We start from the raw sequence: 72,089 nt of genomic DNA, 5'->3' as shown, positions 1-72,089 counted from the left end.
ATTATTTAGAAAATTTAAAAGGGCAAATACTAGTTAAAAGAACAAAGTTCAACTATTAAAGTAGTTACATATGTTTGAATGAAAAGAAAATGGCCTTGAAGAAGAAAATGAAGAGAAAAAAAATGAAAGCTGCCGCCAATAAGTTTGGAAATAAATACTTTTCTCAAAATAAATGTACATTTTGTCAAAATTTATAAAACAAATTATGTAAAATAGAAGAAAAAGTGAAACAATAACACCTATACTTGAACATTTTACTTATCTCCCTCAGTTTCTGACAAGACACAAGAAAGCCATGATCTTTATGACCTTATTGCATAATGAATTAATATCTAATATCTACTTGTTTATATCTTTATATACATATGTTTAGAAGTTTATGTATTGAACTTTGTACTTAGAATACAAATAAATACATATCTGTCTCAAATCACAAAGCAACAATAAAAAAACCTATATATTGGCCAAAATATAAAATATAAAAATATTATACAATATTTTGTCTTTTTAGCAGTGTAAGAAACTTTAAGCATAAAATACCAAACTGAACTTTATTTTAAAATCTACACTGAATAAAAAACAAGTAAATTCAAAGGTCAAATTGCAAGCAGGGAAAGAAATATTGGCAACATACATAGTTATTAATAGTAATATATTATTAACTTATTTATCAAAATTATTTATTAACATTAATAAAAGTATTCAGACAATGAAAAAAAGGAAAGGTTCATAAATTGGTACAGAATTTCTACAACAGCATCATGGAAATTTCTGTACTCTATCTGAAGAATCTTTGAATATGATTTAACTAGCCCCTCTGTGCTCTTATATTGTTGATTGACATTGATGTATGGAAATTACCCTGGATTATTTGGTTGGACCCAATGGGATTACACCAGCCCTTAAAAACAGACCACGTCCTCTGGCTGATGACAGATCTGAAACTTGGGGAAGACTTTATATTCAATTACTGCTCTAGAAATATAACCATGTGAAGAGTAATGTTGGATCCTCTAGGAGCAGAGAGCAGCCTCCAGGTGTCAATCACCAGGGAAACTAGGACCTCAGAATATAACTGAAAGGACCTGGATTCTGTCAAAAATTTGAATGTTCTGGAAAGCAACATTTTCCCCAAAAATTCCCAGCTAAAAGTCCAAACTAACTGACCTGATTTTTGCCTCCTAAGACTATGAACTTAGTACAAATTTTAGCCTACCCAAACATATTTGAAATGACATATATGATAAAGTATTTTTAGCTAAAATGTCAAAAGTATTCTTATGGTACCCTAATGATTCAATCATAAGAGCACTAACAACTCAAATAAGAAAATGCAAAACAGTTCGATTGAAATTTTCCCAGTATAAATATAAAAATATTTATCTAGTACATCAAAAATAAGTTCTTTAAATCACTAGAGAAACAAGCTATCATGAATACAACTAATACCCAGTGAAATGACTATAATCCAAAATATTGAAATTAATGCCACCGATTTGAAAGAATTGAACTTATATATTGTTGGGGGTATAAAAATGGCAAAAACAAGTTGGAAAACAGTTTGATAATTTTTTTAAAAAGTTTAAACCATTTTTTTCAAAGGCTTCAACACTTCTGTCTCCATTTTTAGTTATCTAGCAAAGAAAAATAAAAACATAAGTCCATAAAAAGACTTGTATACACACTTTCATAGTAGCATTGTTCAAAATTATCCAAAACCTGGAAACAATCCAAACACCAATTGGCTAGTTAATGGACAGACAAAAAGTTGTATAACCATAAAATAGTATGTTATTTAGCAATAAAAAGAACAAACCCCCTAACTCAATCTGAAAAAAGTATAAACAACAAAAAATATGCTGGGTAAAAAAAATCCATTTTCAAAAGATGACATATTTTATAATCCCATTTACAATAATTGCTAAAGAAAATAAATCTATACAAATCAATGATTGCCCAGGTCAAGAGATGAAAAAATAGGGAAGGAAAGCAAGCCAAAGGGACATTTTAGGGCAGTGGTTGAAAAGTTCTAGAATTGAGAGTTTCAAGATGGCGGCCTAGAGGGTGGTTGCATTTCATGTTGCTCCAGGACTCAGGATTCAAAAGAGGAGATATTGAGACGCTTGCGACCAACTCAAAGCAGCCGGGTGACTCTCACCCCTTGGGAAGGCGTCCCGGATGGGACGGTGGTCCCGGAACGCAGGAAACATTGTGAAGTAGAGCTGCCGGCGAGACGCCCCTCCCCCCGCTGGAGCAGTGAACTCGGACAACTGGGAGCCCCGTAAAGGAGGCTGCTCAGCACAGCGCTGGGACTCGGAGCAACCACTGGGGCTCCGGCGGCTGCCCAGGGGAAGAGTGGCGAGGAGAGCTGTGTGGACTCAGGACACCGGGGCCTGCCCTGAGGAGGAGGAGAAGGAGGGTGGCCACTTGGATTTGGAGTGACTGCACCAGAGCTACAGGCGGTTGCCAGAGGAGAAGCTGCGCAGCGAGCTGTTTGGACTCAGAACTACTGCTTCTGAACACCGGGGCCTGCCCTGAGGAAGAGGGGGAGGAAGAGGAGTGCGGCCGCTTGGATTTGGGGTGACTACACCAGAGCTACAGGCGGTTGCCAGAGGAGGGGCTGCGTGGCGAGTTGTTTGGACTCAGACCACTTCTGAACCCCGGGGCCTGCCCGGAGGAGTAGGAGGAGGAGGAGGAGGAGCGCGGTGGGTCGTTTGGACTCACAGTGACTGCATTAGCGCTCCAGGCGGCTGCTCAGAGGAGAAGGCGAGTGGTGAGTTGTTTGGACTTAAATTGACAGCTCCTGAACACAGGGGGGCTGCCTGGAAGAGAAGCGTGGTGGGACGCTTGGTCTTGAGTGGCCGCACCAGAGCTCCGGGCGGTTGCCCAGAGGACACGTGCAGCGGGTCACGTGGATTCAGAGCCACTCAGAGCGACCGCTCCTGAACACCCGGGGGGTTATCTGGAGAAGGAGGAGGAACGGGAAGGGTCACTTCGACTCGGAGTGATTGATTGCCCAGGGCTACGGGTGGTTGGTGGAGGTGGAGGCACGCAGTGAGTTTCTTGGACTCCTAGTGACCGCACCGGAATACTGGGCGGCTGTCTGGAGGAAGAGGCCTGTGGCGGGTCTCTGGGATTCAGAGCGATTGTACAGGGCCCCAGGTGGCTGCTCAGAGGAGGGGCCGCATAGCCAGGCAATTAGGTGCCGAGCAGGGTCCCAGGATCTAGGAGGCTTCTTGGTGGAAGAGCCGCACAGAGACAGGCTTAGGGCGGAGCGAAGGTTCCAGGCCTGCGGGCAGATTCTCAAAGGAAGGGCAGCCTAAGGAGAGTCATCTGCAAAGGGTGAGGCTCCCAGGCCCAGGAGGTAGGGCCGGGCCCCTGGGAACTTTGCAGAGGAAGGCAGCCCAGCCCAGGCGGTAGCTGTAAATTGAGGGGAACCTCTAGGAGGGAACTGACCAGCGAGACCTCCCCACCGGGTGAGTCTTCCCTGCTGGGTGAGGTTTCCCCACAAGGACGGTAAAACCAGAGACTCAGGCCCAAACAGGCCTTGCCTCAGCCCGCAGCCTAGGTCCCCTTTGGATGACCATTGGTCAACAAGTGGAGGCACCTCTGCCCACTAGCAGGGATTATACCCCACCTGAAGGCCACCACTCCTAGAGAGGCAGCTTCCTTGTGGAGCACCGCATTATCAACTTCCTCCAAGACTTCAGCCTACTGAAGGCTAAGGAGGGATATATATACAAATCTTCAGGGACATTGTAAGTCAATAGAGGAAATCTGCAATATCTCAGCGGTCCTCTAATACCTGAACAATATGAGAAAACAAGGAAAGAAAATGCTGCAAACAAATCTAGATGTTACATCAATAAAACCCAATGACAGCATGGCAGAAGAAATGACAGAAAAGGAGTTCAGAATGTACATAATTAAAATGATCAGAGAAGCAAACGTTGAGATGAAAGAGCAAATGCACGCACTGAATGATGAGATGAAAGAGCAAATGCAAGCATTGATTGATCGCACCAATCGACAGTTAAAAGAGCAAATACAGGAAGCAAAAGATCATTTCAATAAAGAGTTGGAGATATTGAAAAAAAAACAAACAGAAATCCTTGACATGAAAGAAACAATAAACCAAATTAAGAACTCCATAGAAAGCATATCCAATAGGATAGAACACCTGGAAGACAGAACCTCAGACATTGAAGACAAAATATTTAACCTTGAAAACAAAGTTGAACAAACAGAGAAGATGGTAAGAAATCATGAACAGAATCTACAAGAACTATGGGATATCATGAAAAGGCCAAATTTAAGAATTATTGGGATTGAGGAAGGCCTAGAGAAACAAGCCAAAGAAATGAACAGCCTATTCAATGAAATAATATCAGAAAATTTCCCAAATCTGAAGAATGAAATGGAAAATCAAGTTCAAGAGGCTTATAGGACTCCAAATACACAAAATTACAACAGACCCACACCAAGGCACATTATAATGAAAATACCGAACATACAAAATAAAGACAGAATTTTAAAGGCTGTGAGAGAAAAGAACCAAATTACATTCAGGGGGAAACCAATACGGATATCAGCAGATTTTTCAATCCAGACCCTAAAAGCTAGAAGGGCCTGGAACAACATTTTTCAAGCCCTGAAAGAAAATGGATGCCAACCAAGAATCTTATACCCAGCAAAACTTACCTTCAAATTTGACGATGAAATAAAATCTTTCCATGATAAACAAAAGCTAAAAGAATTTACAAAACGAAAGCCAGCATTACAGAACATTCTCAGCAAAATATTCCATGAGGAAGAGATGAAAAACAAAGAAGCAAATCAGCAAAGGGAGGAATTATCCTAAAGGAATTGTCAAATAAAGGAGGAAACAAATTGTGTCAAACAAATAAATAAATAAATAAAATTTTAAAAATGAACCAAATGACTGGGAAACCAAATCATATCTCTATAATAACCCTGAATGTTAATGGCCTGAATTCATCAATCAAAAGATATAGACTGGCAGATTGGATTAAAAAGAAAGATCCAACAATATGTTGCCTGCAAGAGACTCACCTCATAGAAAAAGATACCCATAGACTAAAGGTGAAAGGATGAGGAAAAACATACCATGCACATGGACTCAGCAAAAAAGCTGGAGTATCCATCCTCATTTCCGATAATGTGGACTTCAAGCCAAAGTTAGTCAGAAGGGATAAAGAAGGTCATTTCATACTGCTTAAGGGAAGCATAAATCAGCAAGATATAACAATCATAAACATCTATGCCCCAAACAGTGGCTCATCCATGTATGTCAAACAAATCCTTCTCAATTTCAGAAACCAAATAGACCATAACACAATAATACTAGGTGATTTTAACACGCCTCTCTCACCACTGGACAGATCTTCCAGACAAAAATTGAACAAAGAAACCATAGATCTCAATAACACAATCAATAATTTAGACTTAACGGACATTTATAGAATATACCATCCAACCAAGAGCGAATACACTTTCTTCTCAGCAGCACATGGATCCTTCTCTAAAATAGACCACATATTAGGCCACAAAGCTAATGTTAGCAAATACAAGAAGATAGAAACACTACCATGTATTCTATCAGATCATAATGGATTGAAGTTAGAAATAAATGAAAGAGTAAAACACAGAGATTAAACAATATGCTATTATATGATGAATGGATAACAGAAGATATTAGGAAGGAAATTAAAAAATTCTTAGAGGTAAATGAGAACAAAGAAACATCATATCAAAATCTCTGGGACACTATGAAAGCAGTACTTAGAGGGAAATTTATTTCATGGAGCGCATTTAATAAAAGAAAAGTTCTAGAATTGAAATGTTGTCACAGCAGCAAAATCATATTGTTTTTTTCAATATTTTTTGTGAAAATTGTACTTTACAGAAACTATTAAAATTAAAATCAAGAGTGGATATGACTCTAGTTTAATTCACTGAGACTTCTGAAATCTTAAAACTGTTTTATATAAAGTAATAAATGAGGTGTGGATATTTTCTTCAACCCTATTATCCTGGTGCTAAGTTCAATATCTTCTGTTTGTAGACCACTGTGATTATTAAATAAACTTAAATATAAATTAGATTGATAATAGAAAAGAAAATTAGCTCTTACATGGGCAAATTTGGAGGTGATGCTTTCCCTCCTGTATTCAGTGAAATTATATAGACAGAAGTAACTTGAAATGCCACACAGAGTAGTGTCCTGCTTATGGAATGTTAATAGGCAATTGGGTGATTGGAAACTTACATCCTGTTTTGCATGTACTGTGAAGGATATCTATTAGCATAATGATATTTTTCTGGAAATTATTGTTTACTTAACAATAATTTAGATATTATTTAGATAAATATTTATATAAATTCTTGAATTGTTCTTGAAACTTATACAGAAGGGAGATGATTCTCATTACATAAATTAGATATAGTTATGGTCTGTGTCACTTCTAATTGTTAATATGCATAATTCTATATAAATTTGGGGAGATGACAAGTATTTAATAAAATAACATGGTGTACTCCATTTGGATAGTTATAAGTTTGACATGTGTTTATATTTTTCTATTCTTCACTTGACATGTACTTAGAAACAACTTTTTATAGTTAGCTGCATTCATTCAGCTTATTTTGTCACTGAGGTATTTCTGGATTTTCTATAAATTGTACTTTCATTGTTTAGTGCTAAAAGCCATTATTTATATGACTGGTACTGTTCAGAAATGCTCCCTTCTCCATGTGTTTCCTCACACTGTTTTCTGTTGTTGAAAATTTGTTTTGTTATCTTCTTTGATTATATCAACTGCCAAAAATAGAAAAGAGGAGACGCTTAAGAAGACTTAATTTTAGTTTTCCCTCTTTTTTAAAAAAATTTTAATTTGTTCTAATACATGACAGTAGAATGCATTTTGACACATTGTAAACAAATGGAGCACAACGTCTCCTTCCTCTGGCTGTACACAGTGTGGAGTCACACCAGTAATGTAATCATACATGTATATAGGGTAATAAGCCTGTCTCATTCTACCATTCTTCCCATTGCCCAACCATCACCTCACTCCTTTCTGTACAATCCAAAGTTTCTTCATTCTTCCCTATTCCCCTTCCACACTATGGATCAGTATTCACTTATCAGAGAAAACATTTGGTCTTTGGTTTTTTGGGATTAACTTATCTTACTTAGCATGATATTTTCTAGTTTCATCCATTTACCTGCAAATCTATAATTTCATTCTTCTTAAGACTGAGTAATATTCCATTGTGTATATATACCACCTTTTCTTTATCGATTCATCTGTTGAAGGGCATCTAAGTTGGTTCCATAATTAAGCTACTGTGAATTGAGCTGCTATAAGCATTGATGTGGCAGCATCTCTGTAGTATGCTAATTTTAAGTTCTTTGGGTATAAACCAAGGAGTGGGACAGCTAGGTCAGATGATGGTTCCATTCCAAGTGTTCTGAGGATTCTCCATACTGTTTTCCATAGTGGTTGCACCAAATGGCAGTCCCACCAGCAATGTGTGAGTGTACCTTTTTACCTACATTCTTACCAACACTTATTGTTGCTCGTATTCTTGATAATTGCCATTCTGACTGGAGTGAGATGAAATTTCAGAGTAGTTTTGATTTGCATTTCACTAATTGGTAGAGTCGTTGAACATTTTTTCATATGTTTTTGGATTGATTGTATTTCTTCTATGAAGTGTCTGTTCAGTTCCTTAACCCATTTATTGATTGGGTTATTATTATTAATTTTTTTTTTTTGGTGTTAAGTTTTCTGGGTTCTTTATATATCTTGGAGATTAGTGCTCTATCTGTGGTGCCTGTGGTAAGGATTTTCTCCCATGTTGTAGGCTTTCTTATCACATTATTGATTATTTCCTTTACTAAGAAGAAGTTTTTAGTTTGACTCCATCCTCTTTATTGATTCTTCATATTACTTCTTGAGCTTGAGTGTGGGGGTTTTTGCCACATCCCATGTGGATGAGAAAAGGGTAACTGCTGGAAGACGATGTTGGGTATAAATCAATCAATTATGCAACTTATCTAATCAATAACACAAACACACAAGAGCCTATTCTCTTTTTAAATGAGAGGGGTGTATGATGAATTGGGCCATACCAGTTCTGGCCTCTAACAACATAGAGTAGCCCAACTCTCTTTTATTTATAGTCCCACAGGTAAAGTGGCCCACAATGGGAGAGGCTTCTTCTGTGGTGAACAGGATAGGGGTGGAGTTATGGGAGCCAATTTGCTCAGGGAAACTATCATATAACCAGGCAGGGAACCACTCCCACAGTGCCACATACTCCCTGGTGATCTGGGACAGACCTCCGTGTCTGCCAGTTCCTAGGTGTCAGCCTCTATGTCCTGAGGCTAAACCTCATCTGATTCTGCTAGATAAGGATGGCTTCCCACACTTGAGGAGTTGTATTAAGGAAAGAAGACTAGATTTTTAAGAGATTCCATTAAGGAACAAAATTAGAAAATACCTTATTCCTTCTATTGATATTTATAATTTTTTTCTGACAACTTTTTACTAGATGTTTTTAGTAATGTGTCATAAATTAAATGATAGTTATTAATTCAAATCTTAATCAGTGTCAGTGATAGTTCTTTCACTGAAATATTGCTAGAGAAATTCATAGTAGGGAAATTTTTGTGAAATTTTTCCACATGTTTAGAAAATTGTTAATTCTCTTAGCTTCTGTGAATATGCTTGCGTGATACTTTTATGTCAAAAAATTTACATAGTAAATTATAATAAAATTGTAGAACTGACCAACAATGTGACCTGTTTATAGTAGAGGTTGATGAAGCAATATTTTTATAATCAAAATTAATTACATAAGAATTAGAAATTTTCGGGGCTGGGGAGATAGCTCAGTCGGTAGAGTGCCTGCCTTGCAAGCACAAGGCCCTGGGTTTGATCCTCAGCACCCCAAAAAAAAAATTAATTTTCTTGAGTATTAATTTTATATTTTAGTAATAAATGAGAAAATATTCATGCAACACCACTGTAGAGCCTAATAAGGTTATAAAACTCTTATAAATGCATTGCTTTACTTGGTATATAGTTTTTATTTTTAATATAATAATTGTTATTATATACAAAAATAAATTTAAAAAATTAGCCTTAAAGTATTACATTTCCAAACTAGGCACTTATTAATCCTTAATCATTTGAGGCTAAATACTGAGTCATTCTTTTTTTTTTCTATACTTTCAATACCAGGGTTTGAACCTAGGGACACTTTGCCACTGAGCCACATTCCCACACATTCCCAGCCTTTTTCATTTATTTTGTTTTAATTTTCATACATGATCTCAGTAAGTTGCTGAGACTTGCTTTGAACTTGCAAGCCTCTTGCATCAACTTTTCCAGCAGCTGTGATTACAGTGGTGTGCCACCACAACCAGCTCTAAATAGTTTTTGAAAAATCTTTTAGAGTTTTTACAAAGTATAAATCATTCCAAACTTCAAAATAGAATATATTTATGAGAAGACCCAATTTTTCTATCATTATTCAACTACTAAATCAGTTAATATATGCTAGACTCTTAGAATAAATCAAAAGTATAATAAAGTATATTTGTTGTAACTATTAATATTAATAATAATTACCATGAAAATTTTGATACCAAGCATCATGAAAACAATGCTGATGTACAGTCCTTCTTAGGAGGATTGGATTGACACTTTTTCAATACAGGGAATCTCTCTGGATGTCAACTCATACAATCTTCACACCAATCTTCTACAATAGGGTCCATGTCCCTCTTTTATGTTTGAACATCCTTGAGTCACAGATACCTGAACAGCTTTCTCATGGTTATACACAGAGTAAATACTTCAGAATTTGAGGTTTGAGTTTTACACAAAATTCTACAGCAAACTAGGTGACAAATTTTTTTATGCCTTCCTGTCCTCAGATTCTAAGTATTTTCTCAAAAAGAAAGAAAAAAAAAATAAATCAGCAAATACATATCAAGGAAAATTAATTAAGTAGTAACTATACTGAAACCAAATTGTGATTTTGTCAGACTTGCATTGTATTGGATCAAGAATACAAAAACAACAATATGTGATGGACTTTTAGCTTTTCTTTCACATTTTTAGACTCATCTATTTACGGATACGTATAAAGGATCAGTATTTTAGAAAGCCCTTATTATGCTGTTTGGATCAAATTAAGTACTTCTAAGAATGTACAATGTATACCATCCTCGTACGAAAACATATATTTTCATGACAGTAACTTATTTTCAGGATATTTTGGTCAAAGTAAAGTTTTTGCATTTTTTGTATCAGTAGAATGGTTTGAGTTTTGTATGAATTTTCTTCTTATTTTATATACGTCTGGGTTTTTGTTTAATAATTATATCTATAATAATGGACTCATTTGCTGATTTAATTATAACCAATATCAATGATGTTGTGAATAGATAGGAAACACAACAGACATTCTAGTAGGCCTGATTTGGGACCAGGATGATTCCAAAATACATAGAGTTTAGACCAATCATTCCAAAGTAGTGTCCCAAGACTGATTATCTTAAAGAAAAAACAAACGTGGTTGAACACAGGTGGCTTTTCTCATTTCTGGGTCACTTGCAACTATAAAAATCCACCATGATTGTAATTCAGTCTAACCTACAGTAGCATATCCAGGAGAAATAATTTAAAAGAATATTTTTACTCTTCTTTTAAAATCAAATTACTTTAACTGATACATAGAAATATAAACAGTACCATACAAATTGGGCACTCTGATGTGTCAACAAATGTATATGTTGTAGAATGCTTAAATCTTGTTAAATGTAACTATTTCTTCAAGCATTTATTTATTTATGGCCAAACATTAAAAAATTCTTCCTCCTAGAGGTTTTGTTTTTGTTTTTGTTTTTGTATTCTTTTTGCTTTGGTACCGGGGTTTGAACACGGGGCACTCAACCACAGAGCCACATCCCCAGCCCTATTTTGTACTTTATTTAGAGACAGGGTCTCACTGAGTTGCTTAGCACCTTGCCATTGCTGAGGCTGGCTTTGAAATTGCCATCCTCCTACCTCAGCCTCCTGAGCCACTGGGATTACAGGCATGTGCCACAGTGCCCTGCTCCTCTTAGAGTTTTGAAATATATGTATTATGATTTGGATGTAAGGTGTCCCCCAAAATCTCATGTGTAAGACAATTCAAGAAGATTTAGAGGAGAAATTATTGGTTCATGAGAGCCTTAAGCCAATCAGTAAATTAATCCCCATGATGGGATTGAGTGGTTACTATCAGCAGGAAGGGTTTTGCTGGAGGAGGTGGGGCATGGCTTTGGCATATATATTTTGTATCTGGAGAGTGGAATCTCTCTCTCTGCTCTCTGATCATCGTGTTAGCTGCTTACTTCTGTGACACTCTTATACCCTGATGTTCCACCTCACCTCCACCCTCAACAAATGGATCCAGCTTTCTATGGACTGAAACCTCTGAAAGCCTGACACCCAAATTAACTCAACCTCCCCTAAAATTGTTCTCATCAGGTCTTTTAGGCACAGCAATTAAAAAACTGACTAAAACAATGTGGAACATAAATTCACTGATTTATGACTGAATGCTTTTCACCTATTCATCCGTTAATGTGGCTAGAAGTCTTCTCCTTTTTTATTTTTATTTTTTTTTGTATTTATTGCCTTATTAGCTATTTTCAATAAAATCTTAAATTCTTTTCTTCAAAATGATTCTATTAACACATGATTTCCATGTATTAGTTAAATTCAGTGTGATATTTTTATACATCCATACTGTAAGGGATCCCATGAAAACCACGCTGGACACGGGAAATCACATAAAGGAGTTTATTAAGCAAACAAAGTGTCTCCCTGCAGAGTAAGAGAGAAAATGAGAGGAAAAGAAAGAGAATGAGAAAGGGCACACACTAGAGAAAGTGAAAAAGTGAGGAGGATATAGAAAGTGAGTAGGAGAGAGAAAAGCATGAGAAAAGATGGCGGGGTAGCTACCGTGAAGCAGTTGAATTCTGCCGGGCTAACAGGGGACCAATAATGGAGAAGGATACTTGCAAGCTGACTGATGAACCAATAGCTAGCCAGGATGTTCACAGACTGACAAGTGGTTGGGAGGCAGGAAAAATGGCTGCACCGGAAAGGGCGGGGAGAGCAGTTTTGTATTACATATACAGAATGCTTTGATCATATCCACAACCCTACTTCTACCCTCCTCCCTCCCTGGATGTTGCCCATCCCTGGAGTGGTGCCAGGCTAGCTCAGACACAGGGTAAGGGCCACAAAGTCAAGACCCCCAGACTCCTGGAGTTGGGTGAAGGCAGGCTTGTGGCAAGCAGCCTGCAAACTCATTTATTTCGGGATCAGCTATACATTTTTTAAGTTTCTTGCCCAATCACAATGTGCCACAGGGGATCAGACCACCAGGCTCCTAGACAGGTTCCCTTGGTAACACAAGGTCAACTTGGGGTAGTTGTTTACTTTCCTAGGTAGGAGAAGCAGAATGCTCCTCCCTACAAGTTTACCACTTGAGATATTAACTGCTGCAAGCCAAGGATTTCTCCCAACACATCCCCTGCCCCACACCTACTGACATCCTTCCCAGTCTCCAGTAATTACTATTCTACATTAGTAAAATGAATTTGATGAAAGTTATTTGTCATATTTTTAATATACTCTTAAATGGGTCATTCATTTCACATTTTAAGCTTGTGTTGTGATGAAGGTGATATTGAGTTACTGATGTCTTTTCACCTATTCATCCAACAGAATGTTGTGCAGCAATTAATCTTCAGAAGATATGGTGAAGCTCACAAACAAATTGAAATCATCACATCGAGTGTCATAATTATGCAGATGATAAATGCAACTAAAAATTTGCAGCTTAATTAGTAGTACTCAATGTTGGACTGATTTCTCTTGTCAACTGTTTTACCTTTTAACAATTCAATGTAGACTTTCATGTTGACAGGAAAATATCTCCCAATTGAGTCATAAGAAAACAGAGAAGATAGAAGGGGAAAAATTAGAGGTGTATGTGCAAGGGTGGGGTGGGGAGGTGAAATACCACCATAATAAGCTTCTGGGATAGCTTATACTTTGACAAAACTTAAAACTCTAAGGTCAGTGCAAATAAAACTATTAGAGGCATTTTCTAGTTTCATCCATTTAGCAACAAGAGACATAATCTTATTCTTCTGTATGGCTGAATAAAAATTCATTATGTGTGTGTATGTGTGTGTGTGTGGTGTGCATGTGTCTATGTACCACCTTTTATTTCTCCATTCATCCATTGATGGACAACTAGGTTGATTCAAAGAGTGACAGTATTTCTCTCATATGTGGAAGTTAGGGAAAAAAAGTAATTTAAAAAAGGATCTCATGTAAATGGAAAGGAGAGCAATAAAAGAAGGGTATTGAAAGGGTAGGAGAAGGGGAGGGTATGGGACAGTACTGGGCAACAAAATGTAATAAATTATGCTGTATTCATGTATGAATATACCACAACAAATCCTGTCTTTATACATAATCAATATTAAATAAAATAGTAGTAGTAGTAATAATAATAATAATAACAATAATAACAGAAGAGATATCAATTGAGAAGTATAAGCATATCAGATGGAGGAGGAGAGGGACAGGGAAAATAAAGAAGAATGAGATTTACAAAGTTTTGTCATGTGCATGAAAAAATATGGCATAATGTATCCCACTGTTATGTATCCTTTTAATGTACCAATTATATATACAATTTTAAAAAAGAAACAGTGAAAACTATTATAGAACTACTAACTAAGTTTACTTTTGGTTATTCATGTTTTCATTCTAGTACTATATAGATTTTGCTTGCTAAGTTTGGTAGTGGGGCCTGGTACTGCTATGTGTAAGAAAATATTTTATATCTGCATTCACTCTGCAATTCACTAATAGTTGCATTATATTTGTTTTTCAAGAATTTGCAAATATGCAATTTTCCATATCAAATTATTTCCAAAATGAAATATCTAAATTATTTTTCTTCCTACTCAAATCCTAGTCCAAAGACACCACAAATTCGGGATCAGTATTACTTGATAGTTATTTGAAGAAACAGGTTGTACTCGATTAACTTTTCCAGCATTTATAGACAAGTTATGTAAGTATTTTTCCAGGCTAAAGATGCTATCTTCAATATGCTGATAACTAGTAGAAAATAACTACAATACAACAAAATACATGAGCTACACCTTTTTAAAAAAAGAGAATTGCCAGAGGGAGAGTTAAGGGATATTATATATATATATATATATATGTAAATTCTAACTTGTTCAAATCAATTCTCCTTGTTGAAAACTAATTATGTCTAAATGGGGTTTTCCATTTAAGCAAATAAAATAAAACTATGATCCCATATTATACTAGTGATTAAATATGTACTTACATATGCACATAAACAGACATATATTTAAATGACTTTATAAAAAGTGACATCAAAAACTTCATTTCGCATATTTGGTTAGGTTTCATCCAAAAATTTGAACACTATCAATTTAGGATTCAATAGAAACTTAGAGATTTGCTTTTAAGAATGAGAGGAAAGCAAATGCAATTGCTCACAAAGTTTTATATGATGTCCAAATCGTGTGTGAATTGCTAGTACTTGTTCATAAAAATGAATATATATTCATATACATGTATATACACATCTTTAGTAACTGCAATGGAGACAAAATTTCATCTTAACCAGATCATCTTTTTTTCTCACTAAGCACAAATTAAGGCTCCATTTCTGAGTCTTAGTCATTTAGACATATCCAAATGACCAGTTACAGTAATGGAAAGTTTTAAGTCACGTAACATGATTTATTAACTGTTTCACAATTAAAAAAAAAAAAAAAAAACAAAAAACTCCCATGTACATTATTTTTCTCTATTTTATTTGTGGAAACCTATTGGCTCCCAGTAAGGATGTTAGAGTTATAATGGAGGAAACTAGCAGTACTTCTAAGTCACTTCTTATAGAAACCTGGCCATCAGGAAACATTTACATAGAATTTTACATGAACAAGAAGTAAATTGTGTTATTGTGTTTGTGTGTGTGTGTGTGTGTGTGTGTGTGTTCAACATAGAAATGTTGGATTGTTTCATTAGAACAGGAAACATTTTTATCCTGATTATTTCAGCATTTGTCCTAATAATTGTGTGGCTATCTTGAATAAAATAAATATTTTGTCTCTTACCAAGAGTCTGCAAAGAATTAGGTACTTGTGGAAATATTATGGCTTTACATTCATTTAACATAAACTTTTAAAATGGTTATAAAATAAGGAAAATAGAAAAACTAGTCTCTATGTCTTGTAAGTGTCTGACTTATTTTCTACTCTGCTTAGAGGAGGATAACTATAAGTTAAAAAACTATATAAGATTTTAGAATATTGAAATATAACTATTTCACCAAGAGAGATAAATAAAGCAAGAACAGTACCCACAAAGTGCATTAATGTTTAAACTAAGGGATTTTTATTTATGTATTGGTACTTAATTGGAATATTGACTATTTTGAGGAAAATTGTGGCAACAAATTATGAGTTATTATATCCACCTAATTGAAGAATTATAAAGAGAAATAAACCAATTTAAAAAAAAGAAAGAAAAGACTGCATTGATTTTTAATACTCTGTTTTTATGTTCTGGGTGATAATTGAAATGTTTAAAAAGTCCCAATCTATTTATTTTGACTAGGTCCCAAATAAGGGTCCAGATGATAAATAATGTGAAATTAAAGAGTTATTTCTGGTTCTTAAAACTCAACTATCTTTCAATTGTTGGTTTTTCTGTTTTTTTCACCCTCATCATGGATTTTAATGTTGATTTTAAATTGGTTCTCTCTATATTAAAGCATGTATTTTAAAAGGTAAGCAGAAGAAAGGGCCTAGTTCAATGTAACATGTTCTTGGTTTGAACTAATTTTTAGAGAATAATTAGGTTCTGTCAATCAGAGGGAAAGCAAAATAAAATTGCATATATATAATTAAATTTATTGTTTAAATGAGTTCTAATGTTGAACAATTTTAATATTAATAAAAATATTTTGGTGTGGACTAATTGCCTACTCTTAATTTACAGAATACAATTTAGATAACATTATTATGTACAATGCCAATGAACTGTTAACTAGGATATGCACATTCCAAATTAGAAAACATAAACCTGTGGTTTGAATGGTTACTTTTAAGTCTAAAATCAAATATTCATTATTTTTAGAGTGATGAACTCATTCATTTTTTTGAAAAATAAAAGTTCATCATCAAACACAAATTTTTGTCCTGTTCTTGATTTGTTTAATAATTAATGATAATAATAATGAAGTAAGAACAAAGGACAGACGGTATAGATAGATGATCTGGTCAGGTAGGTCAGATGGAAGCTGATTCAAAAAGAATGGAAGATTAATACCTTTAGAACACTTCTTCCTCCACCTCACCTATAGCCAAGGTCAACTGCCTCCAGGAAATTGTTCCTCTCAGCAGGGAATTGTTAATGAGTACTCCCTGGGTGTCTCCCTTCCTGCTTTTCTGACCAGACAATGGAAAATGGGGAGAGGTACCCCTGAACCAGCCCCTTTCTGCCTTTTGGTCACATGGGTGGGATAGGAGGAGGGGCATGACACCTAAGAAATCTGGGAACTAGAAGAGGACAAGATTCACCCCCTCTCATGGATACCAGCTCTGATTCCCTTCTCCCTTGGGAGAAGTCTGCCTCTGCTCTATTCTTTAAGTAAAACTTTTCTGTACTTGCCTAGGAACCCCAGGAATGAGACTCAGATTTTCAACAGGAGTATCAATAATAAATTATAAGAGAAAATGATTTGCTTTCTAGTATCTCCTTACATATAGTAAGCAACTAATATTTTAAATATTAAATATAAGATAGTAAACCTAGAAAAGGCCTATTACCCAAACTCCTCATTTATAATATAATGATACAACTTAAATTTTCAGAGTATAGGATCATAATGTGCTAGGATAGAACAGAATAGCCATCTCCAAAAGGGAAAGTCATGTATGTCAACACAAAACTTACTTTGTAAATAGTGTAAGTTTTGCATAATTCTGCATGTTCTGTCGAAAAGTTAATTTTACACATTTTTTCTTACAGATTCTGACTTCTATCTTGAGGAGCATTCTAAAGCTTTATATTGTGAGTTTTCTTAGGAGACAAGAGTTGGGAAAGTGTGCTTGTCAGTTTGAGAGACTCCACCATCTACCCCATTTGGGCTACTTAAGTGCAAGCTGCCCTCTCTGTGGCAGACACTTGTAGAAGAGGATTACCCTATTTAATACTACTTGAAAATAATATCTGTTGAGATTTGGTGGAAACTTTTGAGAAATTGTTCTGATTTTATCATTAAATTAGATATGTTCATAAATAGTACCCATATATTTTATATTATTTTCAAACATATGTCCACAAATAATTCTTTTTATAAGTTAAATATTTATAATATTCCCCTAAAATGACATTTTTTTCTAACTCCTGAAACCATGTCCAGTTTTAGGCTAAATATACATTGTTTTCTTAAAATCAGAGGATTATTCCCCTTTTGTTGTTCTGCATTTTGAGCGACAAACCTAAGGTCAATCTGATTTTCAGCCTATCATAATAAATAAATTTTTTCCTTGTCTTTTGTGAATTGTATAGGTTTTTTTTTCAATCTTTTGTTTTTATAAATTCATGGATATACGCCTACTTGTTGGTCACATTATTAATTTTGCTAACAAATCTCAAAAACTGTGTTTTTATTTTTAAGGTATAAGTCCTTTTTTCACTTCCTTCTAACAAATTGCTTCTGACCTTCTTTAAAATATTTCTTATTCTTCATTGTTTCTGATCTCTTTTGGAATTCCTTGCATGACATTCATGAGGTTGGTCCTTTTAGAGTTTGTCCTGTATCATTTAACCTTCTCATTTCCAGTTTAAAAACATCATTTTTGCTGCATTCTGGGAACATGATTCAATTCCTCTATCAAGTCAATTTTCAGTTATGTAGTTTCTGACATTCAGGCTGTATGTTGAGATGATTTTTATTTTAAGATCACACTCTTAATTCCTTGCTTTAGTTACTTTAATGTCAAGTGGTATTTTTGCATATATTTGTGAAATATTTAGACTTTTCAATTCTTTGCATTTTGCTTTTTTATAATGTTGGTACTGATTTTAGGTAGTTTTTTGTTGTTGTTGTTGTTGTTATGTGGATCTTGATATATTTGACATGTTATTTTTTAATTCAGAAATACCAGTCTTTATTCCTTGAAATGTGTACTTGAGACTATCATTTAGAGATGCTTTTTGTTAAATGACTGGGTTCCAAGGATCATGTTTTACCTTGAAGTATAACTTTTTGATCATTGAACTATTAATACTGATGAATTATTCATATCAAAGATAATTCTAAGAGTGGGTATAGGAGTCTTGAAATTGAGTTAGATGCAAAGATATACTGAGTTACTCACACTGATAAAATAGTATTTGCTAATGAATCATCTCAAAAAACAATAGAAAAGTATGTGAAAACGGAGAAAAACCAGGCTATAGCAAAGGGTGTCAGGATGGATAGCGATGATTATATCTGGGAGAATAAAACTATATTTGATATTGCTGGTTATTGGTGAGGAGTTCTGCTTTCTCAAATGTTGAAGTTTAAACATTAGGGAAGCACTAGGAGGTAAGCATATAATATACAGCAGGTTTTATTTAAAGGTAGTGACACAGACTTCTCCCCTGAGAAGGGAGCTATCGCTGGTGTTCTGGTATCCCAAGTGAGAGCCCTCTGCCCGTCTTTTAGACTAAAGTTTCCTTTCTTCTCCTGCTCTTTCCCCACTTCCCTCTCTTCTTCCTGTCTATGTGGCTAGGCCCAGGAAATGCACTGGGATGGCCAAAAACAGATGGGCAGGGGGAAGGGACAAATGAAGAGGTCGGGCAGGTAAGGGGGCAGGGTACTAATTAGCAATTCCCTGCCTGCAGCCTTGCAGCCTTTTGGGAGGGGTAGCATAGTAGGTAAACTTGGTAATCAAAGGGCTCTGGAGACATTGACATTCCATTTTTCCAGGGGCAGGCTCCAACTTCCCAGACTCTGATGGCCTCCATTTTCTGGATTCAACCTGATTCCCTATTCCTCAGTTCTAGGTTCATATTTAGGGGTGGTCAGTGTATGTGTAAAGAATAAAAGTGATAGTTAAGGAATCATGGAAATTAGGAAGAAACAGTGAGCAATAATGCAAAATTTATAGTAAAAAGAAGAAAAATAAAGAACCTGGAAAATAGAGAAGAAAAATAATATATTCATTTTCGGATAGGATATAGGAGTGTTGAACCTACATTTTCATCTAGCATAAAACCAGTTAATTTGAATGATAAATAAGAAGTAAGAGTTATCTCAAGTTCCTCTTTCTGGCAATAAAAATAAATTAGTGGGGACATTTCCCTCTTGAGAACATTTCTGTATCATGAAAGTAAAATGATACATCTGAGAATGCTTGAAGTTCAATTTCATATTTGAGGAGGACTAGACAAATATTATCTAGACTACATGAAATGCAGATATATAAATGTGTGTGACTGTATATAAATATGTACACACACAAATATATTTCTGAAATCTGGAGTAAAAAGAGATGAAAGTTTAAAATGTGATATTTTGATATATGTATACTGCATATTATAATGTATATTGTAAAATAATTAACCATAATCAAGCTAATTTACAATTCATCACCTCACATAGTAACGATTATTTTGTTTGTGGTGAGAGAATGTAAGGTTAGGGTCTAACAAATTTCAAGTATACAATAGAGTGTTATTAACTATATTCACCATAATGTACCTTAGATCTCTCTTCATATTTAAAACTAACGATGTCAGGAATTTCATATATTTTAGTACTTGCTGTAGGCAAAACTGGTTTTGATTGTTACTACCATCAAACTTGAGCAGGACCACATGGAGAAGAGAATATTTAGTATACATAATACATTTGTGTGTTACTGGTGTCTATCTATCTAATAAAGTTTAAAAAAGGATAAAAGCACCACTGAGGCTGATAAAATATAAAATTATGGGAAAAAATACATACTTTGATTCTGATTTTCTGATTGCTTGAATTTATATCTCATCTATTCTTTTTTTTTTTTGCTGAAGCAATTTCTTTTTATTTCACTTTCTAAATTTTTCAGTGTTTTTTTTCCTGTGTGAGTGTAAAATATCTTGTATTTTTGTTTTAGTATTCTGTTCTATAAAAAAAGCATAAGAGAGCGATTATAATGGATAATCAGTAAACACAATGAAACCGCTCACAATATGACATTTTCCACAGTAAAATTAAAATACTTCATAAATATCAGCAAGTTCTTACACACACACACACGTAACCCTCCTGCCTCAGCCTGCAGAGTCGCTGGCATCACAGGGATGCAGTTTATTTGAGGGCTCATGGTTTCAGAGATCATAGTCCACAGAAGGGTAGCTCCATTCCTAGCAGCTTGAGGTGCGGCAGAATACCATGGTGGAAGAATGTGGAGGAAGGAAGCAGTTCACCTCATGATCAGCTAGCAGAGGGAGAGAGATGGCCACTCACCAGATATAAATATATACCCCAAAGCCATGCCTCAGTTCCCACTTCCTGTAGCCACACCCTACCACTTCAGTTACCACCCAGTTAATCCCTATTAAGGGAATTTATTCACTAATTAGGTTAAGGTTATAACCCAATCATTTCTCTCCCAAACCTTCTTACATTGTCTCACACTTGAGCTTTTCGGGGGCCACATCTAAATCATATATACTTTTAATCAGATACCAGCTTTACAAATTACACAGAAATTTGGATTCATATTGCCACTTCTTTTTGGTTTTGTGCTGTGTTTTTAATTTTCTCATAATATTGACTACATATGTATAGTATTTTTTACTTTTTGAGATTAAAATACTATCCACAATTCTAATTGTTTGCATAGCCTGTAACAGATAGTGATCCTTTTTCTATTGAAGTAAACCAATTTTGCCACTCTGTTATTATCTAGACTCTTCAGGACAATGTTAAATGTCACTGTTTATGCTGAGACTTTTGTAATTTCCTTACATTTTTGTAAGAACAATATATTATATGTCACCACTGTGAATGATGAATGCATTTGTTTAAACAAATGAACTACACAAAAATGTTTTCATAATTGTAATACCTGTTTTCTTAAATAAGTAATATAAATTAGAGCTTAAGGGCTTAGCCTCCGAGTATGAGAAAGTATTTGTGTCAGCATGTTTCTGAGTATATACGTGTGTATAGAACAGCACATAGCATCCTTTTTACAAAAAGCAGTGGTATTAAGTCTCTATATGTTTTATCAATTCAAAAAGTAAGGGGCTGGAACTTTCAATTCAACAAAGACTCAAAAGAAATAAAGATAATCAGTAAGATAATATTTCTATTTGAAGGACCCACATTACTCATGCAGATTGTTAAAAGTTGCAAAATGTTACAGTTTAAAAGGAATCGACTGTCATCCAATCCATTTATTTATCTTGAAAATTTAGATCTATGTGTTTGATGTGATCTTTATCTTGATCTATATTGAATCCTCTCACAGAATCTGTGGGTGTATTGTGTCAGTACTCATGGAGAAACAGATCCACGGTGTTCAAGTTCTTTTTAAAACATAGCATGTCCATATAACCTTTGTGCTTCATGACACATAATTTATATCAAGATCAGATTACTTGTAATGCCTAACGCAAAGTAAATATTTTGTAAATAGTTTTTGCACTGTATGGTTTAGGGAGCAATGACAAGGGGAAACAAAAAGCTGATAATGTCCAATATAGATGAAATTCATTTTATGAATATTTCAATCTCTAGTTAGTTGAATCTGGGGATGTAAAAACCAAGGATATGGAGAATTGAATTTATCTATACACATGTACACTTATGAACACAAAATATGCTTTATATGTGAATTGTGTGTGTACAGGTTTTTCTAATGAAAATAATTTTGTACAAAGACATTGTTGAAGCATCTATTTCCCAGGACTACAAAAAATTTGACTATCTGTCAACCTTCCATCTGTTAAGGAATTAATCTTGCCTTTTGACAATTACTACCATGAATACAATCATTCTCCCTAAAAATGAAATGTAAAAAAATCCAGAAAGTGCCCATCAAAAATTTAATTTTTATATTTATAAAGTCAAATATTTTTGATATTATATAATTTAAGTGTCTTGTATGCTGAAGCGTCAGTGTTATTCTTTAGACAAACATGATCATAATAATGTAGTGTTTGATTTATATACTTAGAATAGTTTTTCAATGAAGGATAATAATGCCTGTCATTTCTTAAAAGGACAAATGAAATGATATAATTAATTAGAAACTTTATGTATAAAAGTGGTATAAAACAAGTCATTCATCTTTTCTGCTCTTTATCATACTAATTTGAGTTTTAGAGATCTTACATGTCTATAATTATCAAAGATATTTGTTTGAAAATTAAAAATAAAAAAAATCACCCCAGATTTTTAAGATTGAAGCTAGAATACTTTTTTCTCCTCATCACATTGCCACATGAATGCAAATGGTGTTTTGAATATCCAAGGCCTATCAAATTCAAATTGCTTGTTACCGAATTCCAACATTTTAACATGCAAATTGGGCAGTTATTACATATTAACTGACTTTTTCATGTCTCTCTTTGCTTTAAACACAACTAAAGCCCATAACAACTAAAGCCCATGTGATAATTTATTGAGCCAAAACTTTGTAAAGAGCACAAAAATAATGTGGTCCTTAAATGATTTGTTTCTATTATTTATGTCATATATCACATGGTATTCTATATTCAGTTTCATATTTTCTATGTTCTAAAATGTTTTGAGTTATGAGGATGCCGATTCTTTGTTGTACTTTCTTCTAATTTACCCTGTCCTATTCATTTTTTATACATATATTGCAAGAACAAATTCTATCCACCATAAGTAATATTGTTATTTTTCTTGTTTTATTCAGATATCCATTCACTGTGTTGTACTTAGAAACTCTGTACTGAGTTAAACGGGGGAAGTAGTAAAATCAGAAGAAATGCTAATAACCCTTCTTGGAGAAAACAAATAATGTTACCCTTTGTTCAGACAAAATGTAAAATAAATTTACACAAGGTTCTTAAAGCAAATCCCAATGGTAAGGTCAAGCTAAAATGTTTGCTTTCTATCTTATTGGTATATATTATTCATGAAAATCATATATTCTGCATATACATTGTCTAATTATATTTTCCTCATAAACTAATAATATTTGGAAGTCATTTTCCAGTTTGCAAAATGGTAACAGTAAAAAAATAAAATAAAAACTGAACCAAAAAGAAAATTGCTTTTAGGAAAGTATTTCAATAATATTTAATCTAGCAATATAACTATAATAAGGTGTTTAATCTACATGAAATATATAAAATCAGGGGGAAAAATTTTAGTTATACACTTATAAAAATTATATTAGGAAAGATTTAATTTATTTTATATGGTTGTTGCTTTTTAAATTTATCCAATATGAGTTTTTATTTACTTTTTGCTTATTGTTTATATATCCACTAAAGAGTGACATACTCCTCAGATTTTAATAGCTTAAAAATCATTAAAGAAATCTGGCATATAAGATAATTCACATAAATGAGCACTTACTCTTTAATTTTATCAGTTAAATAAAAATTATTTATTAGTTAAATTTTGCATGCTAGTTTCTAATGTCCAGTTAAGCACATCCCAATACCAACTTCCATCAGCATATATTGATGATTTCTGTGTAAAATTGTCCACATGACATCACCAAACATGGATTTTGGAAGATGTGTATGTAATAATCTCTCAAGAACCTGTTTGTAAGTTTGTATTTTAACTCATTTTAAAAAAGTATATTGTACTAATCAGTTTTTCATTACTATAACAAATACTTGGAATAAATCAACTGTTCAGGAGGAAAGGTTTATTTTGTCTCACAATTGCAGAGGTTTCAGTTCATGGTTGATTGGTCTTATCATTCTGGGTCTGTGGCAGTATGACGCTCTCATGGGGAAAGTATGTGACAGGATAGGCCTATTCACCTCACAGCATCCTAGAAGAAAAGAGACAGAGAAAAGGGGCCAGGAACCCGATATCTCATTCAAGCACACCACACCCCCACCCAAAGGCCTTTCTTCTATTAGGTACGCTTCCTAAGGGTTTCAACATTTCCCAATAGCACCACAGGCTACCACCCAGTCTTTAACCCATGGAACTTTGGGGAATACTTATTTAAACTATACCATGTAGTAACTGTTAATGGAGTCGTTTTGAAAGAATGGACATTTTTTTAAGCTGTCTGTTTTATCTCAAGTCCCTAAGGTCTCCCTCCCAGTGACGGGAACAAAGCCCTTAAAGCTGTTCCAGGAATCAGCCCCAAACAGGGAGTAAAAGGGTAAATTGAGCCAGATAGCCAGATAGTGCTCAAACAGTAGGATTACCAGAAACTATTGACCAGAATCTACGCCCTGTTGTAAAACATTGTGAAACATGTTGTATGTTATCAGCAAACCCAGACCCCCTTTGAAATTTCCTGGCAGCTTTGTTCCCCTTTTCCCTTTCATGTGCGACCCCTCCCGATGTGTGGTCTCTGCCTTTATAAACCTACGAGACTTTCTGCTAGGGACTGGACTCCTGGACTCCTGTGTGAGTCATGAGTCGGGTCCCAGCGCGCTGGAATAAACATCAAGTGATGCCTCCTGCGGTTGATTGGGGTTGCCGTCGATCCATGGGACAGAGTTGGGGTTTCCTTTTGGGGGGCCTTACAGTTTCATTTACATGTAATTTTATTTAGTTGAACTAAATGCATGCTATGAATCCAAAACTTACTGTCTGCCTAAATTAATATATTTTTTTTATAAATAAGAGAATTTCCAAGGCCCTACAATTGTATTTACATAGTTAATGAGATTTTTAATGAGTTTCATTGCCAATGATCTCTAGAGGAATAATATTTTAATGTGTCACTTTGTATAAAACTCTTCCAAATAGTTATACACTGCATTCTCCAGTAATTATGTCTTAAAATTAATATTAATAATTAATTATAGGTTTGTAAATTACATCAGCGGCAAACACATATCATAAGACATTAGAGATTAGTGATTAGATGATTGATTACATTGATTTCATTAGAGACCTGTGATTATGTGTTGTTTTTCACCTATTTTAATACTATCTCTATCTCCCTCTATTATGGGATTATATTATAGAATCATCATCTTATTTCCTGATTTGCTGTAACTTCAGTATTTAAATTAGAAGAGAGAAACAATTCTAGATTCCCACTTTCAATATAATTTTCTATTTTCTTAAAATACTCAAACTGTATCTATTTTCTACTATTGTTCAGTCAGGATTGTAGAAGCTATACTATTAAGGGTATTAAAGAGAACACATTTTAATATGCATAGTTAGTAATTTATAAGATTTATCAGTGCTGGAGAAAAGTCAGGGACTTCAACATTGACGCCTTCATTTTGAAAAAGAAAATTGTTTTGAGGTACTGGGAAATGAACCCTGGTACACTCTACCACTGAGTTACATCCCCAGCCTTTTTTATTTTGTCTTGATATAGGGTTCTCCAAATGGTTGAGACTCATCTCAAACTTCTGTTCTTCCTGTCTAAGTCTCCTGGGTTGTTGGGATTATAGACATACACAACTACACTTAGCTTCATTTGAAATATTGAATTAGATAATTCTCAAAGGGCAGTTATTTGCTGCAATTTTTTAAAACGTTTTATTTTGAAATAAGTTTATGCGTACAGAAATGTTTTAAAAATTGTACAAATAGTACAGAGTTCCTTTACACAACTTCCACTAAAGGTGACATTTTACATACCCATTCTACAATTGTTAAAACAATGAAGTTAACATTGGTACTATATCATTAACTTACAGATTTTAGTCAAATTTTTACCAGTTTTCTCACTAATGTACTTTTTCTCTTATGATGCAGAGTTCAATCCAGGATTCCACATCACACTAATATTCATGTTACTTCAGACTCTTTTACTCATGACCTTTCTCAGTTGCTTTTCCTTTGTCTTTGAGACTTTGCCAGATTAAAGAGGATGGGCTGAACAATCTTTAATTTATGCTTTCCTGATGTATACTCATAATTTTATTAAGATAATGCACTGCCAACAAGAATTCAAAAGAACCAGGATTGTGCTAGACTGAGTTCATCATACAAGGAAGGATATCACTTGTGTTATGACTGGTAACATTAACTATTTTCTATAATTCTACTTGGTGAATTGTAATTATACATGACAGGATTCACTGAGACATACTTGTACATGCACATATCAATTCTGTCTATGGAATTCTCCAGAAACCTTCCCTTTTCCTTCTGTCTTCCTCCACCTGCTCTTCTTCCTCAACTCTACTTGTATCCCTTTTATTTTTACAAGGTTATGCTTATAAACATATTTTTCTCTCTAGTTTCCACGTATAAACGAGAGCATATGAACCTTGCCTTCCTTGATCTGATTTATTTTACTCTGGCTTCTCCATTTCCAATTATTTTCCTGATGATATAATTTTGTTCTTTTTCATGGCTGAATAAAACTCCATTGTGTATGTCTACCACATTTTCTTTATCCCTTCATCTGTCTGTAGACACTTTGGCAAGTTCTATAACTTGGCTAGTACAAATTAGGCTGCTGTTTTGAAGATTCTGTGAGAAGTATCAATGAATGACTTTAGTTTTCACTAGTGGAGTGACTGATTCTTCGGAGATGAGGAAGCTGTTGCTAATTTCATGTTTGCCTACAACTAGGTTGCATATGTCTCTAAAACGTAGTAACATTTCTTTTTGCCCTCCAGAAATTTTATTTATTTGTCTTTGTGTATTTCCAACTGAAAATTGTGCAGGTAAGGCAATTTGGGGGAAATGGAGTTACTACATTTTCTCATAGGACATAAAGAGAAACTATATTAGGGAGTGGTAGGATCCATTTGACAACTTAAAAATCAATCCTACTTAGGTGATTACCCTGTCAATAAGAAAGTTTAAGTAGAATAATTTAGATTTACATGATTAAACAGAAAAGGTTTAACAATCAATGAACATTTTTACATATAATTACCCCTCATTTTGAGGCAGTTTGCTTCCTGAGCATGTTCTTTATTCAATCATCATCTCTGGAATTTAGATGATAGTGGAATAAGTTGGCCTGATTTTACCAAGGAAGAAAATTTTAGTTATTGTTAACATAATTTTATCCACCAAGTGGAAACACCTTAAATTCTAGACTTAATCTAGTACCAAATCCACTGCTGTTTCCACTTTTAACTCTTGTGAGACATTGGCAATTACTTCAGAAAGACTAAAGATACTATTGTAATAAGATTTTTTTTTCTATTTTTTATCAGAAAATAAGAGCTATAAATTTAATTCTCTATGTTAGCAATTGAGACAATTTTAGAGACGCTAGCGAAGCCAGAATTGGGAACAGGTAGTTAGTGTAGAAATAGGGGATGAGGTCAAATCGAGGAAATGGAGGCCATAAAGTCATCTGCCTCTGGAAGTTGGAGACTGCCCCTGGAAGAATGCAATGTCAAGGATCTCTGTAGCCCATTGATTCCCAAATTTACCTGCCTTTATCAAGGACTGCAAGCAAGGAGCTGCTAATTAATGTCCCCTGGGCCCTTATCTGCCTGAATCACCTTGGCCCTCCCCCTGCCCATGGCTTCTCATTTAATGCAAAACCAGGCCTAGTCACGTAGGCAGGAAGGAGAAATAAGGGGGGAGAGAACTGGAGAACAAAAGAGAATTTAACCTATAAAAGATGTAGGGTGCGCTCACTTCTTGGGACTTTAGAACATCAGCCATGGCCCCCTTCTTCCTACCGGGAGAAGTCTGTATTATTACCTTTAAATAAAACCTGCTTAACATGCTTGCCTTGGCGTGCTTCTCTAGTGTTCAATCTTCAACATTAGAAGGAGCAGAACTCGTCACCGGTAAACGGCGGTATCAGATTTGGAGGTCCCACCGAGATTTACACCGAGATAAGTAAGCTTCTCTCTCGACGCACCCCACATCCGTTTGAGGTACATCTTTCTATCTCTTTATTTTTGGAGGGCAAAATGGGCACCCGTCGGCTACTTAAATGCAGTTAGTGCAGCCGCCATTCTTAAGACTCGGGTGAAAGGTTTCCCGGCCCAGGCGAGTTTCCAATCACCTGCTCTGCAGGCATGTTGGACTGTGCTGAAGCCGTTTCCTACTTTTCTGTCCAGGCCCGGAGCGCAAGTGCTGCCAGTACACAGTGTCCCTAGTCCTGATCTTCCCAGGATGCGTGGAGGTGGAGGAAGGGTTGGAACAACTGCGGGGTTCTCCGCCCAGGCTACTCTTGGGTGGACCCCAAAGGTTCCTTCTCCGAACTCCCCCTCCCGACAGCCCTGAGGGGTATCCAGAGTGATCGGTAGATGAATGGCACTGAGGGAAAGCGCCAATTACCTTTGCCTCCGTATGGGCCACACAGTGCACAACACTCCCGCACATCCACTCCCTCCTGGATGCTCCCCTTCCCTTGCAGGTCAGACATTAGGAATTCAAACTGTAGGATTCAGGCCTGGGATGATTAGTATGAAAATGCCCAGGTTCCCTTTGTTCGCATAGTTAGCCTTCACTAGTGTAGACACTAGAGTCTCCCCATTACTGTTCCTGTGCTTAATGTGCTCACGGTGTTCTCTTTAAGCTGCAAGAGGGAGGCATTTAAAGACTCCTCCCGTAAGACCCTCCAAGCAAAGGGCGTTATACGCCTAACAACCAATAGATGTCCCCCCACCCTCCGGAGACTCCTTTAGTCTGCAGGGCAAAAAGATAGGCAAAAGGCACACTTTTTACTTTTGTCATCGTTTTCATAATTAGGAGTTTATAGTGGCAGGAGGAAAGCAGTAATGCCCTTAAGTCTGAATCCTCCCAGGGTCTCTAGCACAGGGCAAACTAGGACCCTAGCACTTTGCCAACAAAGGCCAGAAATAACTTTGGCAAAGCCAGGTAGTGAGAGATGGGTTTTTCTGGACCATAAGGAAGCTCAAAGTTAGGGAGACATCCCTAATACTTCTAAGGGAGCTTCTCTCTCAACAGTATTGCCAGGTTCACCACTAGCCTGCATACTGCTAAATTGCAAATGAAAAAGGTCTTTCATATGTTACCATGCTTGACATCAATAATCTCTACCATGAGAGGAGAAAGCCTTCAGGAATCGCCTACTAAGGGAGGAAAATCGAGGGGACCCTCCCAACTTAAGACAGACAAAAATAAATTTAAGGAGGCTTTTGGAGGATCCTAATAAATATTGAGATGTTTCAAAACTTACTCCAGGTATTTGACTTCACCTGGAAAATTATGCTATTAACCATCTAGAGAACAGGCAGTTCACAGAAACCATCCTAATTGGGATTCAAATAAAGAGTAGGATGCCTAAAAAAAAAAAACTATTATGCAGCCTTCAGGAAAGTCCTGCTATTTTCATTGAGAGACTTAGGAAAGCAATAAGAAAACACACCACTCTGAATCCTGAATCCATAAAGGGCCACCTACTTTTAAAGTATAAATTTATCATTTAGTCAGCCCCAAATATTTATATGAAATTACAAAAATTGGCACATGGCCCTGATCAATCCTCAGATGATCTTCTCCAGCTTGCATCTTCCATTTATAATAGACATCAAAAAGAAAGAAAAGGGAACATATAGGCAAGAAAAAGGACTTATTAAAGATCATTCAAACTGATAGAAACTTTTAATGCCTTGCAATAGTGCATACAATTTGCCCATTTTAGGATTTAAAAAGCAAACTGCCTAGTCCAAAACCTTAGAATAATGAAGCAGTAATTTCCCCAACCCTGTAGCTCTTAATCCACCCTGTAGCTCTTAATCCATGGATTCCAACTGCTACTTGGTTTACTAAGTTAGATTTAAAAGACGACTTTTCCTGTCTGTGCTAGACTCTGAATGGCAATTTCTGTTTGCTTTTGAGGAACCAGATACTGTATCTCAACTAACCTAGACAGTGTTGCCTCAGGATTTAGATGGCCCTCACCTGTTCCGGACAAACCTTAGCTAAGGACTTAACAAAATTCAGAGATAAAACATCTGTGATTGTTCTCCAGTAATTAAATGACATCCTTTATGTGCCTCCACCCAGGAGGAATATCAAAAGGCCATTACAGAACTCCTAAACTTCTTAACTAATAGGAATTAAAAGATCTCAAAAAATAAAGCTTAATTATGTCATCAACAGGTTCAATACTACAGGAAATAGCCACCATAGGACAATATTCAGCCCCAGGAATATCAAGAAGGGGCCTTACTTCAAGCTCTGTCCTCAGCTTACCTATGAAGCAAGATTTAACCTGTTTGTCACAAAGGGGAAAATAAATCCTGGATAAGCAGCCATAGGCAGCTCAATAACCAATGGCATATCTCAGTGAGGAACTTAGCAAAGTAACTTCATTCTCAAAAGTAATGGAAAATAAGGTCTCATAATTTTCTTTGACAGCCAACCTGTCCTGATGAGATGGCTAAAATGCCCTAGGCACAAGGTTTCTATTAAAACCTGTTAGATCCTTTCAGATCTCAGTCAAGACTTACATTGAAATGTAAATAAAGGAAGCCTAAAGGCTTAGTAGGAGACCAGTCTCAAACCCAAGGAAAAAAAAAGTAAAAAGAGTCTTACCTGAACTCCAGCAAAAGAAAATTTTATGGTGCTTTACTGAAGTAATTAACAGCCATATCATTTTTCCAGGACTCTAGTTTTTTTTTAATTCTATATTTTTTTGAGCTCATGATTTTTTTGATCAGTTCTATTTTTTATTCAACTAGAGTTTTTGAACATCTGTTACATTGCAATGGAGATTCACCTATAAAGTTACAAGGCCTTGATTTTGTGTTATTTGTATGTCGTGCTGTCTGATGTCATGTTTTGTCTGTATCAAAACTGAGCGATCCTAAAATTAAAATTTAAAAATGGATCCAGATACTTTTAATTCACATGATTTAAAGGTTCAATTCAAATTGGGTAAACTAATAAAAGTAAAATATCTTTGAAAATAACTCCCAAGTCTCTAGGTGGTCAAGCTAATAAAATATTGATGTTAATAAAATGTCTAATATCAATTGTTTTTAGAACTTTTCTTCAACAGGAAAGAGACAGCAAATACTGTTCAGGACACTTGTCTGATATCTTGGTTTTTGCAGAATAAGTGAATTAGAGTTAACATGTATGGGATTACTCAAATGTGTTTGTAGAGACATCTGATTAATTTACAAAGTTAAAATGCTAATTGTTAAATAATATCAAGTACTTTTAACTCCTTAAATTCCATGGGGTATCATACTTAAACATTATTGGTGTTTTCATAGGTTAGTAAATAAAAGGGTTTAAACTTGCTTTGTGTCATCACTAAACTAAAAACAAGGTTACTAAGAGTTATGTCCTCACAAGTGCAATTCTATATACAAAGGGTCCCAAAAGTTTCAACTGTGTTTCAATTAGAGTACTATAAACAACAAAATATTTAATCTTATTAAAATAGAGTAATTTATCTAAATTCAAAAATTTCATAAGAGTTGTTTCAGAATGTGAACAAAAAGGGGTCAACAAGTAGGAAAGAGAAAATAAAAGGTTCTGGGTATGGAAATATATTTAGTAAAAGGGAAAAGGAAATGTTTCTGGGTAAGAAAGTGCTTGTGTGATGACATGAGGGTCTAAGTAAGTGCTAAGAAAGTCTGTGTAAGTAAAGGGCAAGTTTCAACAAGTTTGTGTGTAACTAAGTTGGTTATATGTATGTGAGACAGCTAAAGCTATTTAAGGTTTTTCCTAAGGTGAAATACTAATGTTCTGATATAAACCAAAGTTTAATCTATATGGTAAAATGACAAGGATTTCTTAGAAACACTAATTTACTCTTAACTTTATGTCTATTAAGTTTTATTCTTTAGAACAATTAGTCTTAAAAATTAGGGGTTTATACAATTATGGTTAAACAACTGTTAAAAGCTCTCTCAGCCTCTCTTTGATTCATGTTTTAGATACAATGTTAAATTGTGTTAATTATAAAGTTTATATAGACTCAGGAAATAGTATATGTAAACTACTTAATGATATTTAAGGAAGAAGCAAAGATCAACATCGGAATTAGAACACTTAAGATCTGTAAAGAGCCACGCCTTACCTGAGATAAGGCTCTGCCTCCCACCTTACTGCATGTTAGTGACTCCAAAATAAGTCAGACTTCAGCTTATTTAAAGTTATAGTCAAAAAATTGGTTCTTGTTGTAAAAGTAGTGTGATCTTAAATAGGGGATATAATGTGGTTCTCAGTCAAAATTCAAGATAGCTATTATACAAACAAAATATATTTTTATTCTTGCTAATTTCATTTTGTAAAACTGTTACCTGTTAATGTTTTGCAGAAGTAGCTGCTTCAAGAACACAAACCTAGGTAACTTGTGATAATAAGCCATCACCTATGGAACAGATAGTGGTAACTTCCAATACTAATAAAGACTCCAGTTAGATAAAAGGGTAAATAACTGTAAAGTTATAGACACTGAAGTTAAAGCCCAGTACTCTTACTTTATGACTGGTGAGACTGGCTTGCTGGATGATTAAGATCAAACTTAGAGATTGGAGTTAAACACAGAGGTCAAGAAAATTCCATATTTGGGTCTTGCCCTCAAAGTCAGCCTGAACTCAGGGAATAAGAGAACTTCTCTAAGGAGCATTGCAACTCTGGGTCACACAACCTCCTGATCAAGGAGATTGTTGAGACTAAAGGATGAAAAATCACCCAGTACATCTGCTGCAGAGGAGGGTCATGGAAAAAGGGAGACATCTCTTCATGCTTCCAAAGGAAGTCACCTCATCAAGGAGACCCTGCCTAGCCAAAGTCACTGGTGGAACTAGGAAGCCGCTCTTAAAGTTCTCTATGAGTGACCCCTGTGGGAACTCAACTGACTCTTTAACAAGACAGGAACCAGGTCAATTTGACCAGCTTGATCTTAGATACCCAGTAAAACAGTTAAAACCAAAATATAGCCATTCTTGAGCATTTAAAGGAAATAATAGTTAAATGTAACTTAAGATGTACACTTGTATTAGCCCACAAGAATAAAGACTGGAAGCTACAAATGAAAGAAAGATTCTTCAGCAAATGTGCCTGATAACTATCAAGAGAAACTGCCAGAGTCAGAAGTTTTTAGTCAGTTTAAGACCTTCCTAAGCTACACAGGTAGACTTAATCTATGTTTGCTCATATGATTATCTAGCCCTAAGTAACAGAAGTATAGAGATCTCTACTAACCACAGGTTATACCAATAAAGGGATATTTTACAAAATCAGATGACATTAAGTAGCTTAACTATATTTTCTGGGGACATCAATGACATTAAGAGTTAAATGTTGTGTTTACATTCCTGATAACCTGGAAATGTTAAAGTCCCCAAATAAAGGCCTTGTCTCTCCAGCCTTTGCTAGGCCTAGATATAGGAACAATTTCTCAGTTCTTCCACCTCCTGGTGAGAGATTGACTTCTGTCATTTTCATGATACTCAGTGGCATGTTTCAGATGCTGCAACATTTACTTTGTACTAATCTCATTTCAGTACTCATGTCTTTTTGTTCTTCTATCATGGAAGCACCCACCCCCAGATGACTTTACAACCTGCTCTTCCCCAACCAGACCCCTCAATTGACCAAATTTTTAAAAAAGGAACTCCAAGCTGCTTGCCCCGCGCCACCCACTTCCAGCTCAAAGAAGCCAGATCGGTCATCGACCCCCTTCCCCAGCAGCATGGAGTTCCTAAGATTAGCGGGGGGAATGAAGCCAGAATTGGGAACAGGTAGTTAATGTAGAAATAGGGGATGAGGTCAAATCGAGGAAATGGAGGCCATAAAGTCATCTGCCTCTGGAAGTTGGAGACTGCCCCTGGAAGAATGCAATGTCAAGGATCTCTGTAGCCCATTGATTCCCAAATTTACCTGCCTTTATCAAGGACTGCAAGCAAGGAGCTGCTAATTAATGCCCCCTGGGCCCTTATCTGCCTGAATCACCTTGGCCCTCCCCCTGCCCATGGCTTCTCATTTAATGCAAAACCAGGCCTAGGCACGTAGGCAGGAAGGAGAGGTAAGGGGGGAGAGAACTGGAGAACAAAGGAGAATTTAACCTATAAAAGATGTAGGGTGCGCTCACTTCTTGGGACTTTAGAACATCAGCCATGGCCCCCTTCTTCCTGCCGGGAGAAGTCTGTATTATTAGTTTTAAATAAAACCTGCTTAATATGCTTGCCTTGGCGTGCTTCTCTAGTGTTCAATCTTCAACATTAGAAGGAGCAGAACTCATCACCGGTAAACGGTGGTATCACTAGCTTATTAAAAAGGATCCATATGGAAAATGAAAATCATAAGACTACAGGGTAAATGAATTTATTATTTAGTGTTTTCAATAAAAGACAACTGTATAGAACTATACTGTCATATTTCCATAAAATGAATTAGACATTTACTATAAATGAAAGATTATATTTAGGACACATTTATTAAAAACTAATCTCCATTTAAAAATGTAGAAAATAAAACAAATGTTCAAAATAAGAAAATTAAAAAGAAAAAGAATGGAATATTTTTAAATATAAAGAATGGAATATTTTAAATAAATATTAAATATTTAAGATGGAAAAACAAGAAAATGCAATTGATAAAATGAGGAAATACATAGAAATTGCTGAGGAAATCAAATTAGACTTTGAAAAATAATATAGTACTTGAAGACCTACTAATTATTATGTTAACAGTTCATAATTTATCTGCATTCTGAGGTGTCATCACTATTTTCTTCATTATTACTGTTATAGTTCAGCGACTTACTGCTATTTTCCTATTGATCATCTAACGAGGTTAACAGCAGACTTAAACCCAGAATTACAGGTGATCCAGTTGAATGGAGGGAATGGAGTCCATCAGAGACTGGGATATTGGAGACTGCCCCTGGGAGAATAGAATGTCAAGGTCTCCAGAGCCCTTTGATTACCAAATTTGCCTGCCTATTCTACTCCTCCCAAAGGGTTTTGTAGGACCCCCAAAAAGGAGACCCCCAACTCTGTCCCTCGGATCCACGGCAAACCCAATCAACCACAGGAGGCATCACTTGATGCAAACTTCAAGAGGTGTTTATTCCAGTGTGCTGGGACCCAACTCGTGACCCACGCAGGAGACGAGAAGTCGAGTCCCTAGCAGAAAATCTTACAAGTTTATAAAAGCAGAAACCACACATTGGGAGGGGTCACACATGAAAGAGAAAAAGGGGGGGCGGGGGAGGAAAAAAGGGGAACAAAGCTGCCGGGAAATTCCAAAGGGGATCTGAGTTGCCTGATAACATACAACATGTTTCACAATGTTTTACAACAGGGCGTAGATTCTGGTCAATAGTTTCTGGTAATCCTACTGTTTGAGCACTATCTAGCTATCTGGCTCAATTTACTCTTTTACTCTCTGGGGCTGTTTCCTGGAACAGCTTTAAGGGCTTTGTTCCCATTACTGGGAGGGAGACCTTAGGGAGTTGAGATAAAACACCTTAAAAAAATGTCCATTCTTTCAGTTTCAGGCAGGGAATTGCTAATTAGCGCCCTCCTGGGCTGTTACCTGCCAGAATAACTCCATTTGGCCCTTCCTAGTGCCCATCTGCTTCTCACTTTTTTGCCATCTCACCAGCATCTCCTCGGCTTAGTCATGAGGCAGGAAAGAGAGATAAGGGGGGAGAGAGCAGGAGAACAAAGGACACTTTAGTCTATGAAAGAGGCAGGGCCCTCTCACTTCTTGGAATATCAGAATATCAGCCATGGCCTCCTTCTGCCTCCTGGGAGAAGTCTGTGTCACTACCTTTAAATAAAACCTGCTTCATAAGCTTCCTCTGTGTGCTTCTCTGCTGTTATATCTCAACATTTGAGGAAGCAGAACTTGTTACCAATAACCAGTGATATTGTTAGGGTCCCATTCCGACTAGTCCCCGGAGAATCAAAGTAAACACACGGTAATGCAAATCACACACTGAGGTTTTATTAAAGCAAGCTGGAGCCAGACTGCAGCCAGCCCCTCAGACCCATACAATGGCTGGGGGGAGGGAGCGGCCCCCAGTGGCGAGAAAGCGCTCTATTTAAGAGCTTTTCCCAGCATTCATACACAAAGACCTGTACATTATTGGTTAAAATTCACACAGCTAAATACTTGTCCTCTTTTGGTTTGGTCCCTCCACTTTATTTGAATCTTACTGGGTCCCGCCAAAACTGAACGGTCCTGGAGGGAGCAGGGAGGCGGGAAGGAGTGAATTATGAGGGAGAGGGGTCAGGGCTAGGTTCCCCTGTCCTTGATAGATGGGGTCTCTGGACCGCTGCACATTCCTCAGGTAGATATCTCTGAACAGCCTTGATAAGCCCGGGGCCCAGCACATCCCATTTGACCCTTTATTGGCCCTCGAAGGCGCCGCTGTGGCTGCCGGCATTCTCAGTGCTTGCATGCCCTTTTCCTGGGGGTCCTGTTCACAAAATAGCTTGTTTATACAAGAGGGCTGCACGGATGGCACCCCGTTCTCAACAATATCAGACTTAGTATAATAAACACTGCTCTCATGGCTGTCTACAGATGCATTCCTTGTGGGAGGATTAAAATCACATAAAAATCTGTGCATTACATAGAGTCTGAATAAAGCAGACACAGAATTTTTTTTTTTTTTTTTTAAAGTACAGCCAAAGTCTGCAACTAGCCTCACAAAAATTTAGATTTTCTGGACTCTTATTTGTGTCTAGTCACTTGAAGAAAAGATGTATGTCAAATAAGTATTTCATTTAAAATAAATATTTCTTTGAAAGTGCTCAATTAGTTTTAAATGTGCATGAATTATCACCTGTAGATGAGAAAGTTAACTCATTCATTATTTTACAACTTCTTGCTTCACTTTGTATAGTGGGTAATATGGATGTCATCAAATTATTTTATACTCCTGAAAAATAGGAGTTACGTGTTTTTCAGTTATACATAATTCTCCTTTAAACATACAATGTGCATCAAAAAAATCTGTTTATGCACAGCTTTATACTCAATTTTGCATAAATGGGTTTGTTTCTTTGTTTGATTGTTCATACTGGGGATTACACACAGGGGCACATTATACTAAGCTACTGAAGTCAGAATTGGGGACAGGCAGTTAGTGTAGAAATAGGGGATCCTGTCAGATAGAGGAAATGGGGGCCATGAAAGCCATCTGCCTCTGGAAGGTGGAGACCGCCCTGGGAGAATGGAATGTCAAGGACCTGCAGGGCCCATTGATAACCAAATTTACCTGCCTTTATCAAGGACTGCAAGCAAGGAGCTGCTAATTAATGCCCCCTGGGCCCTTACCTGCCTGAATCACCTTGGCCCTCCTCCTGCCCATGCTTCTCACTTTAAGCAAAACCAGGCCTAGTCACGTAGGCAGGAAGGAAAAAGATAAGGGGGAAAGAACGGGAGAATAAAACCTATAAAAAGGACAAGATTTGCTCAGTTCCTTGGATTCCGCCTTTGGGTCCCCTTCTTCCACCTGGGAGAAGTCTGCTTTTACTTTTCTTTAATAAAGCTTACTTTCTACTTTACGCTTACCTCCAGTGCTTCTCTGCCGTTTTACTTTAACACTTGAGGAAGCAGGACTTGTCATTGGTAAAATGCAGTATCACTACTTCCCCGGTCCTTTTTACTTTTGATTTTGAGACAGTGTCTTCTTAATTTGTTTGAAGTTCTGACTAAGTTACTGAGGCTGGCTTCAAACTTGGGATCCTCCTCCTCAACCTCCTGAGTCACTGGGAATACAGATGTATACCACTGGGCCTAACATTGAGATATGATTTTAAATGATGAATATGAAACATGTTTAACTATGTTAAAGCATAAACAAAAGTTGCTTCAATATTAATGAAAAATGCCACCACCAAGAGATCTTTTATTAGAATTCCATTAGTCTTCTTTTTGCCATGTTTTATTTACTGTAGAACCCTTTAGTACATATTATATTTTATGGTAAGAATTTGCTTTTTAACATATTTGGCTCATATTAAAAAGAAGATAACATTGAAGCCAGAATTAAGGACAGGTAGTTAGTGTAGAAATAGGGAATCGGGTCAATTCAAGGAAATGAAGCCATGAAGCCATCTGCCTCTGGAAGTTGGAGACTGCCCCTGGAAGAATGCAATGTCAAGGATCTCTGGAGCCCATTGATTACCAAATTTACTTGCCTTTATCAAGGACTGCAAGCAAGGAGCTGCTAATTAATGCCCCCTGGGCCCTTATCTGTCTGAATCACCCTGGCTCTCCCCCTGCCCATGGTTTCTCACTTAATGCAAAACCAGGCCTAGTCACTTAGGCAGGAAGGAGAGATAACGGGGGAGAGAACTGGAGAACAAAAGAGAATTTAACCTATAAATGATGTAGGGTGCGCTCACTTGTTGGGACTTTAGAACATCAGCCATGGCCCCTTTCTTCCTGCCGGGAGAAGTCTGTATTATTACCTTTAAATAAAACCTGCTTAATACGCTTGCCTTGGCGTGCTTCTCTAGTGTTCAATCTTCAACATTAGAAGAAGCAGAATTCGTCACCGGTAAACGGCAGTATCAACATGATGCTTTTAAGTGAATTAAGATCCAGTGAAATTTGTTCATGAAAATTATTTATTTGCTACTTTTCAAGTTTGAATATTTTATGGTGAGAATTTGTTTATTAATACATATCATTCATAATAAAGGGAAGAAAGCAGGATAACTTTTAGGATGTTAGGATCTACTGACATGTGTCTATGAAAATTATTTAATACTATTTTTATAGTTTAAATATTGGAGACAAAATGCAAAGATTTTGACATATTTAAGTGATTTCTAAATTCAAGAACATTTTATAAACAGGAGGCTAGTATATACACTACTGTTGGTAAATATTGGTATATATTTTCATTTATAAACATGTCATTGAAAAATCAATGCTAGGTGTGTGGTAGTAGTAACTACTAAAAAAGAAAACAAAAATTCTTAACTAAGATTCATAAGACAATCCAAATACTTAAAATTGTATAATGAAAAAAAAAAAGATTCTTAAAAGATACATAAATAAGATGAAATATTGCCAACACTAATGGTTTGAAAGTTAGCATATAAAATAGAATGAGTTACAGCATATTGTATGTTTTTCTTTAGCTATTTTTGAAAGAATGGACATTTTTTTAAGCTGTCTGAGGTCACCCTCCCAGTTATCTTAACTCCCTAAGGTCACCCTCCCAGTCATCTCAACTCCCTAAGGTCACCCTCCCAGTAATGGGAACAAAGCCCTTAAAGCTGTTCCAAGAAACAGCCCCAAACAGAGAATAAAAGGGTAAATTGAGCCAGATAGCCAGATAGTGATCAAACAGAATGATTACCAGAAACTATTGACCAGAATCTACGCCCTGTTGTAAAACATTGTGAAACATGTTGTATGTTATCAGCAAACCCAGACCCCCTTTGAAATTTCCCGGCAGCTTTGTCCCCCTTTTCCCCCTTTCATGTGCGACCCCTCCCGATGTGTGGTCTCTGCCTTTATAAACCTACAAGATTTTCTGCTAGGGACTCGATTCCTCGAGTTGGGTCCCAGTGCGCTGGAATAAACACCTCTTGCGGTTTGCATCAAGTGACGCCTCCTGCGGTTGATTGGGGTTGCCGTCCATCCATGGGACAGAGTTGGGGTTTCCTTTTTGGGGGCCTTACATTTTGATGTACTAGATTTGTTTCTTACATAGCATTAATCCGATGACATGAGACACAATCACTGAGCAAGGCACATTTAGTTATAAACTATTACAAGTTTGAGTCAGTTCAAATTAATTCTTTAAGAAGATTTATCCTATTAACAGTATTTTGGTTACTGTGGTTTGAAAGTGTGGCCCCCAAGATGTAGGTATTGCCAATGTGATAGTATCCAGAGAGAGGAGGACTTTATGAATTTTGTGATTAAGACCCTTTTAAAAGAAGCTTCACGCAGTATAAATAACTTGCCCTACAGTTTTCCGTCAAATAAGGGTTCCTCACATGCAGAGGACACAGCATTATCCTGACAGCCTAAATCCATTGGCACCTTAATCCTGGACTTCTCAGCTTCTGAAACTCTAAAAAATAAATTTCCATTCCTTAAAAATTGTCAGTCTCATATATTCCTCTTTCGAAGCACAACATTGTCATTGTTTTAATGATAACCTTGCCTATATCTATAATTGCTGCATTTATCATTTAATTATTCTAAAATTTTAAAACATGAAAGGATTTTATATTTTCATATATATTGTATGCAATTATAATTTAAGAGGCAATGTGTTCATCTCAGTTCAGATCATGTTTGTGTCAACACATCTGTATTTATTAACCCTTATTGTCATACTTTTATATGTAGAGAGGAATTCTCTAAATGAAACTTCACAAGCATCTTATTTAAGATTCTAATCTGGAAAGTTAACCTGAATCTTCATATTTTATCCTTGATAGTACAGGTCATATTTGGATTGCTTTTTGAATAAAGTCTAACTGCACATGATTTCGTGTGATTAAGTTTTTTCTTCAAAGTCAATATTTTTGCTGGAAGTAGAATCAACAAACACGATTTTTCTAGGACACATCCATAAAGGGAAATATTGATGAAGACTTCTGACTTTTCTGTCATCTTTCTTATCTGCAAAATCAGAATACATGCACCAAAGAAACTAATTAAAAGACATTAAATATCCTTCAACAAGAGGCAAAGAGACAGGCCCTGAAACTGGTCGTTCAGAAATAGCAACCAACTACCTTCCATGGGTTGGCTGCTCTGACCAAATGCAATTGATTGGCAAAAGATAAAAGAAAATCCTTAGTACTCTACCAGAAGTAATGCACACTCTGTCCCAGAATGGTAATGGCCAGATTGATGGCCTGTGGCTTACTCTTCACCTTGTTTCTTCCTGAATCTAAATCTCACACAATTTGTTCAATTGATTAAACCTGCACCTCAGTGCAGGGTTGCCTCTTTAAAGAACTTTTTAGGTTCTATGTTTATAGGAAACAAACATGCAGAGGGTATTTTGAAAAGACGTGGAATGAGGCCAGATCAACCACATCTTCTGCAGTGAGGAACCACATTCCTCAGGTCCATGAGAGTGGCTGTTGCTGGTGGTGGGGCAAGGGGCAGGATTGGAGAATAATCTGTTATATTAGACATTAGCAGCAGGGTGCCTTGAAGGAGCTAGCCAATTTGGAGGTGATTCCAAAGAGAATTTCAAAGGTACTGATAGCTTTCCTTTCGCACGGCAAGTTCTCAAGAGGAATGCTGGCATTTAACAGGAAAAAGTAAATGAATAAAAAAGATGAACCAACCGGCACAGTAGTCTGACATTTCAAAGTGTACAAAGGGCTTCAGGTAATTGTCAGCTTCTCAGAGGTATGATAGAAAACAAACACTGGAGTTATTAAATGTTTCAACATGTTGACTCTAAAGCCTCAGGAGTTAAAGAAGTAACTAATATTATATTATTTAAGAATTTAAATAATTTGTTTTAGTGTTAAATGGCTTTCCCCTTATATTAATAATATTAACCAAATTAACATAAACGATACTCATTAATATTTTCTCACAGGTCAAATTTATCATTTATAATTACTATCCTTAGGATATTATGCCATTTAAAGAATAGTTTCTCCATGTCCTTTTTTCCTGTGACTGCAGTTTTATTTAAAACTCTCTTCATGCTACTTCTTGAACCTATTGCTAACAAAATTTTCTATCTTCAGAAGTGAAAATCTATTCTAGTTTTCACTTCAAGGTGTAAAACCTTTCTGACCTCCATTACCAGCCTCCAATTTCTGATTATGCAGCTCAACCCTCTCTGGATGTGGATTTCACTGAATCACACAAGAAGATGGCCCCTTTGTGTTTATTAATCATGAAATTACTCTGGTTCGTGTCTGCTCAGCTTGTTTACATGCTTGGCCAATCAGATATCTGTCTTAGATTGTAATCTTTTATTGAAAATACAGCCTATCTGACCTTGTACAGAACAAGCCAAGTGAGGTACCTAATTTTTCAGGCAATTAGAGTTACTGGCATATTGTTCTCAACAAGACTCCTACAGCCTTTCATATACTAAGAATTTAGGAGCTTGAATGGTTTCATAACTATACTTCACTGTTTGAATAGGTAAAGTTTTGTCTTTGATGTGTAACTAATGTATCCGAAAGGCACCTCTATAAAGGGTTTCTAACCAATTCAGAGTGTCTGATTTTTCTTAACAGAGCAACAATGGTGTATTCAAGACTTTCAAAGAGTTGTTAAATGTGATTTGTAGGGAGAATGGTTCTCAGGTCCCTGGACTTATTTAAGTACTAAAAACAAAACAAAAGACTGTACTGATTCACATGGAAAAGAATAAAATAAATGACCTCAATCCTAAAAATAGCATGTCTTTTTGGATGATTATTGTACATAAAACACAAGAGGTCCTAAATGCGCCTATTACTTGACTTCCAAACAAAAGACCTTTCCTACCTACAATAGCTGCTCATCTTATTTTCCCCTCTTCCTTTCATTTTGACGCTTTTCCCACTTCTTTCACATTTATTTCCCTTTAATTCTTTTACATTCCTCCGATGTCTTTCCTGTGTGTTAATCTGCAAGCATAAGTGTTTTGCCATATTCCTCCCCCTGCCTCAACTGAGAACAGAGTAAAACCAAAAATAGAAGAAAGGGAACTGTGATACACACACACACACACACACACACATACACACACACAACCAAACAAAATGATACACTACCTGTTAACACCCATCGATTAAAAATTAAGCCTTTGGTGTTTTTCATTGTACTTTATTCATGCATGCTCACACACACACACACACACACACACACACACACACGGTTCATTGCCATTTATTCATACTATTATTAATCAGCCCAGCATATCAAAAATCAAATTTTAAACGTAATATCGGAGACTCTGCCACAAATATTGATTGCTTATATATGAGAAAAAGATAAAAGTTCATTTTTTTTTTTTACTAATTTCATTAATTTTAAATAGAAACCTTTGAAACCTAAAAAAAAAATGTTTGAGTCGCTTATTTATTTATTTTTAAAGGAAGGACCTTCATTTATCAGGAAGTCTGAAGAGAGGAGCGGGTGGGAGCGCCACCGCGCGGCCAGGTGGCCGCGCCGGCTCAGTTCAGACTCCTGTCCTCCTCCTCGTCCTAGTCTTTTGCTTGGCCCTCCTTCTGCTCGGGTCCGGCGTTGTTCTGAATGGCTTTGGCAAACGCTTCCACATCGCCCTTGTTGGCGGCCTCCACGGCCTCCGCAGGAAGGCCAAACTGGCACATGAGGGGCCCCAGCTGCCCTGAGGCCAGGGTCGCGCTGAACATGCCCAGGGCCTGCTGGAATTGGGGCGAGGTCAGGGTGCTCTGGATCTCCTCTGCAGTCCGGGGCAGTGACTCCCCGCAGGGTAGGTAGGGCAGCAGGCGCCGCCGGACGTTGGCGTTGGCGAGGATGGGCGCCATCATCTCTGGCGTCAGCACGCTGGCGAGGTCCACTTGCTGGCTGCCTCCGGGCCCGGCCCGCACATTCATGGTGGGCAGAATGCGCTGGAGGTCGCTCAGCTGGATGGGCTGGGTCAGGCTGGCTGCTGTGCTGGTTCCATTACCTGAGCTGGGTGCAGGACTTGGGCTGGTCGCCGAAGCCGCTGCTGGGCAGAGGGGGATGGGGTGGCACGGGCAGGAGAGGTGGTGGAGGATGGGGTGACCGCTGCCTACTGGCTCTGGGGACTGGATGAAGAGCTGCTCGCAGGAGGCCTGCCGCTGCCCAGCAAGCTGGCCAGGCCTGGCCCAGTCAGAGCCCCAAGGCCACCCAGTCCTCCAAGGCCGGCTGGTCCAATGAGCTGCAGGAGCTCATTGTGACTCATGTCCCCATCAGGCTCTGCAGGCCGCCCCCGCCGCCCAGCGCCGACAGCTCGAGGCCCCCACTCCCACTCGTCCCCAGGGTCCCCTCATCGGGGGTTGTTCAGGTCCTCGTTGACTTTCCGGCCGTGCTCCTCCTCCTGGTCGGTCTTGGGTCCTGTATCCAGAAAAGTCGCTTGGACCCGGCCTCGGACTTGAGCACCGAGACCCTCCCACAGGGACTGCGGCTCGTGCTTGAAGCCACAGTTGTGGGGAAGACGCTCAAGGCGTCCTCCACCGTCCCAGATGTCCTGTCCTCCCAGCAGACGTGGATGAGAGAGTTGTCAGTCTGCCGGATGTCACGAGCCCTTTCTGTTTATCTGGAGTGACGGTAGTGCCTTTCAGTGACATTCTCCCTGCCCGAAACTCCACCAAATCCTTGTTGAAGGACCCCCGAGAGCCTGGCACCAGGCTTGGGAACAGAGCACCTGAAGTCGTCCTCCTGGCTGCGCCCACCCTTGGCTGGAGGTGCCGTCTGGGTTCACCCTTTCTCCTTGTCTCCTTGAATCACTTAATTTTAAGAAACATTTATTATAACTAAAAGAAATTCATTCAGACTAATTGCTTAGAATATTTTTTAAAAGAAAAAAAACAGTGAATCATTTTTATTTTTCGGAATTGTTTACCATCTTAATAATGGTATTTTAAATGTGATGTAATTTCTTCTGAAATTATTGTGATTGCAAATAATTTTTAAGACATTTATGTCAAAAGAAACAATGAGATTGAATAATTAATAAAAAGTGCCAGTTCTTAATATGCATTCATTACAATATTTAGCTACACACAGAATTTTAGATACCCTAAGGCAACAGTTCTAAAATCTGCTTGATCCTCACAACTGGATTGTAATTTTCTTGTTTCAGTGGATATTACTTCTTTACACTATCCCCAATGGTTTTGAACTCAGAAATCTCCCTAGATATTTTTCAGTTACCCCAAAATTTTAAATGACCATGAGACTTTGTTTTTTTCTGCTGTTTTCATCTTCTCCCGTCAATTCTGACTTTCTAGATTCATGAAAGGCTCTTATTGCCTGTGTCTTGTTGCTGTTGATAATCTGCTCTTATTTCTACTCCTTGATTATTTTCTTGCCTACTTTGGTCCTGTTGTTGATCTTTGAGTGTTTTGTTTGTTTGTTTGTTTTGTTTTGTTTTTGGATTAATACTTCTGACAATCCATTCCATTGCTTTCCAGCATAGGTATGCCTGGAAATTGGACTTTTGTCTTGCCATCAAGGCAAGACATTACCAAACTATACTCATTACCAAACCTATACTGTAGGTAACAGTATAGAAAATAAGTCAAATTCTATTTTCGCTTTAGATAAGACACCTCGTATCTAGATGAGACAATGTTTTAAAAATTCTAAATATCTGACACTTTACTTTTTTTTTTTTTTAAGTGTTAAGTTATGATTAATTAAATTGTGAGAGAACACGTGTAAGGAGGTGATAAATATTAAGGGTCATAAGAGTGAGGCCCTAATTTTATAGTGCAGGTGCCATTATAGGCAAAGGCTCTTTTATAAAACCTCTCTCTCTCTCTTTCTCTCCTTCTCCACCCATCTCTGCAATGGAGCATGTAGGACACAGAAAGGAGGCAACCATATGTAAGACAGGAAGAGGGCCTTTACCTGGGACCGATTCCACTAGCGTGTTGACCTTGGAATTTTCAACCTCCAGAAGTGTAAGAAAAAAATTTCTGTTTTTATAAACACTAAGCATTTGATATTTTATTACAGTGATGCTACACAGAGTAATATATTAGCAGTCTATGCAATCCTTTAATCTGGGAATGCTTTGTAAATGGAATTGGCATGAGTTTGGAAAGATCACTTTTCAGTTTTAAATTCAACTTTAAGTTCTATGCTAGTCTTTGGGTAAAACATTATTTATAAATTCTGGAGAAATCAGTCAGATTATATGGCATTTTATCTTCTAAAATCCATGTATGAATTCCTCCTTGGCTGAGATTATACAGTTGAATTCATTCATTCTATTTTAAAGATGAAAATAAATGAACTAGGTCAAGATATGCTTTCCAGTAATCTCTAGAAGTATATTAAGTTCTTATCAAATGTGCATATTCATTGTCTTATCTCCCTCTGTGGAGGTGTAATAACAATAAAATGATGATGCTGAGAAAAATTATTCAAAACATAGTTTAAATATAATTTGTGTTTACTCAAATGTATCACACAGTACAATTACTAATAGAATTACTTCTGTCATTACTCAATTTTCATCCATTCATTCTTTAAGCATAATGGAATATCTAATCTTAATATAAAAGTTTACATTGGATACGTCGAAACAAATAAAGCAATGGTCTATGACCTCAAGGAGTATAAATTATATTGAATAATATCCAAATCACCATTGGGAGTGGGGTACACAGGATAATCATGAGTGCATGGGTCAAGATCTGAACCCAGGTGGGCCTAACAGAGAGGAAATCTAAAACTGTTAACCTTCTATAAGACCAGGGAAGGGAAAATTTCAGATAAATCAATAGATGGGAGAAAAGGCAGTCCAGCTACATACCAGAATTAGGCAGGGAATTACCAGTTATTGAAATGTTGAGAGGGAATTATAATACTACAAGGAAATACATGATGGAAAGTGTCCCATAGCATGCTGAGATGTCATTTGGAAACTTGAGAAGTTTTAAGCAGCAATATTTTGAGACGTAAATGTTATATGATAACAGTGTGGAAAATTGATACCAGTGGGATAAAACCAAAGGAAATGAATCACTCTTGTAGCCATTAAAATAGTACAGACAAAAGTTGATTAGCATCTTATGCAGGAGAATAATAGAATAATGTAAGTGGTCAGATTAATGCATATGGTAGACAAGATAAGATATAAGAATCAATTATGAAGACAGAGTCAATGGTTAAGCAAATGTATGTTGTAGTTTCTTTTTCTAAGTAGGGGGAATAGAAGAAAATATGTACCCAAAATAAATGTAGTTTCATGTTGTGTAATTTAAATATTTAAATTAATACATAGTTCCTATAAAATATGCTATAGCATTGTAGTCTAACATATGATATAATAAAAATTCAGCACATTCATATAGTCCATATGGACCACATATACAAAGGTAGTGTTGTAAACTTGCATTGCTTAGTGACATTATAGTTGTCTCAGTGCAAGTACATCTATAATGTTTGAAAAATGACAAAATTGCCTAACAATTCATTCCTCAGATTGTGTCCCCTGTTGTTATGTGATGCATGATTGTAGTGAGACATTTCCTCTTATGATGTTTTCGGTGTGAGATTCTGCTTTTCACATTTTGTGATTTGCAGAATCATGTCCCTTCCCCCATAGATGTTCACATTGTAATTCCCAAGGCACTGTGAATACATACACATAGCAAAAGGACTCTGTAGATGTGATTAAGGTTAAAGAACTTTGAGATGTGGAGATTTTCCATACTAGCCCAATATCATCACATGAGTCCTTAAAATTTAAATATTGTTTTTCAGCTGAGTCAGAGAGTGATGTGAGAATGGAGTAAGGGTTGGGCAACTGTGAAATGTTTGGCTTTAGAGGTGGAGAAGATCTATGTTGCATCTAGGAGTGAAAAAGGACAAGGAAATAAATAGATTGAATTCAAATAGATAATTTAAATAGATTTAAAAACAAGCATGACCCTGAAGACATCTTTACCCAGGTGACACATGTCAGGACATCTGACTTACAAAGAACTAAAGATGCTAAATTCATATTGCTTAAGTTGCTAAGGGGTATGGTAATTTGTTACAGCAGTTATATGAAATTATTACAAAATTTAATAATGAAAAAGAGGTGTTGTAACAAATTTCAAAGAAATACACTAGTCTTAAAGTTTTGGAAGGAAGTAAGGAACTTAGCAGAAAAAAACCTAAATTGCTTTGGTGGATACAAAAATCATTGTGAGCCAGCTATTAATAAACACCTGAACTCTAAGGACATTGCTGCTGAGGGAACTGGAAGTAAACAGAATTGTTACACAGTGACAGAAAGCTTAGCAGAATTGGGTCTGCATTATGTGGACTGAAGAAATTTTATGAGATGAATGAATATTTAGCTGAGGAAATTGCTAAGGAAATTCTTAAAGATGTAGTCTGGTTTCTTTCTGCCACTTATAGTAAAATCAAAAGATATAAGTTGTTGTTAAACAACAACAACAAAAAAATTGTTTTTAAGCAAAAAGTAAATGGAACTAATTGATTTGAGAAATCATCAGCTCATCCAGAGTGCAAAATAAGGTAAAATAAGAGATGCACTGACAGAAAGTATGGTCTAGAGAAAAAGCCAAGGTTGTAGCTATTAGTGCAACCTTTGATAATAACTCAAATAATCAAAATATTGGAATAATCAATAACAGGAATGTCTGTTAAGAGCTGAAGGATGTGATTCACAGATCCTCTCAAACTAGAGAGTATCTAGAAAGCTTAATGGCCCTCCTTCTCTTTTTTTCTCCTCCTTGTACTCCTCCCTCCCTCCTTCCCTCCTTCCCTTCTCCTCCTCCTCCTTATTTGTAGTTTTTGGTGAGATGGATTCTATGTTTGTGCCCAGACTGGTTTCAAGTTCCTGGCTCAAGACATGCTCCTATCTCAGCCTCTTAAGTAGGTGAAACTACAAACAAGAAAAACAAATAATAGCAGGGAGAACAAATACTAGCAGGACTTTTCTTTTTTAGTCTCCCTTCTTTTATCATATTATCATATTCATACTATCAATGCTTTCTGGGGGCTCTGCTTGACTCTGTTTATTAGCTTTAATGATCCGAGAAAAGTCCATCCACTTATTTCACTTCAACTAACACTTGCATGCTAGAACTAAATTCTCCTATATATCTACATTCCGAACTCTTGTCCTTTATAGTCAAATATCTGTTTGCTATTTGTATTTGAATTTCTACAATGAGGAAGAAATCAAGGTAGATTAAATGCTTTTCTTTCCTTCCTACTCCAAAATGAATAGTCAATGAAATAGCACTAAAACAACCACCTCTTAAATAGATGTCAGATGGTTTACATCATTCTTCATCTCCCGTGGCATGCTGATAAAAATTTCCTCTTTGGTTATCCCACTAAAAACAGGATGCCCACATATAGAGGATTCATCTTCATATAAGAATGCCATTCAAAGTTGAAAATTTGAGAATTGCCCTACTGAAAATCCTTCATCAATTCTCCCTAATTTTTAATACATTAAAAAAAACAGCAACAAAGCTTGACGAGTCCCATTCTGGACACAATTACCAAGATTGACTTCCTGATGTTTCTCCACACATTTTCCTCAACCAAGTTTTGCCACATTATGGTGTCATGGATATATATTTTTGGTCACTTTATCTTGAACTTTCTTGTCTCTTTGGGTTTTTTCTTTTTCCCCTGGAAAGGTATCTTAGCTTGCTTCCCCTCTCTCATTCCCAAGTCTCAGACTCACCCACCTCTGACATTTTTACCTATTTCATTTAGCAAAGACTTCTGAATTGAATTTTCATACATTATACACCAGGAGAGCTGATATGGACCATCCAAAGTTCTCTTCTTTTGGTATCATGATGTATAGAGAAATTTTTTATTTACAAGAAAAATTAGGAAGGAAATCAACTCCACTTCTGTCAGGTGCAAACTAGAATCAAACCCTCACAGTATCCTCCATGAATGAGAGCAAAAGTGGCAATAAACACTGAAGAGGAAGGTGAATCTCATCAATTTCTGTGATTCTTAAAAAAAATCTATATTCAGCGTCTTCAATACTATAAATGTATGAAGTGATCAGTTGGCCATATAATGGATAAAAATTTGTGTTTTCTTGAAATTGTTATGTCACAAAAGTTATATAGTTTTTTTAACATTTATTTATTTATTTATTCCCAAATATATTAGTAAGACATATTTCATATTATTTTCCTCTTGTTTAACCATAGAAGGGAATCTGTCAGATTCCAAACACCATGATCATCTTTCTTAAGACTCCAAGAGTATCTTCTGGGATTGCTAACCTTTTTTTTTTTTTTTATGTTTTTGTTTGTTTTAATTAGTTATACATGACAGTAGAATATACTTTGCTACATCATATGTAATGCAGTATAATTCCTCATTCTTTTGGTTGTACATGATGTAGAATTCCACTGGTCACATAGTTTATACATGTACATAAGGTACTAATACCTTATTCATACTACTATCCTCCCTCCCCCCATACCGCCTCCCTCCCTTCACTCCCCTCTACCCAATCTAAAGTAACTCTATTCTTCCCTAGCCCCACCTTCCTTATTATGAATTATCATCTGCATATCAGAGAAAATATTTGGCCTGTAACTTTCAGATCAAGGCTGAACCTATTCCTGTCTGCTCTGGTTCTCTTCACAAAATATTCCTTTCTTATGTAATTATGTACTTGCTTTATTTATCTATCTATCTATCACATATTTACATATATATGTACATATGTATATTGCATCAAGAACATAGTTGATAAATTTAAATTCTCCAGTATGGCAGATTTAGATTTTTTTATTTCCTTTTTAACTTGAGTAAGATTTCACAGATTCAAATATGTAAATGAAGATAACACCACAGGAACTGGATGGCAAAGAAGCATTTATAGCTAGTAATTCTAAACATAAAGATCTGGAGTTACCGTTTTTAAATAGGCAGAGTCAAATACATTTCCTTTTATGGTGTGTCTTCCAAATATGGGATTGGACTCTGATATCTGGAGAAGAATTTGACTTTCAAATAAAATATGGAGGAAATCAACCTTAGCTTTCTTAGGTCAGAGTTGGATTTGAAGTCACTTAAAAATGTCTTTTTTCAGGTTTTCCTCGGTGTCTTCAGTGAATTGGGAGGTCCAGGGATGACTGAAGTCTATGGTGCTAAATTCATTAAGAAGGAAGGAAGAGTAGAAATAGGATAGTATTCAAAAATTATCCTTGCAAAATTGGACTTTCCTGTAAGAAAAAGAGCATGGCCCTTTGGAAATGAAAATAAAATATAATAAACAACATAAGTGAAAATTGATAAAGGAAAAAAGGATTGAATAAGAAAGATCAAGAGGTTAAATCTTTTGTTGAATATTCTTTCTGTTATCTGTTGAATTCTTCCCCATAAACAACATATGAACTCCATACCCCTAGTCCTTCAGAACATGATCTTATTTGCAAAGAGTCATTACAGAAATAATCGAATTAAAATAGTCATTGGGTTGAGTCCTGATCCAAAATGACTGGTATCCTTACAGACAGGGGAAATACTGGACAGAAATAAACAAGACAGGGAAAACTACTCAAAAAGACACGGGGGACTGTCCTATGAAGGTGAGTGACTCCTCTTCAGGTCATGGAATGCCAAAGTTTACTGGAAATCCACCAGAAGCTGGAACTGAGCCTCCCTCACTCCCCTAAGATAGAACCAACCCTGACAACACTTTAATTTTGGTCTTTTATCCTCCCAAGCGTGAGGTGATATATTTATGTTATTACGTTAGTTTAAACCATTCAGTTTGTGAAACGTTGTTATAGCAGCCCTAGGAAATGCATATATTCTAAGAGATCTCCAATTTGTTGAGGGTTAATTTAAGAATGTCCATTAGTTTTTAATTCATCTGATTTCTCCATACCTATAGGCCCACAAGAACCTCTTAAAAAATATTTATTTCTAGATTTTACTGATTAATATATTCATAATTCTAAACAATACACATACTTTTCTTAAAATAAATTAATTTTAGATAATATTTACTAATCCCTTGCTATGGAAGATGTTCAATGAACACGCAATGCCTTCTCTTTTGCTTTCTCCCTATTAGTCTGTTTTACAAGTTACCCAATAGTTTTAACATGAATTATCTTATAAATATTGTTCCAACAAGCTCAGGCAATCTCTATCAATATTCTTACCTTTCCTTCTGACACTTTTCCATATCTGCTGTTGTTTCCACATTGTTAACTATGCTTTTATATTATGTGGTAAAAATTAGTATCATTTATAATACAACATAGACTTCTTGGTTTTTTATTTATTTAAATCATCAGAATATATACATAATGTTAATTTTATTAGTGTTATTTGGGAAATGAAAAAAATTGGAAGGAATATCAGGTTTTTATGGATTCAGTGATTTAATAGCTCTGTTATTAAAAAAGCAAAAGTGACAAGGATATATAGATTCAGGAAAAATGTTTTTAAAAAATACAATAAATGTGACACACACATAAACACAAGCATTGACTTTGACATTTCTTGCATATTTATTTTTCAAAATTCATTATTGCCTTTCCTTTTTTGATATTATTGCAAAGTATTGCTCCACCACATTCAGCTTTCCAGTCATTTCAAATCCTTAATGTTTACTCCTTAGAGATGACCTATTCTGCAAAATGCCTATGACCTCTTGCTCTTATCTGAACTACTTGCTCTCAAGGCCTGCTGAACTGCTGAGCTACTTTCATTCGCATTACATTCTTTATGACAGTAGAGACTCATTACATCTTTTATCTGCCAGTTTGCTTTTCAATTAACTCATGCTGACTCCAGCATATAGTTACAAATAATTTTTAAAATATGGAGAGGATATGGCCAAATTATATGAGCTATTACATCTCCACAATGATCACATGTTGATGTATTATTTGAAATAATTTGGTGGGTATGAAATTTTGAGTTCAAATTATTGTTTTCATAAAATTGAAAACATTGGTTTAATGTAGTTTATGATTCATTTTCATATTTGGTACAAAAATCAATATTCTTTTGAGATAACATGTATTATAAAATTCATTTGTGTGAATTGTGTTTTCATTTTCTGAAATACCACCAATACATGTCTGATTATGGAATACTTTGGAGTTTGTAGAAGTATAAATTTTTATGGTCACTATGAAAAATAGTATAAAGGTTCCTTAAACAAATTAAAAACAAATCTAACAATTACACTATTTGGTATATATACCAAGGAAATATAATATCTATGATGAAAAGAATCTGTACTCCCATGTTTATTACAGTACTAATCACAACAGCCAAGCAATGGCAACAAACTGTATGGTACATATGCACAATGGACTGTTTTCAGCTATAAAAAATGAAATTGTGTCTTTTATAATAACATGGATGGAAAACTGGAAAACATTATGTTAAGTGAAATAAGCCAGGCACAGAAATCCAAGTACCACATGTTATCACTCATATTTCTAATCTAAAATGTGTTTTTGAAGAGGTTGAGAATAGAATGTTCCTTACCAAAAGCTGGGGAGAGTGCTGGGGAAGGACAGGGAAAGGTTGATCATGTTCTTTTACAGGTACATCAGCGTAAAAGCTCTAAAGTGCCGTTGTAGAGTAGGTAGTTATGGATAACGGTAATGTATTGTATATTTCAAAAAGTTAGAAAAAGGAGTTTGGATGTTTTCACGTACAAAAATTATGAATGAGGAGATAAGTATGTAAAACCTGATTTTGACATCACACAATGCATACATGTATCAAAAATAATATAGCACCTCATGATATGTGCCATTTTAATATTTTTCTATCAGCTAAAAATAAATGTAAAATAAGAATAAAATAAAAAATATCTTACATGGAGATGATCTTGAAAAAACATATGGAAAAGAAATTTTTCAGATGATAATGTAGTATAGCTTGTTACTATATGAGAATAACATCACCTCTCTACCTTATTAACATATATCATTAAAATGAGGGCAACAGTGAACTGAAAAAAATGCCTAAAATCTATGGAATAGCAGAGAATAGAGAATAGTCTGTTGCCCCAATCTATGGAATAGCAGAGAATAGAGAATAGTCTGTTGCCCCAATCAATAACTTTATTTTTTTACTGTTTTAATCCCACAGATAAAAATCACCGTAACATTTCAATAGTAATATGCCTAGATCTCTAATATACTATTAGAAATGCATAAGTATGTGTGCATATGTATAATATTTGTTGGAAAATATATGAAGATTTTTTTTCCATTTTATTGGTTAAGAAGTAATTTACTGCTAATGTAGCATGTACATATTTGTTTTAATTTCTTACCAATGTAGGTGCATCATACTACAAAGTCCCAAAGCTTCTGTTTTGTAGGATATTAATCAAGTTTAAGAAAAACAAATGGCCTTTTAATTTGAATAATCCTAAGTACATTTATTTTCTAAAAGAAAAATGTTTTTCTTTATGCAGAATCAGCTCAACTGAGAAAATAAGAGAATGTTGAATTCTCAGGAGAATACCCATTAATTTTGGACTTTAAATACTAGTTTGTTTACACCAAATAATTTGTTAAGTTCTTAAAATAACTTTATTTATATTCTTATGCTTTTTGGTAACTTGAACAATAGTATTTATGGAGTAACATGACTTTTTGATATGTGTATGCAACACATTAGGGTGACTACAGAAAATGGTAATTCCCCATACATATTAAAAACAAAAAGAAATGTTACCTCAAGTACATTTTAAAGACTAAAACTAAATAACTTAGGACAGTTTCTTCCATGTTGTCTCATATGCAATATGAATATTTCCTTTTATCAACACAGTATGAAATTATTACTCTAAACACTAATTTAATAAAATAAAAGTGAATTAAAGGAAATAATTTTTATCTTATTTACCTAGTGAATCATGCCAAAAAAGTATTAGTAAAATTTTTTTAATGGATAGGAAGTAGAATTCAATAGACACAGACTGTAACCATGACCACTGTAGGCCACTGTGTAGCATTGATTAAGCAAAATCAAAATATGCATTCATTAAATATTAGTGTTTTAAATTTAACAAAGTTGTTTTCAAAATATTTATTATAAAATATTCACTATTGAATCTTATTTTACTTTTGTATGAGGCATACTTGAACTAAGTAAATAATATTTGAGATGCAATTTATACTGTGACATCAACTAAAATTTCTAATAATTAATTATAAAACTAAATCCTTTGCTAGTCTCAAGTAATTACTACATTTTTCTTCAGTATTAAAAATACCTTTGTTATGTTAGAATTAGCTAATTACTTGTCATAGTGCTATTGCAAATATAAGTATATTTTTCACAAGTGTATTTGCTAGAACTATACAAAAGTTTTAATTGCTTTGCTCTTAGAAGCTAATGAAATGATTCCAATGTTAAGAAACTTCATTAAAAAGTTTAGAAAACAGATGTTCAGATAATGCATTTAAATATGTATTATAAATGAAAAATTAGAATGTTATCCATAAATGAGTTGAAATAATACACTTATATGTTTGTATTGTTCCTTCATTGACCAAATTGAGCCTAGAAATATGACATTGTTAACTTTTACAGAAAAGGAAAACAGAGAAAAACAAAAAATAGGATGTAAATGAGTTAAGATATGTTCTAAATTTTTGACATTTTATGTGCAACTTTTCAAAATAAAATTACCAGCATTGAATATCTATTATAATGAACATATACACAATGCTTGGATTTTTTTGTATGAAATAATCAGTATTCAGTAAAAAATGTGTATTTCTTTCAGGTCCTCTATCAGGACTAGAGAAAATAAAATTGCATTATGCCATTTTTGCTTTTAAATGCTTTTAGTTTAGTAATAACAGAATTTTGCAGGTTAAAGTACTTTTCATTCTGTCTATGGAGAAAAACCAGTTTTCAATGCTAATACTAGAAAAAAAGAAATGAAAAAAGGACAAAATGTGACTTGTTATTCATTCATAACTTTACATATATATATGTACACATATATGTAAACTATAATTACATGCACTTACATAAGTAATATACATATTAATGTATTTTCTCATAAGAATAATTTCAGCTATCCCAACACATTTAAATCAATTACATTCACCTAACAATTAGAACTCAGCCTAAATTCAGCTATATTTGCTCAGTTTTGTCTGCCAATGTAGCATTCAAGTGTTCTCAAAATCTTGTTTATATAAGTAAAAGGAAAAACAAGTAGTGTTAGTTTGGTTTACTTTACTGCTGATATTTATTTTCAAACTACATTTGTATTTTAAATGTCGATATATTTTGGGAATTGAAAATATTTTTGTATTTAAAAGTAAAATACTTTGATAAATATTAATAGAATTATTATGCTTAATGCATAGTTATAAACATATTTAAATAGCTACATTTGCCATACATTTCTATTATCAATATTAGTTTTTTTATTAAATAAAAGTATAGATGAAATTAATCTTTAGTGTTTAATGTGATCAATCAACTTTGATATATATGTAAGGATTTAATTTTTTAAATTAGAATTAATGAAAGTTAATTTTTCCCTATTTTAAAATTTTACACTAATGAATTAAAAATGATTCATCTTATGCATTTGCAATATACAGAGGTATTTCCTATTGAAGTATATGTGAAATAATCTTTATTTAGCTTATAAGAATTCTTGAAAATACTTACATATGCTTATATGAAACACTGATTTTACTATGTTGTCCTCCTTTTCTTCTAATAAAGCAATGTAATCCCCTTTACACTTCCTATTTTAAATCAAACATCAAAGTCCAATTAGAAGCTGACTATAAACACTTTTAAATGATTGAGAAAATCTCAATAGACAAGTAACAGAATATACTGAAAAATATTTCTAAACAACCTTTTTAGACATTGCAATATATTCAGTTCATAGAGTAAAAACTAAATCAATAAATTTTGTTTTCTACAAAAATATATATTCACTTTTCTTGCAATATAAAGCTGCCTGTAAGCATATGGAAATACTTATATAGTCCTTATATGAAAATATGCACTTTTTTATCTATTTGGTGCTGGGGATTGAACCCAGGGCTTTGTACATACTAAACGCAAACTGTACCCACTGACTTTATGTCAGCCTTAAGGTGGAAATATTTAAATTATAAAACCTCAGAGAAATTTAAGAAAAGAAAAAATAAGTTTAGTTTCATTGCATTAATTCACATTTCTTTGAATGCTACAATGATTTACATTTTCCTATATCTTTAAAATCTTTAATCTGTTACTATTGTTGTTTCTTTTATTTCTCTTATATTAAGTAAGTTTCATTTATTGAGACTAAGTACTCTTGCTTAAATTCATAAAGTATAATGAATCTCTATAATATGTTTTGGAAGTAATATAACAACTGTCCTTGGTAAGGTAATATATAATTTCTTCTACAATGAAATACATTACTGATGATACATACAAAGAATGAATACTTAATATAACAGAATAAAATTTAATTTAGGAATATATGACATTACCCTATGCTTGTTTTCTGTTGTAAAAGCAGTGTGAGTACATATGCTCATATTTTTCTGAGAACACAGAAAAATAATTTGTATTTTACTATTGTTCTTTCAACCATCTTCTATGTAGTATTGAAGTCTTACTGTTTTGATTAATTAGGTTGATTTTAGTTACTAAATATAAATATATTATCATTAGGCAACGTATATTGAAAGGCTGGCATTTGTACTAATCCACAAGCTCCCTGATGACATAAAGGAACCATATTCTGTATTAATATTGGTTGTCTTGCTTCATTTCCATTTCATTCAAGGATGCATCATTTTCTTTTGTACATAAGATAACTTATGGACAATGGCAATCATATCCAATGGCAATATTAATTAATTGTGATTATGTTAATATACTTCCTTGTTGATGTGAAATAGGAAAAAGAGAATCACCTCCCATGGATTCTTTCCCAGAAATCACCTGCAAGACTTACTCTCTTATTGTTTAAGTTGAATACAGGGCCATCCATACCTTACTAATTTATGTATTAGATATCATTCATTATGTTCAAAGTTACATTTATTTAAGCTAAGAATATGAAAAAAAAGTTATGGGTTTATAGAACTTTAATTGTACTGGGGAAAGCAGTCTAAAAAGATGTAAAATATAAAGGCAGGTAGTGAAAAAATAAAGAAGGAAGTAAATTTTGCGAAGAGTCTGACACCATAATTAATGTTTGGCTGCTAATAACTTTCAATCAATACTCTTTCTCTTCTGTTTTTACTCCACATCTGTGCAAACCAATAAGAAAGCTCCATGCTCTTTTATTCTGCATTGAGTAAAAATTCAAACCACTGAAGCCTCACAATATAAACACAAGAAAAAACAAGCCACTATCCCTTGTGGCTTATAAAAATTTTAATTATAAAAATTTCCACCCCAGCCTCACAATATAAACACAGAAAAAACAAGCCACTATCCCTTCCCTGCTTCCTAAAAACTATTTTTCAGACATGCTTGGGAACTTGCTCTGCTTTCCATGAGAATTATCATTTTGTAAGCTACAAATCACTTCATGTATTCTTAGTGTCATGTGTGACAATATCCTGAGTCAATCATATGGAAGGTATATTCTCCAGCAACCTTTGAGTGTCTGGGCTCTTGAGCACAATGAAACAATTTCTTAGGCTCTCCTTGTGCACTCAAGGTACCCAAATAGTCTCTTCTCAAAAACACTTTAACTTTTAAAATGAGATGAATGTAGTATCAATTTCTGAGATACCCTTAAGTAATATTTCCTATTGTTTCTGGGTAAAGTACTTAGGTTCATTTTAGTAGCTATAATCTCTTTAACAACTCTACCTTCCTTAGCTCCAGTTTTACTTGCACTTTTCTCACCAAACTTCAAGTGTTTCAAATTTTCCTGCTCTGCTTTGCATTCCTGATTATCAGTGTAAATTTGGCTAAAAGCTACCATGATAACTCTGCTACCACTATAATGCTGTGTTGCATTGAAATCTCCCCCAGCTTATCAATTGATCTATCACCTTTAAATTAATTCTCTCAGAAAGTCACAGGATATGGACAAAATGTAGAAAACTTCTTAGCCAGAATATAACAGGAATGGACTCTAGCGCAATTTCCAAGAGAAATTGAAATCTCACAAGTTCAGTCTTTACTGTACACAGTTCTTTTGGCATTCTGTTCTTCTGAGCTCTCACCAGATTCATTCATTAATCTCTGAAAGCATTCTCAAGCTTTTCCAGTTTCTATCTCTAAACTTTTCTAAATTTCCACCAATCAGCTGCAAAAACTGCTGACTCACATGGTCTGGTTGGCAATAGCAACAGTCCTACTCCTGGAACCAGCATCTATTTTAGTTAACTTTTGTATTGGTATGACAAAAATGTCCAGCAAGAACAATTTACAGCAGGGAAAGTTTATTTTGGCTCACGGCTGCAGAGGTTCAGCCCACGGTCAATGTACTGTACAGCTCTGGGTCCCAAATGTGGCACAACATCATGCCAGAAGAGCATGGTGGGGGAAATAAGCTTAGGACATGACAGCCAGGATGCAGAGAGAAAGAGACAGAGAGTTCCACTCACCAGGGACAAAATGTAAACTCCAAATCCGTGTCTCAAATGAGCTATCTCTTCCCAACACAACCTACCCACCTACAGTTACCACCCAATTCATCCATGTCAACGAATTAGTTCACTTATTAGGTTCAATTTTTCATTATTTAATAATTTCACCTCTGAGCATTCTTGCATTGTCCCACACATGACTTTTGAGGGATGCCTCATATCTAAATAACTGTTCTATATGTGGGAATGACTGGTTTAGTCACTGGAGTTTCTATAACAAAATACCGTAGACTAAATAACAATAACAGAAATGTATTCCTAAAAGATCTTATGGCTAAAAGTCAAGCATCAGGGAGCTAGGCAATTTAGTTTTTGCTAAGGACCTTGCTTTCAGGTGGATGTCATTTTGGTGTAAAATAACATGATGGACAGAGAGAGAATATACTCTCTCCTGTCTCTTCTTAGGACACTAATCCTATCTTGAATGTCCCATTCTCATCAGCTAATTTTGTCACAAAGCTCTTATATTCTAAATTCCACATTGTGGTGGAGTTTCAACAGATGAATTTTGGGAAATTAAAGGTATTCCATCCATAACAGCAAAAAATGAGCATATATGTTGAACAGATTTTATTATATTTTCTCTAACCTTTTTTCCCAACATAGGTTTTACACCTTTTTTTGTCTCATTAAAGTTTTTTCTTTGAAAAAAATATGTCATTTTGATTTACATTTGATATGTAACATCTTTAAATATATGTTATCATATCTTTTTTGTGAAAAAACCACTAATTAAATTTATAATTTCTTAAAATATGAAGCCATTAAATACAACATGAAATACAACATTTTAATACAATATTAAAATTCTTCAATTATTTGGTATTCCTTGAATGATTTGAGTTTGTCACACTTTATATATCTTTAAAATGTATAAAATATACTCTGCAAAAATTCTTTTAGCTTATGCTTTTTACAAATTTATTGTACTGTTTTTCTATTCCATTTAAAATTTAAGATTTATAATAAAGTTATTTAATAAGGCTTTAAGGAATTATAGTTATTTTATAATTACTTCCATGTTTATGAAATGTGAACAGTTCCAGAATAAATCATTTATATTATTCTTATTAAAAGTAGTAACAGTAGTAACAGTAGTAGTAATAGAGGTATAGAGGATTAAGCCAAGGGTGGTTAACACCCAGTCACATCTCCAGCCCTTTTTATTTTTTGCTTAGAGACAGCATCTCATTAAGTTTTTTAGGACCTGATAAGTTGCGATGGCTGGCTTTGAAATTTCAATCCTCTTGCCTGGGCCTCCTGAGCTGCTGGGATTACAGTCATAAACCACCATACCTGGCACAGAATCCCCTATTTTAAATGTGTAGATAAAAGTCAAGCCACATGATTACACATAAATTTTGCCATAGAATAATATTTTTCTCACTCATTTTTATCCCCTGAATATTAATTTACTATTGTCATATTCTTAAGGAAACCTCCCCTAAACTTGCTTATTTTAAAGGAGATGTTAATACTGTTTATGCTTTTAGCTTATTAAAATTAGTCCAATAATTTATGTAACTATCTGACAAGACAAATTGCATGACCAATTGAAATATGTTTTATTCTACTTTGTTTGTCTGACTTTGTCTAATTACTTGACTATACTGCTCTGGGCGAACACCCCTTTCTGTTTAGATAGGAATACCCATCATCCTGAGAAGACCATGCATAGGTTTTACTGTGAATAAAAATAGTATATTTGCAATATATATATATTATATTTATATATTATATATATTATAATTATATATATATATATGAACTATAGTTCCTCATCTTTGCTGGAAAAGAAAGAAACAAAACATTTGGATACAGTTATTTCATATCAAAATTTGTGTGCCTAATGTCTTCATATGGAGAAAGTTAATGTCAATAACCTTGATGTGAATAGTGTTCTCTCATAGATGCCTAAAGAGTCAGATTAAAGTCAAATTTCTTTAAACAATTATATTCAAAATAAATACATTAGAAAACAATAACAATTATGTTATCAAACTATAGTTACATTCTTGATAATTAAATTTATTTTGATTGATGTATACAAATTGTACATTTAATATAATAGTTTGATGTTTTCATACATGTATACATTGTTTAATTTTTAAATCAGGTCAAACATTGTTAGCTTTTCATTGTCGTGAACAAAATACCTGTCAAAAACAGATTACTGGAAGCAAAGTTTTACTTTGGCTCTTGATTCTAGATGGTCAGTCCATCTTTGACCGACTATTGCTCTGGGCTGAAGGCAAGGCAGAATGTCATGGTGGAAGGATGTGGTGGAATAGCCTGCTCCACTAATGGTGGCCTGGAAACACAGAAAGAGAGGGGAGGAGGTTACAGGGGAAGTGAACCCTTCCAGAGCATGCATCCAGTGAGCTACCTCCTCCAGCCAGGCACCACCTGCCTACAGTTAGAATGGTAATTAGAATGGGCTGATTAGATTATAACTCTCACAATCCAATCATTTTATCTTTGAATATTCCTGAATTATCACATGACTTTTTGGGAGATATCTTTTATCCAAACTATAACATACCAATCTCCAATATCCTTCAACATTTATCCTTATGGTAAAAATGTACTATTTTATATTTATATTCCTGATTATTTCTAATGTAGGAGAGTTACTTGGAGGAAAATCACAAATTAGATATTCTTAAATTTTGAATCTAATCAAAATGCCAATAAGTAGAGAGAAAAAAAAAAGTAGAAAAAATTTGTGAATATACTGTTTTTAATGAAATTAAATTTATAGGGTAAACATAGGATACTATGATAAAATAACATAAATCCTATTGTTCTTTTTGTAGAATATACAATGTGATCAATGATTACTTTAACTAGTTTAGCATCAGAAAGTTTAATATATTCAGTATATATTGATATCTGAGCATGATTATGCAAAGTACTTTTAAAAAAGGATATTATAAAAATGAAAGTTTTTGAGCATATGCTTATAGATCATTTGTCTATCATCTCAGATTGAAAATAGTTACGTAAAGGTTAAAGGCATGATGATTTCTCCTCTATCTTCCATTAACATTTTCTATTTTATTTTAAAATTAGATGGGTTGGATTCTTCTCCCAAAACAAAAACAAGAAATAAAAAAATAAAATTGGACACAGAAAACAATTCAGATGCCAAAATACAAAATATTTTTTTGAAAGTGTCTGATATGGAATGGAGTTGTAAATACAAATCCCACTGTGGTTTTTCCAGATGCAGTTTGGAGGCTTTTAGATACATTTCCTTGTAGCCAGTTCTCTTCTGTGACTTACATGCTCCAGCAGGTCCCTGCCTTTAAGTTTCCCAGAATTCATTAAATTGGGTATCACCATTCCCGTTTAGCTATGTGGATATTCTTCAGAGATTTTAATAGATTTAACATTTTAATAGTTTTTCCCAAAATACCAAAATTTCAGCTGAGCACAGAATGTGAAGAATGCAACTCAGAGGTCATGAGCTTGCTCATGTCTTACCTGCATCCCTCTTCCTGTTTATTCCCTAAGGACCCATTGTTTTCCTCTGGCTTTCTTATCTAGCAACTAGGACTGCTTTGCTTCACTAGTTCATGTCAATTTTTTTATACATTCACTAGTTTAACCCACATTTTAAACTGATAAGTGACTTACATGTGCTAACCCAGATGGTTCCTTTATATAGTGAGTCAGTTAATGACTGAATCAACTATGTGCATATACCTCTAATTTGCCCATGTTCACAGTGCCCAAACTTCATTTACTACCATATATCCCAAAGGCTAAAACATAGATCAAACATATCCAACATATAGCTTGTTGTAATATCATTGTTGTGTTTCATTTTGAAAGCAATTGAACTTTGATGGAACAAAATACTCTTAGAAAAATTTCAAATACAGTGTAATAGTCCCCATGCCTACTGTTAATCTTTTGCCTCATTTACTTTTTATTTTATCTCTATCTTCATTTTTACACTATAGGACATGGAGAGCAAAATTACAGTTGAGCTATGAGAAATAAACCATGTTCCTGTTCCAAACTTTTTTCACTGATTGATAAAAATCAAAACAAAACAAAAATTATAAGCCTCCCTCAAACAAATATATATTCTTGAATATTTGCTGAATTGATCAATTAGTTCTAGAAATTTGTTGTGGGGTTTTTTTGAAAATATTCTATGTATGCAAATGTCATCTTCATATCAGTAGTTTTATTCATTCCTTTGGTATACATATGATTATATTTTTCTTGTCTTATTGCATTGACTAAAACTAGCATTACAACGCTGAGTAAGGCATAAGAGTAATAAAAGTAGACATTATTGCTTTTTGCCAATCTTAGGGGAGAAGCAATAAGTTTTTCACTGTAATCTGAAAGATATTAACTATAGGGATTGTGTTAGTGACCTTTCTAAAGTAGAGAAGTTCTTTACTACAGACCAAGTTTCCTGAGAGTTTACAATCATGAATATATGTTGAATTTGGCTAAATGTTATTTATAAATCAATATATAATTACATGACTTCCCATCTCTATCATATTGATACAGTGAATTATATTTACTCACTGTCAGATATTTAACCAGCTTTGCATTCCTGAAATACTTCATATTTAATCATGGTAAATCATTATTATATTTATTACTAAATTACACTACTTAATTATTTTTTGTTTTTCTAAATTAATGAGAGATATTGATCTGTATTTTTGTGTGCTGTATGCATTGTCTTTTCTAATTTGACAACAGTGTTATACCAATTCCACAAAGTGAATTTATCTCTTTTATCTTCCAGAAGACATTCTATAGTTGGCATTAATTGTAATTTAAGTGTTTGTTAAAAGCACCTCCTTTACATTTTAGAAGTTTTAATTGCAAACAATAACTGATTAATATAATAAAATTCACATTGTCCATTTCATCTGTTTTGGAATTTATCCCAGCTTGTGATTTCTAGGAGTTGGGTCCATATATTCAAATTGTTAAATTTCTGGGTGAATATTATTGTTAATATTTCCTTATACTCTTTTTAATGTCACAGAATCTGTAGTAATTTCCACATACATTAGCGAAGTGTTTTCTTTTATTGTCTTGGTCAGTCTGCATAGAGATTCATTAATTTTATTGATTTTTCATAATATTTTCTTTTGTTTTTTTTTCTTTAAAATTTTTTTCTATTGTTTTTTTGTTTTCCATTTTCATTTATTTCTGTATGCATCTGTTCTATTTCCATTCTTCTGCTAATTTGGGTTGACTTCTGAGGTATTTCCTCCTCAGAAGGAGGATTTATTGTTGTTATTGCCATTTTTCCTCTGTTTTCTTTCTGCTATTGTTTCTGGCTTGATTCCATACGAAAACTGAATATTAATTTCAATTATTTAACATATTATGGCCCATGTTTTGTATAATTGGTTAAAGTTAAGTGGGTGCCAGAAAAGAATGCATCATCTCTGTTTTTAAGCCAACTGTTCTGTTTGTCAATTACATACTGTTAGTTAACTGAATTGTTCAGTTCCTCTATAAGTTGTTTATATTCTCTGTAGTAGCTCTGTCAATTGCTTAGTTAATTTCAAAGTCTAGTTACAATTTTGGATTTTTTTCTTTTTTTTTCTCTACCAGTTTTGTCTCATGTATTAAGTGGTTCTTTTGTTTCTTATCTATACATTTTAAATTGTTATGGTTTTCTGGAGAATTACTTTTATCACCATACAATGTCTTTTTGTATCTTATGACTTGTTTTGTCAAGTACATTTTAACTTGTGCTTTAATTTTGTCAAGTAATTTTAAATAGAGCTACTCTTAGTTTTTATAATTAGTTTTTTTATTATACATTGATTCCTTTTATTTAAAACCTATTCATACTGCTGAAGTTGAAATAAATCTATACTAAACAGAATAGAGTTAGGTTGTGTTTTTGTTTTTTGCTGTTGTTTTAATCCATGTTCCTACATTCTGCTTTTTAATTGATAGATATAGATGATTTAAATTTAAAATAATTATAATATATTAGGTCTTAAAATTGCATTTAATATTTGTTTTCTGTTTTCTATTTTTCTTACTAATATCCTCTTAATTTCTTACACAGTTTTTAAGATTCAATTCTAATTTACTTAGGTTATTTTTAATGTATTGCTTTTGTATTTGTCCTGCTTGATCTATAATGTGACTTAATTCTACTGCCTTCAACATTTTATAACTTCAATAAACCTGAAAATCTTACCTCAATTTAAGTTTTTCAATCTTCCTCACTTTTAAAATACCATTGCTTTTTCTTTCAGTGGATCTTATAATTTTTGCTTCATTCATCAAATGGATGTAGAAAACTCATTTAGAGGATAAAACACTGTATTTCCAAATATTGTTATTTCCAATACTGTTTTCTTTTCCTGTGTTTTCATATCTTTATTTTTTACTTTATCATTTCCAGTAAAAGATATAATGCTATCCACAGTAGTTTCTCCTGTAAATCATGGATAATATCTCTATAACTATTTACAAGAACTTTTGATTATAGGGTTCAGAAATTTCATACAGATATATTTTGCAGAATATCTTCATGTTGTTCAGGCTTGGTAAATTCATTGGTCTTTCTTCACGTTCACTCATCCTATCCTCTGTAAACAGCACTCCATTACTGTGCGCATGCTGTGGATATTTCTTTTTTCATTTCATTTATTGTTTTTCCTACTCCTTTTTCTTTTTTGTTTTAATTTTTTTAAATTTATTTTTATTGTAAACAAATGGGATACATATTGTTTCTGTTTGTACATAGAGTAACAGCATACCATTTGCATAATCATACATTTACATAGGGTAATGATGTTTGATTCATTCTTTTATTTTTCCTTCCCCCCCACCCCTCCCACCCCTCTTTTCCCTCTATACAGTCCCTCCTTCCTCCATTCTTGCCGCCCTCCCACCCCCCATTATGTGTCATCATCTGCTTATCCGTGAGATTATTCCTCCTTTGGTTTTTTGAGATTGGTTTATCTCACTTAGCATGATATTCTCCAATTTCATCCATTTGTCGGCAAATGCCATCATTTTATTATTCTTTATAGCTTACTAATATTCCATTGTATATATATATACCACAGTTTCTTTATCCATTCATCAATTGAAGGACATCTAGGTTGGTTCCACAATCTGGCTATTGTGAATTGAGCAGCAATGAACATTGATGTGGCTGTATCTCTGTATGCTGATTGTAAGTCCTTTGGGTATAGGCCAAGTTGTGGGATAGCTGGGTCAAATGTTGGGTACATTCCAAGTTTTCTGAGGAATCTCAACACTGCTTTCCAGAGTGGCTGCACTAATTTGCATCCCCACCAGCAATGTATGAGTGTACCTTTTTCCCCAAATCCTCGCCAACACCTATTGTTGCTTGTATTCTTGATAATCACCATTCTAATTGGGGTGAGATGGAATCTTACGGTAGTTTTGATTTGCATTTCTCTTATTACTAAAGATGGTGAACATTTTTTTCATATGTTTGTTGATTGCTTGTAGATCTTCTTCTGCAAAGTGTCTGTTCATTTCCTTAGCCCATTTGTTAATTGGATTATTTGTATTCTTCATGTAGAGTTTTTTGAATTCTTTATGTATTCTGGAAATTAGCGCTCTATCTGAAGTATGAGTGGCAAAGATTTTCTCCCACTCTGTAGGCTCTCTCTTCACATTGCTGATAGTTTCCTTTGCTGAGAGAAAGCTATTTAGTTTGAATCTGTCCCAGTTATTGAGTCTTGCTTTTATTTACTGTGCTATGGGAGTCCTGTTAAGGAAGTCTGATCCTAAGCCGACATGTTGAAGATTTGGACCTACTTTTTCTTCTATAAGATGCAGGGTCTCTGGTCTGATTCCGAGGTCCTTGATCCATTGTGAGTTGAGTTTTGTGCAGGGTGAGAGATAGGGGTTTAGTTTCATTCTGTTGTATATGGATTTCCAGTTTTCCCAGCACCATTTGTTGAAGAGGCTATCTTTTCTCCATTGAATATCTTTGGCACCTTTGGCTAGTATGAGAAAACTGTATTTATTTGGGTTTGTGTCCGTGTCCTCTATTCTGTACCATTGATCTTCCTGTCTATTTTGGTGCCAATACCATTGTTACTATTGGTTTGTAGTATAGTTGAAGGTCTGGTATTGCGATACCCCCTGTTTCATTCTTCCTGCTAAGGATTGCTTTAGCTATTCTGGGTTTCTTATTCTTCCAGATGAATTTCATGACTGCTTGCTCTATTTCTGTAAAGTACATCATTGGGATTTTAATTGGAATTACATTGAATCTGTATAGCACTTTTGGTAATATGGCCATTTTGACAATATTAATTCTTCCTATCCAAGAACATGGGAGATCTTTCCATATTCTAAGGTCTTCCTCAATTTCTTTCTTCAATGTTTTGTAGTTTTCATTGTAGAGATCTTTTACCTCTTTGGTTAGATGGATTCCAAAGTTTTTTTTTTTTTTTTTTTTTTTTTTTTTTGAAGCTATTGCAAATGGAGTTGTTTCCCTCATTTCCCTTTCAGATGATTCATTGAATGTGTATAAAAATGCTTTAGATTTATGCCTGTTGATTTTATAGCCTGCTATTTTGCTGAATTCATTGATGAGGTCTAGAAGTTTTCTGGAGGAGTTTTTTGATCCTCTAAATATAGACTCATGTCATCAGCAAATAGTGACAGCTTAAGTTCCTCTTTTCCTATTTGTATCCCTTTAATTTCTTTAGTCTGTCTAATTGCTCTGGCTCACGTTTCAAGGACAGTGTTGAATAGAAGTGGTGAAAGAGGACATCCCTGTCTTGTTCCAGTTTTTAAAGGGAATGGTTTCAGTTTTTCTCCATTAAGAATAATGTTGGCCATGGGCTTAGCATAAATAGTCTTTACAATGTTCAGGTATGTTCCTACTATTCCTGTTTTTTCTAGTGTTTTGAGCATGAAGGGGTGTTGTATTTTGTCCAACACTTTTTCTGCATCAATTAAAAATAACCATATGATTCTTATCCTTAAGTCTATTGACATGATGGATTACCTTTATTGATTTACAGATGTTAAACCATCCTTGAATTCCAGGGATCAACCCCACTTGATCATGGTGCATGATTTTCTGAATATGTTTTTGGATATGGTTTGCCAATATTTTGTTAAGGATCTTTGCATCTATATTCATCAAGGATATTGGTCTAAAATTTTCTTTCCTTGATGTGTCTTTTCCTGGTTTGGGTATGAGGGTGATATTAGCTTCATGGAATGAGTTTGGTAGGTTTCCCTCTTTTTCTATTTCCTGGAATACTTTGAGAAGAATTGGAATGAATTCTTCTTTGAAGATCTTGTCGAACTTGGCTGAGAATCCGTCTGGTCCTGGGCTTTTCTTGGATGGTAGGTTTTTAATGGCTTCTTATTTCATTGCTTGATATTGATCTGTTTAAATTGTGTTTCTCCTTCTGGTTCAGTTTGGGAAGAGCATATGTCTCTAGAAATTTGTCAATGTCTTCAGTAGTTTCTATTTTGTTGGAATACAGATATTCGAAGTACCTTCTTATTATGTTATGTATCTCAGTGGTATCTGTTATAATATTTCCTTTTCCATCATGAATTTTAGTAATTTGAGTTTTCTCTCTCCTCTTTGTTAGTGTGGCTAAGGCTTTGTCTATTTTGTTTACTTTCTCAAAGAACCAACTTTTTGTTTTGTCAATTTTTTGAATTATTTGTTTTGTTGCTATTTCATTGATTTCAGCTCTGATTTTAATTATTTCCTATCTTCTACTACTTTTGCTGATATTCTGCTCTCTTTCTAGGGCTTTGAGCTGTAATATTAGGTTATTTAGTTGTTGACTTTTCATTCTTTTCTGGAATGCACTCCAAGCAATGAATTTTCCTCTTAGTACTGCTTTCATAGTGTCCCAGAGATTTTGACATGTTGTATCATCGTTCTCATTGACCCCCAAGAATTTTTTTATCTCCTCCCTGAATTTTTCTGTTATCCGTAGTTCATTCAATAGCATATTATTTCGTCTCCAGGTGTTGGAGTAATTTCTGTTTTTTATTTTGTCATTGATTTCTACTCTCAATCCATTATGATCCGATAGACCTCAAGGCATTATCTCTAATTTTTTGCATTTCCTAAGGGCTGCTTTGTGGCATAACATATGGTATATTTTCGAGAAGGTTCCATGTGCTGCTGAGAAGAAAGTGAATCCTCTCGTTGATGGATGGAATATTCTATATAAGTCTATTAAGTCTAGGTTATCGATTGTGTTATTGAGTTCTGTGGTTTCTTTGTTTGGTTTTTGTTTGGAAGATCTATCTAGTGGTGACAGTGGTGCGATAAAGTCACCCAGAATTATTGTGTTGTGGTCTATGTGATTCTTGAAATTGAGAAGGATTTGTTTGATGTATAGGAATGCACCATTGTTTGGGGTATGAATATTTACTATTGTTATGTCTTCCTGATTTATGGTTCCCTTAAGCAGTATGAAATGTCCTTCTTTATCCCTTCTGATAACTTTGGCTTGTAGTCCACTTTATCTGATATAAGGATGGAAACTCCCGCTTTTTTAGTGAGTCTGTGTGCATTGTAGATTTTCCCCCATCCTTTCACCTTTAGTCTGTGGGTGTCTTTTTCTATGAGACGAGTCTCTTGCAGGCAGCATATTGTTGGGTCTTTCTTTTTAATCCATTCTGCCAGTCTGTGTCTTTTGATTGATGAGTTTAGGCCATTAATGTTCAGGGTTATTATTGAGATATGGGTTTATTTTTGGCTTGGTTTCTCCTTTGAGTGTTTTTTATCTAAGGTAGTTCCACCCTTTGCTGACCTACATTGTTGTTTTTCATTTCCTCCTCATGGAATATTTTGTTGAGAACATTCTGTAGTGCTGGCTTTCTATTTGTAAATTCTTTTAACTTTTGTTTATCATGGAAGGATTTTATTTCATCTTCAAATCTGAAGGTTAGTTTTGCTGGGTATAGGATTCTTTGTTGGCCACCATGTTCTTTCAGAGCTTGAAATATGCTGTTCTAGGCCCTTCTAGCTTTTAGAGTCTGGGTTGAGAACTGCTGCTATCTGTATTGGTTTCCCCCTATATGTAATCTGATGCTTTTCTCTCATGGCCTTCAAAATCCTATCTTTATTTTGCATGTTAGGCATTTTCTTTATAATGTACCTTGGTGTGAATCTGTTGTGATTTTGTGCATTTGGTGTTCTGTAAGCCTCTTGTATTTGATTTTCCTTTTCATTCTTCAGGCTTGGGAAATTTTCTGATATTTCATTGAATAGGTTGTTCATTCCTTTGGTTTGTATCTCTATGCCTTCCTCAATCCTGATAATTCTTAAATTTGGTCTTTTCATGATGTCCCATATTCTTAGAGATTCTGTTCATGATTTCTTACCATCTTCTCTGTTTGGGCATCTTTATTTTCAAGATTAAATATTTTGTCTTCATTATCTGAGGTTCTGTCTTCTTTTGGTGATGCTTTCCATTGAGTTTTTTATTTGGTTTATTGTTTCCTTCATTTCAAGGATTTCTGTCTGGTTTTTCTTTTCTTTTCTTTTTTTTTTTTTTTTTTTTTTTGAGAATCTCTATCTTCTTGTTGAAATGATCTTTTGCTTCCTGCAGTTACTCTGTCAGCTCATTGGTATTATCATTCATTGCCTGCATTTGCTTTCTTATCTCATCCTTTCCTTCATGAATAATCTTAATCATGTATAATCTGAAGTCCTTTTTGACATTTCTTCTAACATACTGTCATTGGATTCTATTAATATAGAATCTAGATTTGTTTGGATCATTTTCTTCCCTTGCTTTTTCATTTTGTTCATGTATCTTCTCCTCTAGCAGTGCAGATCTGGGGTATTGCAGATTTCCCCCTTTAGGATTATAATGGCCCTATAGGTTTCCAGAATCTTTACTTCAAGGGGAGATCAATATTAGCAGTGCCCAATTCAGACACTATGCAATCCTAGACCAAATAGCCCCTATGAGGACAATAACAAAATTGTCATAATAAACAGAATGATTTCAATTATTATCTTCAGTAAATCAAACAATTTGCAATAAGGTCTGCAGTTTCTAATGGAGGACAAAGAGGATGCAGAGGGATATAGAATGTAGCTGTTAATGGGATAAGAAAAGAATATATAGAATTTCTAGATAATAGAAAGGGTGAGAGTATAATCAAAAGAAATTGGATGTTAGCATGCAAAAGGGGAGAAAGAGACTTAAGGGAACAGGTAAACAAAAGGAAAAGAGAGAAAAAAAGTAAAGAAATAAAAACTTAAATTTTTTTAATAAGGAGAAAAAAGAAAATCTATAGTTTAACAGTCATATAGCATTCAAACCTCCCACTCTATAGTAGCCTGATGCATGAGAGGTACCTGACAATGAGCTTCAAGTCTCCAGCAGGCATCTCAGGATGGGATTTGCCCCACCTAAAGATCAGAGCTCCGGCTTCCAGGATTATCCAAGATGGCTGCTCTGGCTTCCAAATGTATTGGCAAATAAGGAGCAGGAGCTCAGGGTGTGGACATGGTCAGCTGAAGGTCCCGGAAGCTGGGCTCAGTTGGTTAGGCATGGGTCCTGGAGGTCGGGTGTATTTGGT

General features: G+C 34.9%; 1 pseudogene across 1 annotated transcript; it reads right to left on the bottom strand.

The window, feature by feature from the left end:
* Nucleotides 1–43,376: 43,376 nt before the first annotated feature.
* LOC306655776 (proteasomal ubiquitin receptor ADRM1-like) lies at nt 43,377–62,858 on the bottom strand (annotated as a pseudogene). Its single transcript has 2 exons — nt 62,799–62,858; nt 43,377–44,645 (listed from the first exon to the last, which is right to left on the bottom strand). The product of its transcript is annotated as a proteasomal ubiquitin receptor ADRM1-like (transcript).
* Nucleotides 62,859–72,089: the final 9,231 nt, after the last annotated feature.

The sequence above is a fragment of the Sciurus vulgaris genome, assembly GCF_902686455.1.
Source record: "Sciurus vulgaris genome assembly, chromosome: 3".
Classification (NCBI taxonomy): domain Eukaryota; kingdom Metazoa; phylum Chordata; class Mammalia; order Rodentia; family Sciuridae; genus Sciurus; species Sciurus vulgaris.
Note: the sequence above shows the minus strand (reverse complement) of the source record. Positions and strands in the feature narration are given on the sequence as shown.